This window comes from Polyodon spathula, chromosome 22 (genome assembly GCF_017654505.1).
Source record: "Polyodon spathula isolate WHYD16114869_AA chromosome 22, ASM1765450v1, whole genome shotgun sequence".
Classification (NCBI taxonomy): Eukaryota; Metazoa; Chordata; class Actinopteri; order Acipenseriformes; family Polyodontidae; genus Polyodon; species Polyodon spathula.
In genome coordinates this window covers 28311307-28378336 of record NC_054555.1, presented here as the reverse complement: position 1 = coordinate 28378336, position 67030 = coordinate 28311307, and the positions used below count along the sequence as shown (strand labels likewise).

Sequence of the window (67030 nt, the reverse complement as noted above, 5' to 3'; positions counted from 1 at the left end):
AAAAAAAAAAATCTAGAATAATCAATAAACTGACGAAGATTTTAGCACAGAGGCCCCAGTGAAAATTAATTTTATAACGCACTTTCGGATCAAACATGCAGAAGCACACGTTAGAATGGACAATGTGCGTATAGCACTTGATAAATACTAACCCTTGGTTGATGCTTCCCGAACTGATATGCAAATACGAAAGTCAGGTTATGAACAGATGTGCTGATGCAAATCAACTCACCTAAACATTATAAACAAGGCCTTGGTCATTTCAATTGCCCATTAAGTGTATTAGCGTAATGAGTTCTAAAATAGAATGATGCGTTTCCATGCGCTTTGCCAGGACGATTTGCTTAATGTATAATGCAAATATAATGCAAACGCGCACCTGTGAGAGCTTTTTATATTAGAATGATGTAGGCATAAAACATCAATCAAGTTAGCGTCCCAGAGTCGTGATTGTCCATTGCAAGGCTGCGAGCTGTGTCTTAGTGCCTTCATACATGCAGAAACGATGCTTTACTTTTTGCTAGCCCTGTTGTCTTTTTCTGCCCAGGGTCTTCCGTGGAATGACCCTGAAGATCTGGACTGCGTTCCAGTTCAGTACACTCAGCCTGGGGATTATGTGATAGGGGGATTGTTCTCCTTGTGCACAACCCCGATAACGGGACGCCGTGAAGGCGAGTGTAAATGGTAAGTACTAAACCAAATAAGGTTTTGGGGTCATTGAGTATTTAGACACTGTGCCAGTAAAATGTATTCTGGGTGAGTAAAATGCAACATTGCCTTGAAGTCAGGAGTGCTTCTTTCAGTAAATACTGTACATGCTTCAATGCTAACTTATGGGGTATGCAACAGCCTTACGTTTTAACTTTAATAGGTGGCCCGGCATTCATATGATCCATTCTCTACGGCTACCGCGCGCAGTACAAGCAAAATTCCTATGCGTAGTCTTTACGCATTATATTTAAATATCGTACGTAAATCGTGTTTTTCAATGCAGAAAGCGCACAGGTTATTTGGAGCCCTTCTTTCAATTATCCAGAGTCTTTAGGTGTACATTGGCATCTAAAACATTGTACAAAAATGTATCACTTTTTAGCAGGAAGTCTATGCTGTGTACAAACAAAACACAATTGCAGATTTTGGTAACATTTTAGTTTAGGGATCTGTTATAGTAGTATATAGTATATAGGGCCTACAGTAAAACATGCGATAATATACGTACGTTGCCGCTTCGTCCGGTTCCTGGAGCGGCTACACATAACCCGGACCTCAAATCACATTTTAAACAATTACCTTAATCCTTACCCTGATGTCACAGTCAGACGGCAAAGTGCTTTTCGGCCCCCGTCAGCGGGACGATTGAAATATTATTCTCTATAGAACAGATGTGTGGATGTTTCCAGGAGACATAGAACTCGAAGTACCGATCACCCGCTTAAAACATAAAGAACCAAACGCAATGTTTTGAACAAAAATAAATAAAATAATCAGAACACAAGCTGTATTTCTATAATTGAATACGTTACCACTAGACTTCACTTCTGCGTTAACAAAACGAGAGCAGGTTATCACAACAATATAGATAAAGAGAGCTTTTAAATACCAGTCCTTCAAATAGCCTGTCCTCAAGTGAGAACGATGGCACTTAATAGGCTAATGAACATAAATATTGGGTATTGTCAAACGAACCAAGTGTCGTGGGACCTAATAAGTGAGCAGATCTGATATATTTCATTCATTGTAATTTATCAGGTCCCAACTCAATTACGACACTCCTAGCTCCATTGGTCTTTCCATATACTTTTTTTTTTTTTTTTAATGGATTGTGTATTTGATAGCAACAATTTTTATAACCTACAACTTTTGATTGACTCATTCATAAAATGTTTGTAGATTTAAAATAACCGCTTCGAACAGATGTCCAAACTAAAGTGTCACATAGTTTTAGAGGAATAGTGCGCCCTGTCATTAAAGCTTTGACTTATTTAAAGATGCGTATTGAATAATTAAGTAAAGTTCCATTGTGTTCAGCATACTAGTTCTTGTCACAGTGCCGTAGGAATACGCATACATAACCAATACAGCTGCTCTGCAGGTTTTTATGGTTAACTTCCTCTTGCAGTGCGGCAGTCGATGAGATGTCATGCCACCTTTTCCAAGTTATGAGACTCGCTGTGATGGAAATTAACAGATCCGACCGCCTGCTTCCCAATGTGACTCTGGGGTACCATGTCTTGGATTGCACCTCCGAGGCGATCTGCTTAAAGGCAACGTTGTACTTTGTTTCAACCAAGAAAGGGCTGCAAGTAAATTCACAGTCCTTCTTGTACAACGATAAAACCAACGTGAAGGCAGTGATCGGCCCCATGTTCAGCAGCATAGCCTTGAGTTTGGGACCCATTCTGAGTCCCTTTCTTATGCCACAGGTAAGAGTCTTTCAGGCTATCCTTTGATAAATAGGCATCTCTACGTCCAGTGTTTTTAATAAGCTTCAGTTGGGTTCAATACCTATTATCCATGAATGCTCTGGCATGCTGCTCAAACCTTTTTAGGCAAAATTCCGGCCGGGTGGATGGGTGCGTTTGTCTTCTGGAAAGCAGCCATCGGGGTAAAGTGACTTGATCAACAACGACGGGTAAACCATTAAGCGCCGTGGCCCTCAATTGAGGGCAGGGCACTTGTGATTTTTTGTACCATTTTTAACGGGCCTCTACCCGTTATTGTAATGTTCTCTTTACCGTAATGAGAACTTAATCTAATTTTCGTTAACCCAGAATTGTTCAGTCTATTGTAATGTATCGGATAGCTACAGTCAAATAATCATCCATGCACAGTTAATAATCTCCAATGCACAGTAAGAGTTTTATTACAACAGTGAAAGCCATTGTGTGCTTGTATATGAACTTTGTTAATTGCAAATTTCACAAAGCTTACAATTTAAAAAAATCTTTAACTACATGGTATGTGCAAACAGGTCAGTGTATATGTTAGGATCCCAAGCTGAATTAGGACCCCATCGGCTTGGGGTTAAGTTACATTTTTAGACAGCCCAAATCTCGTCGTGTTCTGCTTGGGGTTGTCTTGCCGAATGATCCCCTCGAGATGCAGCACATTCACTTTACCCAAAGCCAGTCTGAAGAAGAACCGATCATCCCTTTGTGTCAAAGAGAGACTAGTCTGAATTACCCATCTGAGTTTTCATCTCTTCATATAAAACTGAGACTGGATTATTCTCCAGGGAAATAAATACAATACAAAAAAAAAAAAAAAAATGTGATTATTAAAAAACAACAACCTGTTAATGCTGTAATACATTTTTGAACACATCAATTCTAGTTATCAAATGTATTTTTGACAGAAATGAATGTTTTTAACGATCAGTTTTACTAAACTGAACAGTACTCTGTGGAACTGGATCCCTGATATTTCTATCTGGATCGTCGGCAAGAGCCATGCACTCGATTTCAAAGGAACCCGTTCAGACACCTCTACGTCTGAATCATTACCCACCCTTCTGAGCGCATTTAGCGATTATTATTATTATTATTATTAATCAGTCATTTAGCAGACGCTTTTATCCAAAGCGACTAACACAGACTAAGGGTTGAACTATGCATCAACAACAACTGCTGCAGAGTCACTTCCAACACGACCTCGGTTTTATGCCTCATCCAAAGGAAGTTGTAAAAGATCACATGAACAGCTAGCCTTTGTGCATCACCTCACTTTCAACAGTCATTTCTTCACTAAGCTGAAAAAGTACGTCACCAAATAAAAGGTACAAATTCAACACATGGCTGGGTAGCACAGAATAAAACAAACAAGGAGAAACTGCAAGCTGTTAGTAGAAAAACAAGCAATACCCAAGACTTCAGATTCCTTTCAACTTTCTCTAAACCGCTAAGAGGATCCCTCTCAAAACGTCATGTATCAAAGACTGGACTAAAATGATCACGCGTCTCTGTTGTTTCAATGTTATTATACTATGTTTCACAGGCTATACATTACACGCAGGTATCTGTATTACTAAAAAAGTCACTTTAGCTTTAAAAAAACTACAGTATAAAACAAACAACAAAAAAGATTAACCACTAACCTTTCTGATGGTTTAGCAAACTGATCTAAAAGATCTCTAAAGCTTGAAATATTAAAGTCACACACAGTTGAGGAAGGCAGAGGGTGCTGGGTGCTTAGCAAGCTCCACACAGAGAAAGTTCTCCCGAGTCCTTTCCAAACTTCAGCCCAGTTAAGCAAGGGCAGAAACTTCTAGCAGCTGTTGTGGCTGACTAAATGACTCACACACTCTTACTCAGTGAACAGAGCTGTGGCGTACAGCAGGAAGCGCTATTTATACAGGCCCTGCCCTTCCTACTGCATGACGAGCACACACACTTCCCCTTGAAGGGGTCAGAGGGTGCAGAGCACAGCTGGAGGGGTGAGCTGTGCGGTGGAGAGAGGATGAGTTGGAACTTGAGGATAACATGTTCCACCCTCCCCTACGGCAGATTTCTGTGCTATTGGGAAATCGTTCAACGAAGGAAAAACACACACTTTTTTAAAATATCTAGATCTTCCACATAGCACAGGTCTAAGGCCGGAGACACACAAGCAATTAAAGCAATTTTTTCTTGGCATCTCAAATGGACAACTTGAGTTCAAACACATTTTCGACTGGCAATCGAGTTGCTGAAATATACCACTGCACAATTTTTCTCCGTGCCTGTGCGTGTTCAGCCTGACAGCAAGTCTGAATCTTTTTACTTGGCTCATGATTGTTACACACATAGTTTTCATCAGTGCAGTAACACAATTCTGTTAGTGCATTGACGAGGGCCAGTGGCCTCTACACGTCTGCGTGAATGCGCGTCACTGTTTTAATTCACAATGAGATTATAATAATAAATATATAAGCTTAACAGCAGATACCTGGTGAGTGCTTGACTTTTTTTACGACATTCTGTATATTTACTTCAGCCTATAACACAACGTCAATTCAAGAACATTTTAGCATGCTCCTTTTCTTTCAAATACACATATAGCTTATCTTATTAAAAAGGGTATTTAAAGAAAAACCCTATTAAATGTAATAAAACAATTACACATGAATGATATAAGAAAGCCTTCTTGCCAAACGACAGAAACAGCCGTGACATGTACAGCTCCAGTAAGCAGAAAAGCACAAATGACTGTTTGAATCCCAACATACTGATTAAACTTTAATATTTTATTGCACAATACTGTCTCAGCAGAGACTCCATCAATCTGATGTAATTAATCATGAAAAGAGGAACTGGGTCTAACTGACGCAATCCCCAAGGCTCCCACAACAGCCGAGTCTAGAGTTACTGCTCTACAGAATCGACCACAGGGACGCGGTACGAAATCTTCACATGTTGCTATGTTCCTGTATCTTGCAGACAGCCAGTAGAATCCCTCTCGGACACGCCGATGCAGTATTTGGTAACTTAAAAACTGCTTCTGATTCACCGTCACTAACATTATGTCATCTTCAAAAAAACAAAAAAAAAACTTTTTCAATTCGGGAGCAGTGATGCATTTGTCTGAAGAAAGTGGGAATAGTGTATTTTTAAGCTGGGATTGATCTAGAAGTGCTTGAATTTGCACAAGCCCGGGAAATCGACCAAACACACCACCACCACCGCACACCTCATCCCCCTGCCTGCCTGCCAAATATGTCAAGTGTCATTTTTAGATCTGGTGTTTTTATCAATCGGTCATGCCAACGTGTTGTTCCCCTCGGGGCATCGTGCACACAGCATTGCCACTGTTAATGTGACCTTCTAGAACTCACTGCCCAATCCCGAAATATCACCGACACTTCAGAAACGAAGCTGCCCAAAAAAGTGCTTTGCTTGATAAAAAACAAATGTTGCACACACCATGGAGCACAAAGTGCATCCTTCTGATAAAAATAAACAGCTTAAACAAACACAGCAAGTCCCAGCTGTGCCTGGGGCTTGTGCAATAAAGGTATAGCGTGATCTTCCACTTCAAACCACGCACTGTGGAGCCACCGTTTTAGGTCTTTCATAAAGCACTCCCTCTGTTTAACTGCCAAGTTTTAAAAGCACAGCAATTAAACAGTACAAGCAGGAAGTAAACTGTAATACAGCCTGTCGTAATGCAGAACTGTGCAGACAGCTCCAGAGCCAGCTAGAGCTTCATTCCACTCAGATGGCTGTGTTGTTTCGCTGTGACCTCTTTGCATGTACAGCAGACCAGAGTACAGTAAGATGGGGCATCTCAGACCGGGTGATTCATGATGGCACTCTTTGTGCATCGTGGAAATGCAGCTTTAGAAACAAACAGACACGCACGCACGCACACACACACTGAAAGCATGTGAATCAAAGCCCTCAGCGCATCACTCATCCTCTCACAGGACTCTCACACTTGAGTTCATTGAACGGGATATGGAAAGGGTATAGATTCACAGTATGGGTTTATACGGGATATGGAAAGGGTATAGATTCACAGTATGGGTTTATTGAACGGGATATGGAAAGGGTATAGATTCACAGTATGGGTTTATTGAACGGGATATGGAAAGGGTATAGATTCACAGTATGGGTTTATTGAACGGGATATGGAAAGGGTAGATACAGTGAAAGCACTGCTGTCTGTGTCAGCACACAGTACCCCAGCATCCAAAACACGCTTTAACAGCTTGTCCAGTTAACATCCGCCCAGGGAAACAACAACAACACAAAATACAAACACACACTTTCAAAAGGCACAAAACAAAGCACTTTCACTGTCCAGAGAGCTGCAACCTCTCCACCAAAACAAACCTCCTTTCACAGACAACAGAGCGGCTCTGCTTCACTGACACGCAGGGAATGCTTTTAAAACCCTTTACAAGCAAGCTACATGTGCTGCAGTTAAAGACCACTTTTGTAACCGTTCACTAAAGCTCTTGAATATTTTTGGAATGGTATTTTCATAAAGGATATAGGGGTTATGTTGTGCTTGGTGTGATATATTGCCTGGGTACAGTATAATAAAAGCACTGTTTATCAGACATTTCTGTTTATACACACTATGGGTAATACAAAATCAAATGTGAGAATTGCAATATTGTAAAGTTGGGGTACAGCAAAAGCAATCTATCCTCGCACATGTGCAGCAGTTTCTGCATCAGGGGCAGTGATGTTGTTTGCCGTTTGCGTATGTTGCATGTTCAAGGACTAAGCTGCAGTGGTGCTGCACACTGCCGCAGTATTCCTCCCACACTCTGCAGAAGGCATGTGTTGACCTGCGAGTGACTTTCTACAGCAGGTATTAAACCGCCTGTTTCTGTGAATCCTGGGCGAGGATTTGTTTTTACATGGAAGAGACCGTGCCCCTGGTGCTTGGCAGAAAAACCACTAAACAGTTTCCCCAACCTGCACTTCATGAGCCACGTGTGGAGGAACCTCGATCCCCTGTCTCTCCAGCTCTCTGTCCTTGTACCATCCATACTGGGAGTAGCCCAGGTAGCCACTGCCAGTGGCTAACAGCACGTGCAGGGGCCGCAGACGGGCCACCGCTCCCACAGAGGCAGCATGCAGAGTCCTCCGACCTGGAACAAGAAGACAGACACAACTGTGAGGCGCTTCACTCTCATGATCAGAGCACAAAGCATGAAGGAGGAAAACCTGAAAATGACACGAGGGGCAACAGAGTTCTTTTTTATCATCCAGCTCCTGTACAAAAGAGTTCAGTCTATTAAATAATCTGGCGCTGGTCAATCTGTGTCAATCTTGCTTTACAGGCACTGTCTTTTTCTCCTCCTTCTGGATGTTGTTGTAGTTTATGTTGGAAGAGCTATAGTGACACCTACAGCCCATGCAGGGTCAGTACATTCCTCCAAGAGCAAAGAGCACATTTTGTCTCTGTAGTGCCCATTCATTTGATAATAACACCCAGCATGTTCATTAACATTGAAAATATTTCTATGCATTGCTATCTTAAAATAGTCAAGTGGAGGGTGATGACACCATTCTCTTAGACTTGCATTAAGAACACTTTTAAAAGCACCTTCTAAGAAAACAAGGATACTGACCACTAGAAAATCTTCGACAGGGTAGTCCCACATTCTCCCCAAACAACCTACAAGAGAGACAGGCAGCGGGTGAATTATTAACAAAACTGGACTGTGTTAAACAGTCGAGTAAATACCGTCATTTTATTGAGGACATCCTTTAAGACGCACTGCTGTGCCTAACGACAAAAAGGAAAGGCAGAACATCTGCAAACCTCGAAGAAATGCTCCGAGAGAACGGACAGCATCCATGCAGAACAATTGTAGCATGTGCAATTATAGTAATTAATAAATCAGTCATACAGGTCGGTTCAACTGATATGCACACAACTTTGAAAAATATGCATGGTCTTTGTATAATTAATATTGCACATACACACATGGGGACAGCTCAGGAGTTTACACTGTGAAGTCCTGCATCATTAATTGGCATGTCTGACGTAACCTCTGTCTCCTAGTTCAGCGCGTGGTTTGTTTGTCTATCAGCAATAATTACCAACAGTACAGCACCGGAACTGAGGACGCAGACAACAGGAAGCAATGGCAAGGTTATATAGCTATTTATAGTCGCACAAGGAAACAATACTTATTTGAGTATTTTTACAGAAGCCCGTGTGTGCCGCTTGAAAGGATAATGTGGTTGTCTGGCACCTGCCGTCTTGAGGAAACAATGAAATAACGGTGAGAGGCTCAGACCTGGGCTTCGTACCCTTCCTACAAACGTTGCAGCCCTGTCGCGTAACACTCGCAAGTGCAGCTGGACCCGAGCGGGGCTGGGTTCCCGTGTTCGAACCCGGCCTGGCAGGCGGTACCAGTTCGTGTACGTGTCGATAAAACGCTCGAATTAAACCGAGTTACCTCCCACTGCAGCCCGCTGCAACCCTCAGCCGAAACACGCACACCTTCACCACGGCCGCAGCCATCTTCCTCGTGTGAGAGAGGCGGTGCGCAAACAGCCAATCAACGACCTCTCAGTGTGAACAGCAGACTCACTCTCAGTGTGAACAGCAGACTCACTCTCAGTGTGAACAGCAGACTCACTCTCAGTGTGAACAACAGACTCACTCTCAGTGTGAACAGCTGACTCACTCTCAGTGTGAACAGCTGACTCACTCTCAGTGTGAACAGCTGACTCACTCTCAGTGTGAACAGCTGACTCACTCTCAGTGTGAACAGCAGACTCACTCTCAGTGTGAACAGCTGACTCACTCTCAGTGTGAACAGCAGACTCACTCTCAGTGTGAACAGCAGACTCACTCTCAGTGTGAACAGCTGACTCACTCTCAGTGTGAACAGCAGACTCACTCTCAGTGTGAACAGCTGACTCACTCTCAGTGTGAACAGCAGACTCACTCTCAGTGTGAACAGCAGACTCACTCTCAGTGTGAACAGCAGACTCACTCTCAGTGTGAACAGCTGACTCACTCTCAGTGTGAACAGCAGACTCACTCTACAGTGCAAAGCGACCCAGATCATTCATAGTCAATAAGCAATTGATTTTTTAATATGACGTAGAACAAGTTAGTATAGCTGTAGTTACCTGCAGTTCTTACGTGCCCCTTGGTAAAGCACACAGTTATAGCCTGTGTAGATCAAACAAGACAGTCCTTTAAAAAGGGACTCTGATGCACAGTGAAAAAGCATAGCAACGTTTATTAATGCAAACTAAAAACACAATGCAAGTTAATAAGAAAAACACACAGAAACGCAGGAAAGTGCATTTTACAATGCATATTGATATTCATTTATATTCTGTGTCGCTGCATTTTTCCACAGTATTTTTGCAGTTTTACCATGCTTTCCCCATAGCTATACTCTGTGCATTTACCATAGTTTAGCCTGGTTTGCCGTGTTTGTTAACACGCTGTATCATGCCTCACTATTCTTTACAATGCATACCTATGCTTTTTCACAATGCCTTATTCCACTTTGCTGTGCTTTCACTATGGGAAACGGTGTCAGGGTTGACCTCCCTGCACACTGGCCTTGCAGTCCCAGATGTAATGTCACCTGGCCGTTGTGTTTTACATTCCAGCTGTTTGAAGTGTGTCACAGCTGCTCCGGTTGTCTGGTTGTCTTCTCCCTCAGGCAAACAAAGCCGATGCTGTCACCCTGGATGCTGGAGACATGTACACTGCAGTCAAGCAGTTCAACCTGGTTGTGCTGGCGAAGGAGATCTACCTAGACGGTGAGTGTGTGGCTGCAAAGAACCAAGGCACAGATCTACAGCATGCACACCGCTTCTCACTTACTGTGCCATTGCAAACGCAGACGTGTTCAAGCTATGTAATGTCCAGCACTCTGTGTGCAGGCTTTCAGCCGGTAGATGTGAGTTCCTATTCCCAGCTCTTGCTGGCCAGCAGCTCCACATTTCCCCCTATGATCATTTTCAGTGGTAACTGCACTGCGCAGTAGTGCTGTACATCCAGTGGTATTGTATACAGTGGTACATCAAAGTACATTTTCTATAATAGAATAAGAGATTTCTGTTAATAATGAAAGTTGAAGTAAAAGTTATCAAACTATAACCCATCTTGTACTAATAACTGTACCTCTGCAGTTTCGCTGTGATCGTCCTTCTTCACTAGCAAACACCCAGCTGTGCTAAACTTAGGAGACACTCAAAGTAACGCAGTAAGAGTATGTGAGTGAAGACTTTGAGAAATGCTTCAGACTCAGCTTGTCATTACTCATTTCAGTTTCGCAGTAAGCCTGTCTGTTAAAGTGTGCGCGCCCCGTCTCTGTCTCCGTGGGGTCCGCAGGGGGCTGCGTGTTCGCCGTGGCGGTGGTCCGCAATCAGAGCCTGGATGTCCGCAGCCTGCACAAGACCAGGAGCTGCCACAGCGGGGACCACTCCACTGCCGGCTGGAACCTGCCTGTGGGCTTCCTGCTGTCCAGGAACTACCTGCAGTGGTACGAGGAGCAGCCCCTGAGCGAAGGTGAGCAAACACAAGCACGAGGAACAGCTAGACACTGAGTTCAATTAGCGTGCGAAGATGAAGGCGTGATTTACACACACACATCAGTTAGTCAGCAGTTAAGGCTGGACACTGGCAAGAAGAAAAGCATTCTTACCTTACTGTCTCTCCATCCCACCACGCTACTGATGAACCCCTTTCCTCCTCTAACCTCTCCCTCACTTCTGTCCCTATCGCATCACCTCTCCTCTCCTCTCCAGCGATCAGCTCCTTCTTCAGTGCGAGCTGCATCCCCGGGGCTGCCTCGCTGGCCCCCGAGCTGTGCATGCTCAACCAGGGACGGAAATCCTACATCCAGGACAAGACCTACTTGTGCGAGGCCACCGAGAACGAGCCCTTCTACGACTCGGAGGGGGCCTTCAGGTAGCCGGGTTACTTTCACTGGCACTGACATTCCTGATGTAAAGCGCTGGGCAGCGGGACAAGAAGGACTGGGCTTGCTTTCCCATCCCCACGTCACGTATCCCATCCCTCCATACTAATTTGCAGGTGTTTAGTTGGGGATCCAAGAGTTTTGGAGTTTTGGAGATGTGGCCTTCCTGGAGCAGCACAGCCTGCTGGATAACATTGAGAGTAAGTGGCAGCCAGGCTGCACGTGTATGTGTGGCTCGGTCTGTCTGCACAGGGGGACAGGGGGACAGGGGACAGGGGACAGACAACGAAAAACACCTGTCCTAGCAATCTCAATAGGGGTTAGAACCTACAAGATGTGAGATCAAATCAGGTGTTCTACTGGAACAACAGCACGTGCTAAAGAATGGTTCACTGTACTAACGTGTGCTAAAGAATGATTCACTGTACTAACCTGTGCTAAAGAATGGTTCACTGTACTAACGTGTGCTAAAGAATGATTCACTGTACTAACGTGTGCTCAAGAATGATTCACTGTACTAACGTGTGCTAAAGAATGATTCACTGTACTAACGTGTGCTCAAGAATGATTCACTGTACTAACGTGTGCTCAAGAATGATTCACTGTACTAACGTGTGCTCAAGAATGATTCACTGTACTAACGTGTGCTAAAGAATGATTCACTGTACTAACGTGTGCTAAAGAATGGTGTTGGCCAGATTCAATGCCCTGCAGACAGGCAGATCCACCCCAAGGTTACAATACATTCAACAATGCCCTTGGCAGGTTTCGTTTCTTTAGATATATGCAGAACATTGTCGTTGTGGAGACAGAGATAGCTAATGCGGTCAGGGCACAGTGTCCAGGGTGTGCTCCCTCAGCGCTGTATCTCCTCCCCTGCTGACCTCTGTGAATCTCCTCAGATCTGGAGCGGAGCTGCTGTGCCCTGGCAGTCATCGCGCCCCCCTGGCGCAGTGGCGGGAGTGTCACCTCGGCACCGTGCCCCCCAGCGTGGTGATGACACGCCCCGTCCTCACCACCAAGATCTACGACTTCCTCATGAAGTCCCAGATCAGCCGGAGTACACCTCCACTTCAGAACTGCACGGTCGCTCTTTTAATAGGACTGTCCGCCTGCGCTGTAGAGGGGGGATTTTCTGTAGAACTGCAATTTGTTTGGTGACGTTTCTTTGCGGACAGCCAACCGCCTTGCTTTTTGCAACTTCCCCATACATGCATATTGTGATAGGACTTTTATGACGTGAAAATAGTTTATATTTATCAATTAACAAAATGCAAAGTGAGTGAACAGAAGAAAAATCTACATCAAATCCATATTTGGTGTGACCACCCTTTGCCATCAAAACAGCATCAATTCTTCTAGGTACACTTGCACAAAGTCAGGGATTTTGTAGGCATATAGTCAGGTGTATGATTAAACAATTATACCAAACAGGTGCTAATGATCATCAATTCAATATGTAGGTTGAAACACAATCATTAACTGAAACAGAAACAGCTGTGTAGGAGGAATAAAACTGGGTGAGGAACAGCCAAACTCAGCTAACAAGGTGAGGTTGCTGAAGACAGTTTACTGTCAAAAGTCATACACCATGGCAAGACTGAGCACAGCAACAAGACACAAGGTAGTTATACTGCATCAGCAAGGTCTCTCCCAGGCAGAAATTTCAAGGCAGACATGGGTTTCCAGATGTGCTGTCCAAGCTCTTTTGAAGAAGCACAAAGAAACGGGCAACGTTGAGGACCGTAGACGCAGTGGTCGGCCAAGGAAACTTACTGCAGCAGATGAAAGACACATCATGCTTACTTCCCTTCGCAATCGGAAGATGTCCAGCAATGCCATCAGCTCAGAATTGGCAGAAAACAGTGGGACCCTGGTACACCCATCTACTGTCCGGAGAAGTCTGGTCAGAAGTGGCCTTCATGGAAGACTTGCGGCCAAAAAGCCATAACTCCGACGTGGAAACAAGGCCAAGCGACTCAACTATGCACGAAAACACAGGAACTGGGGTGCAGAAAAATGGCAGCAGGTGCTCTGGACTGATGAGTCAAAATTTGAAATATTTGGCTGTAGCAGAAGGCAGTTTGTTTGCCGAAGGGCTGGAGAGCGGTACACGAATGAGTGTCTGCAGGCAACAGTGAAGCATGGTGGAGGGTCCTTGCAAGTTTGGGGCTGCATTTCTGCAAATGGAGTTGGGGATTTGGTCAGAATTAATGGTAAAATGGCAAAATTTGTGTGCAAGTGTACCTAGAAGAATTGATGCTGTTTTGAAGGCAAAGGATGGTCACACCAAATATGGATTTGATATAGATTTTTCTTCTGTTCACTCACTTTGCATTTTGTTAATTGATAAATATAAACTATTAACATGTCTATTTTTGAAAGCATTCTTACTTTACAGCATTTTTTCACACCTGCCTAAAACTTTTGCACAGTACTGTGTGTATATATACATACACACACACACATATATATAAATATATATATTTTTAATATATTTTTATCATACAACTGGTTATTTTATTGCATATCTTCTCTGAAAAAACAGCATACAATACATTGTTAATAAACATCTTCTTTTTGTTTGTCGATATTCTGCAGTTCTGCAAACAGGACGTCTGCAGCATGTAATGAACTCCTTTCACCATGAAGATGCTCTGCATCACTAAAGAGTCAAATCCGATCGCTCAGCAATACAAACTCTGCCAGCAAAACGGTTTTACTAATGCATTCTCCGGAGGGAGCAGAACAGGGGGTCCCAGGCAGCTACAAACGGCAGAGGCGTTTGGGAAGACGCGTAAACTGTCACGTTGGTTGTGCAGTAACCATTTTGGATAAATGGGATTGTAAAGGGCTCTCAGTATTGGGTGCTTCTGCTTGTTTCAATAGCTCTTGGGAACGTTTGCAGTATTAAGCAGAAGAAAGGTTATGAGTTAACAGATTTCAATCTAAAAGCAAACTTTAAATCATGATGTTGATTCTATACTCTTTATTCTGTTTTGTGATTATTGTTTTTTTGTGCACCTATTTATTTCATTGTAACTTCAAGCCACATTAAACGCACGCATCATCATACTGACGCCCTCTTTTGGTGTTGAGTGAAGCCGCTTGTCTTTTACTGCTCAAGTCTGCATTTCCACACGTTTTCAGTAATAATTGCGTGGAATGTCTTGGAACTCTTACAATTAATGATCCTACTGTAGTAAATCCACTTCCAAAAAGCACCACCCCAGCCCAAACATTATTTTAAAAAAAATGTATCAGATAAGTGCATTCAAGGCAACTAAGGTTTAAAACAAATGTTACTTTATTTCATAAATAAAAACTAAACCAAAAAAAAGGTCACAATGATTAAACAGTAAACTAGTGTTTCTTTAACAGATGTGCTATTCCTGATCATACAGATAAAAGAGTTTGAGATGTGAAGCTTCATATATTACACACACGGAGAGAGAGACACGATTCACAAAACCCCAGTGTAATACAGTGTATGATCAAATACACATGGATATCTGTGTGCTGCATTCACACTTGGACGATGCTTTAAAAATTTACCAGCTAATATGTACATCGATTGCCAAGTCAACGTATTTCTTCAAAAACCAGGACAGCAAACAAATGAATCCACTACCTAAAAAAAAGAGGCAAGTACTCACACAAACGCAAAGTTCTGTTTGATAAGGGGGGGTTATAATAATAATATTGGGAGAATGGAATTGGCTTTTTTCTTTTTGGTTTTGTTTAATAAAAGTAAATCACCTGTACCAATAGGGAATCTGAAAAAAACAACCCATATAAACACACAGAGTGCTTGATCATTCCTAGCAGGTGAGCAAGAGTTTCACAATGTGTAAAAGCACATCAGCTTAAAATTAAAAATCACTACCATCTCCACTGAACTGCCCCTAAGAACTACTGGTGCTCTGTCCCTGTGGAGGAGCCCGTTCCCATGGCAACGGCACACACGCCAGAACGCTGCCCGAGTCAGACATGTCACCCCGAAGCGGTTTTATTTTGCATCGGCCTTGAATTGAGCTGTTACTGTTTCCTTTATTTTTTTTAGCCCTTGGGTTATTTCTCCCCCACCCCCTCACACTGTTCGTATTTCACTTTTTAAAAAGGTATCTAAAAACGAAAGGAAACAAAAGCCAACATCACACACATTTGGGGCAATTTCGATTTTTCTGAATAGGAACTAGCGTTTCAGAAAAAAAGATTTTTGAAATACCAGCTTGTGTTTGTGTGCAATAACCTCTTACTGTTCACAAATATTACTGTCGACAATTGAATTGAATCCAACGTTTGGCTAATAGAACTGGCTGGCTAATGATGTCTAAATATTTGAAATCTAACTACAGGAGGTAATATTAGGCTACAAATATCAGTCTTTTCCTCCTCAAGAAATATCAGAGGAAAATGAATAAATAATACCAAGGAAACAAGTTTCTACACTTGCATTTCACATTGCGATGCTAACAAATGCAATTATTATTTTTCTTTCGTTATAAAACAGCAACAATTATTTTTTGACAGCAACTCTTCCAAAAATACTGTCGTTCTGAAGGCAACCTATTGTAGTGATGCGTACAGGTGAAAGGAAATGTGAACAGCCGTGTTTCTTTAACAGGGATCTAACAACGTGTACAATACTTTGAGAAAGAGCTACATCACTGTTTCCCATTACTTTGGCAAGGCTGAATATCAAAGCGCATTATTTTGTTTAGAATGTGCAAAAAGAACAGACGTTACTGCAACAAAGTACGATAGAAAAAAGAAGAAGGGAGAATGATAATCCGATCCTTGCGGTCGCGTTTTAGTTTTGCAAAGTGCTCGGTTTTGTTTTGCTTTCCTGACGGGTGTTTTAATAAATCCAGCGCACGCAGGCGTAGGTCTTTCCCTCCCCTGTTTTAATAATAATACTGCAGTTACAACTTCACACTCTGGAAGTACCCGATTCACTGCACCAACAGAGACGCTCACAGTTACACAGAGCAGTGGCTGCCCTTACCGCTGCTCCACCACAGATACGGACCAATCCAAGGTTTAGTTTCATCCCTGGTCCAAACTAAACAGCGTGCAGTCTCAAGAGGCAGGGGTAGAGCGTGGGCACTGGAGAGCAGTGCAGGTTTGAAAATAAATACTGAGGTCCCACCAGGAACTGGAGCCACTTATAGAGGAGTGTGGAGACACTGAAGGCAGATAAGAAAAGCAGGGATCAAGATGGGATCAGTGAAGCCAGTGATTTTAAACAGCGGCTCCACACAGGGCTCAGATGTTGATGTGCTCGGTGTTGAAGAAGTGCTCCAGCGCGCTCAGCTTCTCCACGAGCAGCACATCCAGCTCTGCACAGCCCTGCTTCGCTGCCTTCCTGCCCCGCGTGCGGCTGCTCTTCAGCTTCACCCCGGTCCTGGCGCGCCTCTTACGGGGCACTGTGAAGTCCTGGAACTCCAGGACCCTCTTGCGTTTCTGCTGCCCGATGCACACCAGCGTGCCGTTCTTCTCCTTCGGCTCCTCGAAGATGGTTTCCAGGCTCCTGCACAGAGGAAGACGACACTTCAGACTAGAGCCGATTATTGGGCTTCAGCTCTGCGTAGAAATCGGGTGCGGACAGACAGGTAAGGGTCGTGGGTGTGGCTCGGGCTGATTTACTAGTCAAAGTGAAGCCAGTGGAGAAGAAGAGGCTGCCTGGGTTTCTAACGATTGCTGCTTTTATTACACTCCATGGAGAGCAGCGATCCACATGCACAAACCCAAGCAGCTGTTTCTTCACTAGGAATGGGAAATCAGCCCAATGGTAAACGGCCCTCACATGCGAAGAGCATGATTTGAACAATCAGTTCATGCAGCACTACTCGTGACTGACTGTAATAGTTAGCAGGCCCTACTGTTGAAGGCTAAGGCTAATATTCAAAGAAAAAAGAAAACTAAAAAGAAAGAGGATCTGTAGATAGCATGACTAAACGACCAGAAAGCAGTACAGTGTATTTCTGCCAATACCACCAGCACACGTGATCGGGGCAGCATGCTTCTTGGCTGTGTGATATCATTAAACAAGCAGGAAGGTCCTGACAGGCAGGATGTGGGAGAATTGGGAGAGGAGGAGTTTCCAGTGAGATAACCAGACCTGTTGGAAGGCGGAGACTTGTAGTTTTTGTTGGTGTAGATCTCCTCCAGGCTGAATTCCTTCTTCTTTAATCTGAAGAAAAACAAAAAGCTGCTGAATTCACAGAGTGGCTACGAGGACACAAATGGACTTGAATGTGCCCTATGTAAGACCTAGACCAGCCAGCTGTTTTTTAGTTAGCAACACGCGCGCACGCACGCACGCACGCACGCACACACACACACACATTCCCGGTAAGCGCACCTCTTTGGTTTCGGTAGCCCCATAGGGGTTAGACTGTTGTCCGGTTTGGGGACAGTTTTCCGAATGCGGATTTGGGAAACCCTCTTGGTCCTCTGCCCCGGCTCGCTCACCAGGCTCTTCTCGAGAACGCTCTGCTGTCAGGGGGGGTGGGGGGGGTGGGGGTGTGTGAAACACACGACACATGAGCGCGCAAAACACCGGCAGCGCCGCAAAGCAGCGAGCGCTGCAACAGTATCTCCACACCCTTGTTTTCTTCTATTATGAAGGTATTGCATGCGACTCATGTCAATGACAAACTGCTGTAACAAACAAAAAGACCTTCTGTATACTACCGATAAACAAAAAAATCACAACTGTGGCACCAGTTCAAAGAAAGAGACCTGCTGCATGACATTTACAACGTGTTCCAGTGATCTCTGGAGCCATCCACACCACAAAAGAGAGAGCTTATTCCACATGGGGGAAGATCAAAGGTAAAGCCCCCCCCCCTCCCCGTGGTTATGAGTGCCTACCTCTTTCATCTCTGGATAGCTCACACCCAGGATCTCAGGCAGCGCCGAGGATCGCTGGGCGGAGTCACTCGCACGACATTCCATACAGGAGGCTGTTGGCAGGCTCGACCAGGCCATGAGGGAGTTTGGTCTGATCTGTGCAGCTGTCTGGTCGAGCAGTGCAAAGACAGGTTCTGGAACGGGCCGGTCCGATATAGGCAACAACGGCACCAGGCATGGCTCTCTCTTTAAAGTGCAGTCGAGTTGTTTGAGGTTACTGCAATGGAAAGAGGAGACTGACTGTACTTGTACACACCAGGGTCAAGCTTTGTTTAACAGCATTCCCTCTAGTTTCTATAGGCACTGCTTGAAGATGTGGGACAATCCTCAGCTTTTCCCCAGGCAGCGAAGCGTGCAATCCCTTACCTTTCATTAGCAACACCTGCTGCTGCACGGTCTTCAGCAAATGAGCTGGCTACAAAGCACTCCAGCAACTGCCTTGCATAGCTGCAATTCAGAATATACATGGAACAAACACACTGAAATAAAATGGGTCATTTTGAGTGACCTTGACCACAGCTACCCCCCCCCCACCCCACTAGTCTGCAGTGCTGCAACAGGTCACACGAGTTAAAACGGTACTGAAACTAACAACGTTTTTTACTGCACATTTATTTTGTATTGGTCTTGTCTGCTCTGTGATTTATGTTTCTGGTACTTCAATTGAATCCAGAATCAGCAGCAACCCTTTGAATTAAAAGGGACAGAGACTGAGAGAACTGTTTTGCTCACTCATCACAGAACTGTGATACTGAAATGTGGTTTCTACAGCTGCAGACAGGACTGCGTTTCGTTATGATGGTACACTTCAGGTTACAGCTCATTTCAGACAACCAGGGTTTATATTAGCAGAGGATTATAGCAGATTAGCCTATTGTATGTTCACAAAACATGCATACTTTTTTTTGTATGAAAGCATTTTCAGTCGATGTTTGTTCGTTTTTGTACCTGCGTTCCATGTCGAGGCAGGAGAAGGTAGTGAAGTCAGGCAGGCAGGCCGCTGGCCCCCGACTGCTCCAGGCTGCGACGATCCTTCCCAGAGAGTAGTGCAACGAGGGAAAGAGGCTCTCCTTCAGGATCAAGGAAGACCCCTTCAGCCCCTCCTCAAACTGGGACAGGAACCTCTTCTGGACCGCAGGGACCCTCCTGCCCAGGCAGCGCCGGCGAGTCCAGACCCGGTAACAAGCCTGAGAGGAAAGGGCTAAAACAGTGTGCAGCCCGAACCTGGAGAACGGAGAAGAGGAAGCAGTCCACCACTCAAGCTCCTGACATTCACTGAAACTGCAGCTTCTGCAGCTGGGCTCGCTGCTCCCAGAGCAAGTAAACAAAACGGGGTGCAAATCACTACTGAAGCCTGCGAGCGTGGTGTTCTGGAGAATGCTGTGGTAACCTGCGGTTGCTGAAAAATTTGGAGAGGAGGAGGAACAAGTCCATTCTGAAGAGAGAGAGGAGTAGGAGGATGAAGGAGGTTGGATAGATTCTTCATGCAACATGAGGTTTGAAGAAGCACAGTGCTGCATCAAAGACTTCTTATCATCATCACCACTGGACGGTAAAGACGACATAGACCCCAATCTAACATGGAAAGAAACTGGAAAGATGGGGGTAGTAAAGGTCACCAAGGGTTTCCAGCGATCCGTTTGGTACAAGGAAACCTTGGATAGATCCGCACTGCAGGATAGTGCAAGAGACTGAAAGGTTACATTCTTCAAAGAGTGTCCCTTTAAACGGGGAAGCCTGCAACAAAAACTGTTGCACCAGTAAGGTTTTAATTTTGTCATTGTGCACACAGAGATGTCAGCTGCTCCGGCTTTTAGCCCTTTGTCTAATCTGTACGGCAAGACTTTGGACGATCTATAAAAAGGTCTGAACTTTTGAGGGCTCCTAACCGGCACCAGGCTACTGGCCACGTTAGATAACTTCAACAGCAGAGGTTCCTGGATATTATTCTGAGCCTTTACACTGCTGTGCAGCATATTAAGGGAAGCCTTGTGTGGCTTGCACGCCCCGTTTCTTACAGAAGGGAAAGCCCTTTCCTCCTTGGGCAGGTTTGCTTTCAGAACTGCGCCGCTATGAACTGCGTGGTTCATGGTTTCACTAGACTCATGGTCTAGGTCTGCAATGTTGGCTACTTGGGTCCTAATAAATACTTGAGCGTTTGATTCCCTCATTCTTCTTAGATCCTGCAATGGCTCTGGCACCTTGCTCCCTGCCTTGCAACTCCTCCCTGGCTGTTTCCGTAACTCTACTGCCCTCTTCTTTCTAGGCAGCTTTCCGAACTCTCCTTCAACCCCAGCGGGTGCTTTTCCAGGCTCGACGGGGACGCTGTGGCTGTGCGTGCGGCTTGTGCAAGGCAGGTCAGAGCTGCTTGTTTTTGAGCAGTCGTCAATTTCAGTTGGAGGCGTACGTTTTTGATGACAGCACTCAGAAGTGTGAGGAGCACTGGGGTCATGTAAAGTGCATTCTGTGGTTCTCTCCCCCTCAGAGAGAACAGTTCCTTCCGCAAGCTTTTCATACAACGCTCTCTCTAACAAAGCCTGGTCGCTCTGGCTGCATGCCACAATGCTTGCAGCATGCAGGGGGGAGGTGCTCTTCTTGTATACAGCTGGCTCGTGCTCCATTTTTTCCAATGGAACCCCTGCAATCTCCTCGCTCCCGCCACCCAGCTCAGAACTGAGTGTTTTTGTGTCAGCAGGTTGTTGATTAATAAACAGGCTATTTTTTAATACAGCCCAACCCTCAGCCGAAGCTTCCACCTGGAGGTCTATTGAGGTCAGGCTTTTGACTTGGCTGTGTGAAGGCCCTTCGGTGAAGTCCAATTCTTCATCGGAGGCACGCTGTCTTTCAGCATCTTCTTCTGCTCCTTTGCAAGACTGCCCTTTATCAGGTGTCGCCTCGTCATCACAACCAGTTCTGAAATGACCAGGAAGGTCCAATCGATTCTCATGCAGTTCTGAACTTTCTGCACTATATCTTTCCCCGTCTCCAGAACCATCACAACTGGTTTGTAAATGAGTGGCAGGGTCCACTGGATCCTCGTGGATTTCCGATTCTTTTGCATGACAGTTTGGAATTACCTGACAGCTACCTTGGCTTTGTGACGTCTCGTTGCAGTCCAGTTCACCTTCACAGGGCACCTTGCAATCCTCCCTGGACTGCCAGGTTGTCTCAATGCTTTCGGTTTCTTTTAAAGATTTTTCCTTATCATTCAAAGTACTGAGACCTCCCGACTCCAGCTCAACAGTTCTACACACGCTTTCTGTAGTGCTGTCACTAACGGCAGCTGTTTTGCAACCTTGCCTGGGTTGTGGCGGGATCTCAACGCTTCCCGAAACTAGTCTACTTTCAGATTCTGTTAAAGGTTTTTCCACATCAGTCACACTGCTCAGCGTTTCCTGCTCCAATGCCCCACACAAGCTGTTCACTGCCGCACCATCAGCAACAGCCGCTGCTCCTGCACCATCCGGAGTTATATCAGTGGCTGGCTTGTTTTTGAGTGCCGATGGATTTCCTACTGAAGGTTCAGCGGTACCTAAGGTATCTTTTTCATCTTCAGAGTTTAACTGGGATCTGCGATCTGTCCGACACTCTGAAACCCCAAGTTTCACTCCGTCTCCCCCAGACGCCGTCCCCCTATCTGGGTCTCTTTCCCCGAGCGCGCCAGCACTTCCAGTTCGGTCTGCTGAAACCCCTGCCCCAATATCTGTGGCAGCTTCAGAGGTTGCACTCTGCTCCAGCTTATCTTCAGTCTTTTGCTTTGCTACCAAAGTCGCTTCACTGTTTTCCAATCGCACGTCACACTGCTTTTCAGTCAGGGCCTCTTCACCGTGTGCTGCCTGCCTGGAGAGGTCCGTTCCATCTTGCAGCAGCTCCACAGCATCTTCCTCCCCAGATAACCGCACAGAGAAATCACTTTCCAGAGGCTGAGCTGCTCCCCGGCTCTCGGTTTCCAGTGTACCACAAGCTTGAGGCGTCGCACTCTGGCCCCTGGTGGTTTCTGAAGGAGCTCTAGCTGGCACATTGTCACCCAGGGGACAGCAGCCACTTTTATTCAGGTGTTTTGCTGGGACGCTGCTTGTGATTTTAGAGTCAGAAGACACCTTGATATTCCTATTGCATGGTGAACAATAATTGCAGTCAGAGGCACAGTGCTTGTATGCCGAGCTGCCGAGCCCTGCGGAACACGGGGTGCCGTCCTTTACAGAGCCCCCCTCCCGGGTCCAAGTCGGGGTCACACACTCACAAGGCACGGCATGCTCTGCCTGGTCCATTTCTGAACGGGTCAGGACAGGAACATCGCGTCCCTCATCCGCTGGTTCTGCTTCCGAAATCACTTCCGACTGACTTTCAGTGGAGAGTTCAGCTGGGAGCCTTTCTAAACCTTCTCCACGGACAGAATCCTCAGCTTCCTTCTGTTCCGAATGGCTGCGATCGACTCCGAGCACGACCTCGATCTCAGCGCAGACGCCCAAGATCTCGTCTTCGTCGTGCGGCCTGATGTAAGGTGCGAGTTCGTCGAACCTGGAGTGCACCCAGTGGTTATCTATAAGATCCTGTCCTACCCCAGTACTCTGGGTAGCAGCAACATTTTGCCCTGAACTCTCCATCTTTGCAACAGACACATCTTTAAGCTCTGCCTGTGAAAGCTTGTTCTCTAAAAGGTTACCGCAGGGCAGAAGTTCCCCAGCTTCATGTGCAGAGCCTCCACAGGGATGATTATTAGCACTAAGACTGGTTGTGTTAGACTCCTCATTTCCATCACCAATGCAAAGGGGGTTCCGAGTCTTTGTTTCCACTTGTTCCATTTCCATGGAAACCACTTCAGGGGCCCAAGCCGCTGCGGATGCAGCATTGTTTGGACCAGCCATGACCCGGCCCGTTTTCACTTCAGATTTCTTTATTGGGAAACATGAGCTCTCTGATCCGGTCAGTTCTCTCCCGCAGGTCCCCGCTGCACTCCCTTCCAATCCTTCAGCATCAACATCCATGTTGGTAAAGTCTAAACAGAAAAGGGAACAAGAATGAAACAGTGGAGAGAATGGCAACTCTTCTTGGCCTGAACAGCCATCTCAGGGATGGAAATAAGACTCCCACTGCATAGCAGATTGGTCCACTCCTGGTTTTACTACGAGTTTAATGAGACATTTGCAGTAAAACCTGGAATGGGTGAAACTGCTACACATTAGGAGTCATATTTCCATCCCGGCTCCTGTGTGCATCTGTTGGTGCAGCACATTATTAGCAGCCCTCAATTCAATGAAATGTTTTCAGTAAACACTTTTTAATACACAGCTTTACAGTACATGCGTTTTAAATCTCCCACTTCTTCACACCAGAATTTAGGCAGGACAGCAAACCAATTTCACTTCTCAGTATCTTTCACCCGACAACTTGTTCCTGATCAAACATGGTAGGAAGTAAATCAGGAATATGTTTGATTATGTTTGCAATGGATAATTAACGGTATGGATATGGATCACTCCCTGATGCTGCGATTACATTTTATCTGATAAAAAAAGACAAGCTGGAGCCTTTCCTTACTAAACAGTACCCACACCTCCTTGTTGTCCCCAACTTTGGGGATTAAGACTCTCACAAGCTGAGGAACGCCTACCTGCTTCAAGGCCGATGGGCCGTGCCATTACTGCAGCGCTGCACTGTGCGACTGCGATTTCATTTCCCTGTGCCTAAAATAAAACAAAAACAATAAACATACACAATTACATAAAAAAACAAGCCTGGATAATGATGAGTGCCTGAAAATGTGTCACTGAACTGCAGAACTTTACTCAAAACCAGACAGCTCTCAACCTTCCCACTGTGAATCTATTAAATGAAACTTCATAGAAAGATTTTACTAGAATATGTTCGCAAATGGTATGCAGACTACTTTAAAACTTTTGTTTTCTTTTTCAAATTACTGCCGTTAACTCTCTCATGTTGTGAAGCAAAATTCCAAAGATCCACATCCCTCCCTCCTCACCTGACTTGCGCCGCCCCCTTGCATGGGACTCAAAGCCAGCTCAGTCCTGCAGTCTGTCCTCACTCCTCCTTCCCCGTTACCTTCACCACTTGCAACAGAGCCAAGTTCTTCTTTGCATCTCCCCTCAGCGTGCATTTCACCAGTCTCGTCTTCGGACACCTCACACTTCCAAACAGGGGGACTGGCCGACGGCCCCTCGAAGCAGCCCTGGAGCTCTGGCAGGCTGGATTCGACTCCTCCAGCCGCCCCGGCAGGTCTGTCAGGGGTTTGAGGTGTTTCCCTGGGCTGCAGCTCAGCACATACATCCCGGGGCAGGTCGGAGAGGGAATCTGGTGCTAAAGCTAACCGCTGAGCGCTCTCCAAATCGGCAGTGACCGTCAACAGCATCACGACCTGATGGTGCAGCCCTGCAGAAAAGAGTGACCAGACAGCATCAGACCACCTCTGCCCTACTGATCCACTTAACCAGGCTGTAGCCCCAGAGTAGGGCCAATCTCCTCGCTCTGCACAGGGTGCTGTTTTTTTAATAGTTACTTCATTGAATTGGGTTACTTAAATATTTGAGGTGCTGAAAATCAGTTCAATGCAACTTCTGTTCTAAAAAGTGTAGGTGCACCAGGGATAGAAATCAGGCTCTTATTGCCTAGCAGTTTCACCCAGTCCAGGTTTTACTGCAAGCTTGATCAGCCACAGTGTGTGCAGGTAACCCCGGGTCTGTCTTACTGACCTTACAGTAAAACCAGGAATGGCTCGAGGTAAGAAACAGCAGAACACGGGGAGTTCAGCATGGCTTCAACAGCTAGATAGCAACAAACTTAACAGGGCACAAAGCATTCAAACATACCCCTAAAAGCATATGCATCCATATTTCGAAAGCGCAATTGTTATTAATGTACACATTGGCTATTAATAAGTTTGATTTGAGCATCGATGTGAACTCAGTCAATCAGGAAAATGAAGGGATTTTTGTGTTGATACCTGTTCAATAAAACACCACGTAATCATTCTTACATTGACAGCAGCTATGAATTTGACCAATGTTTCTATAAAATGAAGGAGGTGTCTGTGCCTGCTGTGGACACGGCGTCTCGTTTCAGAGGAGATGGGACACCATGCTGCTGTCACCTGTACGTCATCTCTTTCAATAACGCGCAGCACGAGATGCTTCTGCCTTGGTTTTAAATGAAAATAAAATGACTTAAACCGTTCGTGCAAACCATCATTTGCTCCGGAAGTACAATTCAAATGAACAATCCTCCCCCCCCCGTTGTTAAGAATTAGTATATAATACAATAAAGACATTGTGTTCTGCTATTGCGAAGCTATTTGCCGTTTTGTCTTCAAACACATTATTAAATACTGAAGTGAAAAAAAAGGGTACAAGCGCCTACAAAAAAACACACCCTTTGCGCAACAGACTGAGAAGTAGTATTTCTTTCCATAGCAACCACTGCAGAAGACACCGACCGCACACAGGCTTATGATCAGCCATGTATAGTTCAGTTGTAAGTCGAATTGCACGGGTCTGTGTGACTTCTCTAACCGCAAGAAAACTGCCACTTACCTCTTCCAAAACTGCGTCTCACCCAAGCTACTCGCACACGGCACGGCACGGTTCGCTCCAACCCGCGCTACACTTTCCGCTCCATCCTGACTACACTGTAGCAAACACCGTTACATCCACAGCTTCCGGCACAAACCTCCACACAGGCAGGGAGCCGATTGGCTCAGCGGCTCGGTAGCACCCAATACAGAGACAGAAGCAACGGATACGAAATATCGGTCATCTCCATGTGACACGCCATCTGACACATACTGGGGGAAAAAAACGTATTCCGTGTGCGTGTGCGTGTGCGTGTGCGTGTGCGTGTGCGTGTGCGTGTGCAGTGCAAGCTTGTTTGTTCGGGAAGGTGCAAAGCCATCTGAGTGACATCATAGACCAACATGTTAATCACTAAGCGCGCGCATGCGTGGGTTATTAAGTAATTACGTGCATGTGCAGTGGTTAGGGGGCCAGATTTTCAAAGCTCAAAGCTGTTCAATAATCGATAAGACTAATTCAGTATTTTACATATAGGCTATTGAGTGGATATTTAAACAGCCATCCTCTCACTCTTGGTATTAATTAGTTTTGTTTTGAAACCAGCTAGCTCATTTCAGTACAGTCCCGGCTGTATTATTTGTGGCTAATTAAAATAGATATCCATATTGTGTTATATATACTTATTGCTACGTTTTCATTGAGTTTATAATAATAATAATAATAATAATAATAATAATAATAATAATAATAATAATAATATTAATTATGTCGATCGTAATAATACATTTACGTTTTGGCATGACACTGTCAAATATTTTTATCCAGATTCTGCGAGCTCTGGCCTTTTACTGGAAAACCATGTCTCCGTCTTACCCAAGTTGACTGTCAAGACCCAGCTCTGACAGTACTGCAGGAATTGAATTTCTTTGTCGTGTAAAGCGAGTCCAGGGACTGCAGACTGTTGCAACACCGTTGCTAACTCGTTGATATAGATGTTGGGTAACAGTACTGGACTCAGACTACAGCCACTGTATTCTGATGAACGCAGGAAGCAGTGTTTGACTCTAGATGGCGCTAGATTGCTGAGGTGTTTTGCTCACCTGGAGTTTGGTTATGCTCTACTGAGGCTGAGAAAATGAACCCTAACCCTATGTAAATGTTGTTATTAACCAAGCATGCATCGTGACTCACAAAAACACAGACTGAGCAAACCAGGAACAAGGACGTTTATTAAAGATTACTGAAAAGCTTTTTGTATCCAGAAAACCATGGTTTCACTTTACACCAGATCTGCCTGGGAAACAATAGGCAGTGTAAACCCATGCATTTACTTTACTTCATTGTATGGGACACTTGTTTGGTTTCTGTTACACATGTGGGAGGTGGGAAGCTCAGACTCTTCCTGTACATGAATTTGATTTATTAAGAAAAGATTTGGTTTTCATTTTTCCACTGTACGCTTAGCAATCACGCTAGGAAATTCTAGCGTGCTACTGTGAGCATTAGGATATGCAGCTTTGCTATAGGAATTGTACTGAAATACTCCAGAATGTTGTGTGCAGAAGGTCCCCCAGCGTACATATTGTAATGTTTTTTAAGGTTGAATGACACAGTGCTTGCTGCTCTCTGCACATGTTTTTCATGTTTTTCATGTCAGGTGCACGATAGGGATGCTATACAGTACAATGATATCCCACTATGGGTTGCATGCACTGTTTTATAAGGTGTTTAAAGGTAGCATGACATTAAAACAGCAATAGATTTACTCAGTCAGCGGAATCATAGTGTTTAATACAGGGGGAAAAATATAGGAAATATAAAAATGACCCTGTATAAATATATACCATTCTATATATATTTGTTTTTCTTCTGTAGAATCGATTTTTATTTCAAAAGGACAGGTCCAGGGGTGCTCGTCTCCAGCAGGTTGCTCACAGCCCTGTTGCACTAACGCCACAGCGAGACCTGGCTATCAGAACGGAGGCAGGATCTCTTCACAATGCTGCCTCTCATCCAAAGAAGCCGTGTAAGAAGACTGCCACAGCGAGCAGGATGATGGCATTGGCGTTGACCACGTTCTTCCAGAGCGGGTGCTCCGAGGTGTCGGTCAGCTTCTTGTCCAGCGCTGCCTGCTCTTCAGGGCTGAGCCGCGGCGCAGACTGCTGCTCGAACCCGCAGAACCAGTTATAGGCCTTGCGACAGCAGCCCACCTCCTGAGGGGGCTCTGGAATTAAAAGCGAGGAAATGCAATGTGAGTGTGGATGCTGCCTGGACTGACTGCCTTCCACACAGGGGGACATACTTTCAAAAGCTTATATATTAACATTACGAAAGGAGAAACAAAGCGCCCGGGTTGAAGGGGACTTGAAATGTAGAACAGCATCACGAAAGAGCAGTTTCGTGAATATCAAAAGAGACTTTAAACAAACGCTCCTTAAACGAGTGATGCATTAAAGCTTTGTGAAGAGAGCCCACAGTCTGCAACAATGATGTATATATCACTGTGGAACCTACTCCATTCCAAAAACAGCAGCTCACTATACACATGCGCAAGAGACTGCAAAGGCTACTTTTCAGACAGCAATGCAACAACTATTGAAGATTATACAAGTTGCATCAACTATAACAAATAGACATATCATTTCTTTCCCCAGAAGCTCAACACAAATGAAAATAAAGACGAGGGCAGACAAAGGAAAGCGTGCTTGGTTACCGGGGTTCTCGCTGGGGGGCTCCTCCTCTGGGCTTGTCCAGTTGTCAGACTCCAGGTCAATCCTCTCCTCAGTGGAGTTGCGCAGACTCCAGCACAGCCGGTACAGCTGCGAGGGACAGAGGGTGCAGGGAGGGACGCTTTCAAAAGCATGCAACAGAAACAACCCACCTGGGGTTTACAGATCCATTTAGAAAACACTGAGAAAGCTTTCATTGACAACGAATAACAGTTATTAGAGCATTTAAATCACACGGAGCTTCAGACAATATTTTAAAAAGTACATCAAACGTGTCTTTTAAAGAGCACATGTTTTGCTTACACTGCCCTGTTATCATTATTAATAAATATGTAATACCTTTCCGTTGATTAATTATAATGGATTGTAATGGTTGCAGATAATGGGTCTTTATCCCACCTGTTTAAAAATGTCTAACAGTGTAATTACGTCACCCCTAATTTAACAAGCCCCTTTTGGGTTCATTAAATGTTAATGAGTGTTTTTTGGTAACATGTTAACAAACACGTTTGCTTCTTTCCCCGAACGGTTTGTGAATTTGATGCCAATGTCTTTGACTGCAGCAGTAGGGTTCGGACCCCTGCTGGTAGTCTGGTTGCTCACATGTTTGTCCTCAATGGGCTTCGTCATCAGGGACACCCCCAGGATGATGATGCAGGAGATGCCGAAGAGAATGAGTGCGAAGTAGAGGTACTGGATGCCACAGATGATCTTGGGGCACTGGCTGGGGGTCACGCAGCTGCCAGTGCCATAGGCAAACTCTGTGATCATCCGTGCCAGTCCTATCAGCAGCCCCAGGATCAGCCCGTAGAAAGCACCCTGCAAACAGATCAGCAGGACAGGCATGGGGGTGAACTCACACCAGCGAGGACGGAATACTGAATCTTAGCCATTTATGTAGCGTGTTCACTTTTAAAACATCTTGCGTGGTAGTCTTATCCGACAACTACTGGTAAGACTGACGTGCCTCTTTATTGGTTTATAAATCAACTCAGAAAAAAGAGACCAGCTTGAGAAAGCTTGTCACTGTCACTCAACCCTCTGAAGCAACCACGTACCTGCTCGTTGACTCGTTTGCAGAAGATAGCCAATAAGAAGACAGCGGCAATGGGCGGGCCCAGGTAGCTGGTGATCGATTGGATGTAGTCAAAGAGCTGTCCGCTCTGTGCAGACTGCACGATGGGGATCCACGCGATGCTGACACCAATCAGAACCAGGATGAAGATTCTGCAAAATACAGGAGGAAACTGGATGACTAAAACAAGTGCTGGGTCCTGCTGGTTTCAGGTAGTGGCCCGTAACGAACAAAAAAACAGGTTATGATAAGAGAAAAACATGCTGGGCCATGAAACAAGAACCAGACTGTCAGCCCTGTGAAAGGAAAATCCTTCAAGAGGAGGACCCCACGCTGCACCTTCCTGCTAGCGTGAGATCACAGCGCACCTTCCTGCCAGCATGAGTTCCTGCTCGGACGCCTGCTTGCGGATCTTGGTGTAGACGTCCATGGTGAAGAGCGTGCTGGCACTATTGAAGATGGACGTCAGGGAGCTCATGAGGGAGGCCAGCATGACCGACAGCATCAGCCCCCGCAGACCTGCCGAGACAGGGCACAGAGAGCACACACTCCCCTGAGTCTGGAGGTTCAGAAGTATCCATGAAGTTATAGGGAGGAACTTTCAGTCATTTAACAGGCTTGAATAATGAATTGAGGGTTTATCTGAAACTCGGTTTGGTTCCTATTAACAGATCTGACCTATGTTTGATGGTGAGGTTCCATTGAGATATGAATCTTTTCCCCAGGGCACTTGGCCAGCATGGCTCTCTGGACTGGTCTCTGCATGGCGGGCAGCTTGTTACTCACCGTTCGGCATCAGCTCCACCACCAGCTTTGGATACGCGATGTTGCTGCAGCCCACCGAAGCTCCGCAGTATTTCTGACATTCGCTGGGGGTCACACATGCCACCACATCTGAAAACAACCGCAAAATAAGCAAGCTGGGGTGGCAATTATTCCACGGTAAGAGCTAGCAAAGTGAATACATGGCAAAGCATGGTCAAGCATGGTAAATCACATGCACATGCAGTAAAACTATGGTAACCCATAGTGTGCACTGCAAAATTACTGTGCAGGTGTACCATGGTTAACATCTACAAGGCTATCTTGAACCCATCCTACAGTCGTGAGATTAAAGCCTCTTTCAAACTTCGTTCTTTGATAGGGTTTGGGAAGGCACGGGATCCACCCCTAGGGTTACACATTTAACATGGCGAGCCAGGGTCAGCAGAGGGGGTAACAATCAACAAACTGCAGAAGGAAGACGTAGCTCTCAGTTTACAACCAGAGCTACGGGTTTATTTGCAGCCCTGCTGGTTTGCTGTATTGCACATGTGGACGGACACATAAGTAGGCAGTCACCTGTGTATAAAATCCTGCTCATCATGCCTGGGAAGACCATGAGGAACATGGGCAGCAGCTTCAGGTAGCCACACAGGATGCAGCCAGCCTTCACGTGGGACATGTTCTTAGCAGAGAGGCACCGCTGCACAATCACCTGGTGAAACAGAAAGAGAGAGAGAGAGAGAGAGAGAGGGGGGGGGGGGCAACTTAATAACTTAACTGGGAGCTTCTTAAACAAGGGAATCCTCATACTAGCACCAATGTGTTTATTTTAGACTCTTTAAGGAACACAAACATTCGAGAAAGTTGCCAACTATGGGACTATGGGAAGAGCATGTGTTCATCACCGCTCACCTCCTGCTTCGTCACCCCTGCTCTCTCCCCAGCCTCTTCCCCTCCCCTGCTACCTTGCTCCCTTCTTTTCTTCCATGTTCTCCCCTCCACCAGCTCTTGATCATCCTCTTATCCCTCAGCTGTCCTTCCCCTCAGTCCCCCCACTCTCTCCCCTTCCCTGCTCTCCCCTCACCTGGTCAGCGCACCAGTACCAGGTCCCCAGGATGGAAAGTCCGAAGACCAGGCCTGGCCAGGGCAGGTCTCCTGTGATGGGGTCCCTGAAGATGTGGAAGGAGTCGGGGCGGGGGGTGTAGCAGGCCGCGCTGATGTTCAGCCCCACCTCCGTGATGATGGAGGGCTTGGCGTTCATGTACTTCTCCACAAAGGCATCATACCCTCCGACCGTATAAAAACCTGAAAGAGATTTAAAAATAACAATTCCTCATGATCTTATCTTCCTCGACCAAAACTGCATTCTGAAAAAAAAAACTCTATAAAGTGTTAGAAGGAAAGTGAATTTTCCAGGGTAACTGATCCCACGCCCCTCTTTTGCTGAAAGTTATTAATGGATTCAGTAAGTTGTACTATGAGACCTGACTATGATGGCCAGCCCTTACTGGTGAGCACATTATAAATATGTGGCTTCACGTTAAATAGTGAACCTACATTTTTAATGCATGTGAAACTTACTTCAGGCCAAAAGGCAAAGAGCAAAAGAGGACCAGAAGACGTGTGGACTCACCGAACCCCATGAGGATGAAGGATCCCACCACCATGATGATGGTCTGCAGAGTGTCTGTGTAAATCACAGCCGCCAAGCCGCCTGACAGGGGAGAGCAAGAACAGCACAGCAACCATCACACCTCTTACCCAGCTACGAAACAAGACACTCTGGAATAAGAAGCTCGTCACCACCGGCCGCTGTGGTGTGATACACTGCCCTTCCCCATGCTGCCCACTCCCGGTGAGATGACATGCCGCTTGCCCAATCTCACATGGTGTCACTCCAGAATCAAACTGTGGGTTTAAAGCTCTGAGTGTTTTAAATGTTAATACTTCACCTGGTAAAACAGAGGGTCAAGGATCTAGTTTCTCACCTGACTGAAGTTGAGTGTCTCTTTGTGTGTTTTGCAACAAAGTCAAGTTTATGACAGAAGGAGGTTCTGACCTGATAAAGACTGAAACAGCTTATTTTATTTTGCATAGATTACACTGATTGCTGCTGCTGAAAGGGTGGACTTTCTCCTCTGAGTATCAGCCCAGGGGAATGAATGAAGCAAGGTGATGGTTTCAGGCAAGGAACTCACTTCACCTTAGATCAAGTCACGTCAACATGAAGCATAATCCAGGAGCTCCCAATACTCATAAATCATTAACAGTTGAACAGCTAGTATCTTACTGGTCTTTCGATAAGCGATAGGTCCAATGATCATCAAAGAAGGGATTTATATCTTTCCTCAATGCATTCCATCCCTGCTGTGCATCAATTCGCCTCTTCATCCTCCCCAGACTCCATCTGCTTTTTGGCTTCATCTAACTGGGGAGGGCAGCTGTCCCGCCCCCTGCCCATTTCTTCCCTACAGCCAGCCTCTCCACTTACCAGCAAGCTAACGTATGGGCAGGTGCACCTCGAAAGGAGAGGCCAAAGGCCAAAGAATGCAGTGTGAAAATATGTATACTGTAATCTAAGCTTTAATAAATAAGTTTCCTGACTGAACTGTGGATCACCTCCACTGTACCACGGCATGAAAACCAAGAGCTTGAACGCTTTCTGTAAACATTTTATTATCAAATGCAGAGCGATCTTTCTGCTCCATTAATTCACTGTGCATGAGTGGCTGAACTCGGCTGTCTAGTAATATACCTGCCGACATCATCACACCTGCACATAATGATTGTCCAAAGTGGGTTATAAAGATATAGAAGGGTGATATTTAATATCCAAGTGAGTTACTGTGTGGACCTTAATCTAATATAATATAGCAGCCCCTTGAATCCAGGCTCCACTGCTCTGTGCATAGCTGCACGTTGTTACCTGCTCCAGACTCACCTGTGACAGTGTACAGAGCTGTGATCACCAGCAGCAGCACCACAGCGAGGTATAAATTCAAACCAAGGGCCTGCTGGATGAAGATGGCACCAGAGAACATGTCCGCCTGCAAGGGAGGAACCTTTGTAGCATGTGCAGCGTTTCCTTTCACACAAAAAAACGATACACTCGTGGAGTACATACCGTGATAATGCTGTGTCGCTAAAAGGGGGTTCAATAAAAAAAAAGCTCACAGCACGCTATTCACGCAATCAGGACTTCTCAGAGTTATTTAGCTAATGCAGCAGTGTGACTCAATAGCGCTATGAAACAATTGTGTTTTTCATTCAAAATACTCCTAGTTGGCATTTCCAGGTGTGCTGAAATTTTTCCTCGCAGAATGTGTAATTGAATGTCGACACAGAAGAAGCAAATAAGAATATATTTTCCAACCCGTTTTTAGGACTAGAACAGAAGTGCACAGTTACCACCAAGCCGTGAAGAGAGGGGCACGCGTCTCTTTCCATTCTGTCTGCTCTCTTCCCATACACTAAACCTTCTCTTTTTGAAAACAAGCGGATCTGATCCCAGTTGATACCCCACTAATCCTTATCAGAACATCGTAAGTGAGCCAGCAAAGGGTGTGGCTTTAGAAAGTAGCATCAGGGTCCATCTCGGTAATGATAAACCCCGATTCACGAGGAGGGACTGGATGAGGGAGCCTCGCATGAGAGGTTACTACACACATACACACACACGTAATGACCCTTACTCCCGAGAGCAACACTTCATTAATACAACTAGTGATGTATTCCTTAGTTTGAATTTAAAAGACTCATCATGCAATTATTTCTGTGAACGTGACTGGAGTCCTTGGTCTCTTCTACTGATTAATCAGGACATGCCAGATAGTAATTAATGTCCTACCAAATTATTTAACTTAACCGCAATACCAGGACCAGAAATACCATCATCCTATTCAAGTCCTGTGTAGTTAACCAGAGTAAGCAGGGAGTATTAATTGAATGAATACACAACAAGTTGCTTATGAGGTAATATATATATATATATATTTAGATGGCTCCAGCCTTGAATCCATTCACCAATAATAATTACACCAAATTACAGAAAAAAGAAGAAAAATAAAACATGTTAATTAACAAAGTTACAGAAATGAAGAAAATGTTCATTAACCAAAATAAAATGAAATAAACAATGAATTGTTCTGGCAGTAACAAGCAATACAAGACAATGAAAAGCTTTTAATCCCGATTGGAAACCTGCTTTAAACATGGTCCTTCCAACAGACACACTGACTGCCATTATGTTACCAAAGACTCCTCTAGTAATCCACTAAAGAAATAAGGAAAAGAATAAATAAAAAAAAAAAAAAAAAAAAAAAAAAAAAACACGAGTGTGTAATATACAAGATTAACGCTGTAGCAATTAGAGAATAAAGGAATAGTTTTCAGTAAACAATAAACCAGCATTGATAGACAAAGTACTGTTCATTTAATATGCTGCGAGTCAGCTGTGTTTGAGTTATTTTCTCTTCCTTGCAGAGACCGTAGTGGATATTGAACCAGTCTATTTCCTTTAAATATCGGCTAAACGATTGTGAGGGAATCCTTTTAATGACTTAAAACCAAGCCAGCAATATTCACCAGCTGAAGGGCCTGTTCCACTGGAGAAAATGGGTTCATTAAGCTGGTAATGAACCCGTTCACCTTTCTACCAGTTTAATTGTTGGGTATGCAACAACCACTGGTGTGGATTACTACAGGAGTCTTTGGTAACATAATGGCAGTCAGTGTGTCTGTTGGAAGGACCATGTTTAAAGCAGGTTTCCAATCGGGATTAAAAGCTTTTCATTGTCTTGTATTGCTTGTTACTGCCAGAACAATTCATTGTTTATTTCATTTTATTTTGGTTAATGAACATTTTCTTCATTTCTGTAACTTTGTTAATTAACATGTTTTGTTTCTTTATTCTGTAATTTGGTTTAATTATAATTGGTGAATGGATTCAAGGCTGGAACCATATATATATATATAAACCTCATTATAGCAACCTGCTGGGTATTCATTTAATTAATAGTCCCTGCTTACTCTGGTTAACTACACGGAACTTGACTTACGAGACAGATGACAGATTCATCGTCATGTGCTCTGATTAAACAGTCAGTTTAAAGACCAAGTGCGTGATCTGATTAATTGATTACCGACTGGTCGAGCTCACTGATTAAAGAGATTTAAAACCCTGATTTAAAAGCCGAAGTTATGTCCAGGACTCACAGAGATCTTGGTGAAGATGTACAGCAAGAGGGACAGGACTGAAAGGTAGATTCGGATCCGCTGGCCTCCAAACCTCTTCTTCAGGTACTCTGGCATGGTCACCACCTGCAGGGCAGCACAAACACACACACACACGCACGCACACACACACACACACACACACACACACACATACACACACACATACACACACACACACACACACACACACATATACACACACATACATGCATATACACACACACACACAGCATACACACACACACACACATACATGTGCACACGTGTTGTCCACACACACACACATATACACACACGCACGCACACACACATACACACACACACACACACACACACACACACACACACACACACACACACACACACACGCACACACACACACACACATACACACACACACACACACACACATACACACACACACACACACACACACACCGCACGCACACACACACACACATTTGTTGGACCTGAAAACTTTTACCAAATTTTGAAAACTTTTTTTACATGCTGAGTGAAATATTTACCCCAGCTCTGATGTAGATCGGTACAAAGAGCCAGCCCAGAATCACGACAGAAACCAGGGCCTGTGGGGCACAGAGACACAAAGACAGGCACATTCAGAGGGGACTGTGTGGGACAGAGAGACATTCAGAGGGGACTGTGCGGGACACAGAGACACATTCAGAGAGGAATGTTTCCAGAATGTTGGGTGAATATGCTGATCGCTAACTTTATTATGGGTTCCTTTATACACATGTCTAGCACAGTCATTTTGGATTTCCTCCAATGCCTATAACAATGCATATGCAGCACTGCACCATGAAGCAATGTTTTTACAGTCATCCATAAATACTAAACACATTACTTGTTCCGTTTCTTGGAGTATTTCCATGTTTTTACAGTGCTTTACAGCAGGCTTCTCTGTGCTTTACCTGGCTTTCACAATAGTTTTAGATTTCTATAGTGTGACAGTTCGGAATAAAGCGAGTCAGCGGTGTGTTGTTGAATATGATTTCCCTTTATCTAGTGAGATACTGGTCTCTAACTGGGCTAAGTGAAGGTCACAGCACTCACATTCCACTCAAACCCTCCGATAGCGATCCCAGCGGCAGCTCCGGTCCCTGCCAGCCCCACAAAGTGCCCACTGCCAATGTTGCTGGCAAACAGAGAGGCTCCGATCTGGAATGAGTGACAAAGAGAGCAGCTTTCAACACAGGACAGTCTGTCTGCTGAAATATACACGACTGCATACATACAAGTTTGACTGGATTTCTAAAACGTAAATTACACTTGGGAATAAAAAGACTTCAACCCCTTGGTCCAGTTTTGTATGCAAGTTTTATTAAAGGGCTGTAAAGATATAGAAATGACATTCTGTATCTTTTGCTTGTTGATAATAAAATTGATATCTAGGAACATGACGTTCTTCAAAGGAAGGACTGTGCTAGGAATGTGTCTCTGTGCAGTGGATAGCTTATTCTAGAAGCATTAGAACCCCAGCTATGAACTCTAATAGCTCTATCTGAACCCGGTATATACTGTAGAATCCTCTGTGTGTGTGAATGGTTCTTTCTAGAACCCACACAAGACGAGCAGAACACCCTGACCCAGCTCCACGACTGTGACGTCACACGCAGTAGCCTATTGAAATCCTTGCTGTTGTATAATTGTATCACACATGTGGCCTCTTGCTTTCATGATCATTCAGACCGGGGCTAGTCAATAGACGCTGATTCCGTCTGCTGTGTATAAAAAACGTTTGAGGGTGGTCTGTTTTGATGGATTAAATAAAGTTCAAATAGAACAGCGAGCGTGATTGCAGAGTAATTCATGAGGTAATGGCCTGTGTGATTCTCCCTGTTACCCAGTAATGCCTGTTCAGAAAGATTAGGTTATAGTGGAGGCTAGAGTTGGGGTAACAGAAGGAAATGATGTGAAATGACTTGGCAATGTCTAACAGCTGTGGTGATTACTATGAAGCAATGCTACCTAACAACTCCTAATGTATTGTCAAGGGGTTTGCAGTGATCAGGGCTGGGCTGGTGTGGAGAGGGTTTCTAATTGCCCGCTTCGGGTGTAGGCTACTCTGTACACTGAAAAATATCCTTAAATTCTGGTAAACAGTGCAGGTAAATTGCCTTCTCTTATAAAATGACAATTTACCTTCAATTTAACAGTAAATTACCTTCATACTAAAAATAATAAAATACGTTTATTTCTACAGAACCTTTCCTTTAAAAAAAAAACCCCAAAAAACAGCTTTTTACATTAAAAAAAGTAAAAACAGATATTTTCCGTTGCTTTAACAGACCACATTTCTTTTAAAAAAACATAGGTAGCGTTGACGGTTAAATACCGTCGATAGTACATCTAATTACGTTAAAACTGGAATCCCAGAATCCGTTGCAGGGCTGATTGCAAACAGTAGTGTTTCAACAGTGTTATATGTGTTATTGTGTGTTAAATATGATGTGCGGTTGAACAATTACATGTACATGTCCTTTGTGTTCCCTCACTATTTTGTGTGTTTTGTTCATCTTTTGTGTGGCAGGTTCTATTCCCTTTATTTGTATCTCCGTTCCCTGCTCAGTTCAATGCTGCCAGTTTCGTAGTTTATGAACTAAATCTGAGGTGACCCTGATGTATGTAAACACATGTCTGATGCTGTTTTTATACGGTTTTACTGTAATAACATTATTGATACATTAATTCTCTCACCAGATAAAGTTGTTGTTTTTTTACTGTATAAATGACGGTTATCAAGAAAGCCTTACCGTAATATGATGCACTATGATTTTTTATACGGTATGTTACTGGCAACCCAGCTGCTAGTTTTTTGTTTTTTTTTACCGTAAAATCAGCAGTTTTGTTTTTTTTACAGTGTAGTTCCCATTTAAAAAAACAAAAAAAGACCATATCATGACGAGCTGTGGTCTTTGAAGTAGAGCGTGTGCATTTCAAAACCTTTTTAAAGGATAATTAACACCCTGCTATAAATTATTAAGCCTAAATGTTGTACTACAGCAACACCATGTAATTATTAACTGATCCAATTTTCAATCCAGCCTGCTTTTAGCAGAGAGGCAGCGAGCTTGTGATTAACACAGGCAGAACCGTGTTACACAACGCTGCATTCAAAACTGCTGGGCATTAGGACCGGCAAGGCAAAGCCAGTTTATCTATTGACATTCAAAAAGACGTCTCCAGATCATTGCAGCTTTCACATGCAAACGCAATTACCAAGTGATAATCCCAGAACACTGAGTGAGCTTCGATATCAATATCTCTGCTCGCTGCTGCTTGGCAACCAATCTGAAAGTGGCTGATTGCAGGAGGGTGTATTATACACTGTGTGAGTGCAGCCTGATCACTTCTACAATTCTGTTAACATCATGGTTTGAGCCGAATGCCTCATCATTTATCCATACTCCATAATCCTGAAATAAATACCATTGATTAGAAATTGTGTGAATGATACTTCTCCATGTACTCACTGGCCACCACACCATGCTTCGTCCAGCCAGGAAGAACCCCCCCACCGTCCCGCGGCTGGTCTTCAGCATGGCCTGTGGATGGAACAAGGGGGGGGGGGTCAGTGAATGGGAAAGCCATTGCTGCACTGCTGAATGCATAGTCTGGGTACTGTACAAGTCAACCCTTAGAAACGTTAGCCCCGCTGTTTCTGCACACTGTTTCTGCACGCTGTTTCTGCAGTCTTCCCATGCATTTTCACATTTTACGATGCTTCCCTATGCTTTACCAGACCTCTCTGTGCTTTACAATGCTTCCCTATGCTTTACCACACCTCTCTGTGCTTTACAATGCTTCTATGTGCTTTACAATGCTTCCCTATGCTTTACCAGACCTCTCTGTGCTTTACAATGCTTCCCTATGCTTTACCAGACCTCCCTGTGCTTTACAATGCTTCCCTATGCTTTACCAGACCTCTCTGTGCTTTACAATGCTTCCCTATGCTTTACCAGACCTCTCTGTGCTTTACAATGCTTCCCTATGCTTTACCAGACCTCTCTGTGCTTTACAATGCTTCCCTATGCTTTACCAGACCTCTCTGTGCTTTACAATGCTTCCCTATGCTTTACCAGACCTCTCTGTGCTTTACAATGCTTCCCTATGCTTTACCATGCTTTCAGTTTGCTTTATTACACTTTGCTGTGACTTGACTCTGGTGATCTGTGATAACGGAACTGCAGTGCTCTTTTGAAAGGACACACTGGAGGTGTTGGAAATAGACAGCATGGATACAGTAGAGGGGTAGTCAATCAGAGATGGGGTTTTCTTGTTGTATTTTCTGATTACTTTTATAAGTGAAGCAGCATTTCAGTTGCATGGTGGCATGTGTTGTTTTCTCTTTTCTATCTTCTCAGTACTGCTGGACTAATGTCTAACAGTTATGGAGGTGACATGATTGGGTTTTTTTTCCTGGTAAAAGTTCACAGGATACAATCATCAGCAAGCCATATTAATCTTATCTCTCAATCACATTGATTTGACGCATGACCCATTCCAAGGTCAGAGCTGAATAAAAGGTTGTGCAACCGAAGGAGTACCAGATCCTAACACTGGAGCTCAGCCCTGTTTGAGAGTCTCTTTCCAATACTGCACAAAGAACAGTGATACAAGTGCATTGCAAGGAGCTCCTGAAGATCCTGGATCGGGAAAAGTCAATGCAATGAAACAGGGAGACACACACAGGGCACAATGCAATGAAACTGAGAGACACACACAGGGCACAATGCAATGAAACTGAGAGACACACACAGGGCACAATGCAATGAAACAGAGAGACACACACAGGGCACAATGCAATGAAACAGAGAGACACACACAGGGCACAATGCAATGAAACAGAGAGACACACACAGGGCACAATGCAATGAAACAGAGAGACACACACAGGGCACAATGCAATGAAACAGAGAGACACACACAGGGCACAATGCAATGAAACAGAGAGACACACACAGGGCACAATGCAATGAAACAGAGAGACACACACAGGGCACAATGCAATGAAACAGAGAGACACACACAGGGCACAACGCAATGAAACTGAGAGACACACACAGGGCACAACGCAATGAAACAGAGAGACACACACAGGGCACAATGCAATGAAACAGAGAGACACACACAGGGCACAATGCAATGAAACAGAGAGACACACACAGGGCACAACGCAATGAAACAGAGAGACACACACAGGGCACAACGCAATGAAACAGAGAGACACACACAGGGCACAACGCAATGAAACAGAGAGACACACACAGGGCACAATGCAATGAAACAGAGAGACACACACAGGGCACAATGCAATGAAACAGAGAGACACACACAGGGCACAATGCAATGAAACAGAGAGACACACACAGGGCACAATGCAATGAAACAGAGAGACACACACAGGGCACAATGCAATGAAACAGAGAGACACACACAGGGCACAATGCAATGAAACAGAGAGACACACACAGGGCACAATGCAATGAAACAGAGAGACACACACAGGGCACAATGCAATGAAACAGAGAGACACACACAGGGCACAATGCAATGAAACAGAGAGACACAGCTCCTCTGCCCTGTTTGCAAAGAAAACGTCTCTGGCATCTACAGAACAGTGCAATACTGTAGGTTATATACTTACAGGTATCAGAATTATCAGAACAATTCGATTATCAGAACAATTCATCTTTTGATTATTAGAACACTTAGAGTATCAGAACAATTCGAGTATCAGAACAATTCGATCATCAGAACAATTCGATTATCAGAACAATTCGATTTCAGAACAATTTGATTATCAGAACAATTCGATTATCAGAACAATTCGATTTCAGAATAATTTGCTTATTAGAACAATTCGAGTATCAGAACAATTCGATAATCAGAACAATTTGATTATCAGAACAATTCGATTATCAGAACAATTTGATTATCTGAAAAATTTGATTATCAGAATAATTCGATTATCAGAACAATTCGATTATCAGAACAATTTGATTATCAGAATAATTTGTTTATCAGAACAATTTGATTATCTGAACAGCCCCTGATCCTAATTCATTGGGATAATGGAAGTTCATCCATTGGTCAGCATCACTCTCATCAGCATGATCTTGTCATTCATACACAATCACAGAAAGTCAACTGCTTTGCCCAATTAAGAGACACTGAACTATAGTCCAGATGCTTCCAATAACATCCCTTTTGTTGAAAACGTTTGATTAAGCATTTTAAAAGTGTTCCGAAACAATAAAGTGATAAAGCAGCACCAATCTCACAGCTAATAACCGCGATTCCAGACGCAGCCCTACTCACCCCAATTCCTACAGCCAAAACCACAATGAAGTAAATCACGATGACAGCGATATCGGCTGGATTGTTGACCGCCAAGTAGTCGGAACCGGTTTCATTATCGGTTCGGACAACTCCATAGCCGGCTGTGACACTCATTGTGACGCTGGCGTGATTCTTGAAGTGCACTGGAGAGGAGTGTGGGTCCAAGAACCTGCCCGTTCTGTCCTGAAATAAAGAGGCATCAACACTCTCGCCTCGCTTTTATCAAGCAACCTGACCCAGGGTGTGTTCAACTCAGTCTTTGGATTTTGGGTTAATCATAAACTGATCAGAAAAGTGGCAAAGCACTTTGTTTTATTCTCTCTCTCTCTCTCTCTCTCTCTCTCTCTCTCTTCTCTCTCTCTTGCTCTCTCTCTCACACGGACTTATCATGCTGACTGCAAAACAGAAGAGGAGTCGCACTGTAGGAACAACCAGTTCTGAAAAAGAAAAAGCCAAGGAAGATTGTTTAAAAGCTGCAGGGTGTTCAACTGCAAACTGAGTCTGGGGTGAAGGCAGTGATGTGTCACACCTGCCTCGTGTCACTGCACAGTTCAAACCCCTTCCTGACACATCAGGAGTGCAGAGCAGCAGCCCTCTCCTCCTCCCTGCTGCTACGCACATACTAAGAGTCCCCTTGCACTCCTCATTCACCTGCACTGAGCTTCTTCTAAGCGGACCCCATATTTGACCTGGGGTTACGCAGCAGTAGCCAGCACTCTTAGCTAAAGGTATAGTGAGGGGTGCATTGTGTCTGCTAGGAGAATGCCCAGCCAGCATCATGCACACCTCCCTATGCCAAGCTCCGCCCTGTCTCTGCTGCGTCTGGTCTTTCTTGTAGTACAAAGCCACACTCATCACGCGCTGACACCCCTCTCCCAGCATGATCGATCAGGGGCCAGGCTGAGGCTCATTGCGTTCAGGGGGTGTCAGTCCATGACTGCTCCCTGCTCTTTCCTCACATTTAGCATTTTTAAAAGGCTCTTAAAGAATAGTTTGGTGTCAAAGTCCAGGGTGAGCTCTGCTCTCAAAACTGGACCAGGTAAATGATTAGAGCTGCTGCTGGAAATGATATAGGATATACTGGGACAGGCTTTCTGAAATGATATAGGATATACTGGGACAGGCTTTCTGAAATGATATAGGATATACTGGGACAGGCTTTCTGAAATGATATAGGATATACTGGGACAGGCTTTCTGAAATGATATAGGATATACTGGGACAGGCTTTCTGAAATGATATAGGATATACTGGGACAGGCTTTCTGAAATGATATAGGATATACTGGGACAGGCTTTCTGAAATGATATAGGATATACTAGGACTGGGACAGGCTTTCTGAAATGATATAGGATATACTGGGACAGGCTTTCTGAAATGATATAGGATATACTGGGACAGGCTTTCTGAAATGATATAGGATATACTGGGACAGGCTTTCTGAAATGATATAGGATATACTCTGAAATGATATAGGATATACTGGGACAGGCTTTCTGAAATGATATAGGATATACTGGATCAGGCTTTCTGAAATGATATAGGATATACTCAGACAGGCTTTCTGTGTGATCGGGGCTTTTATTTGGAGCCTTGTTTCCATGGTAATTTTCAGGCTGTATAGACATGGTGCTATATGTACCACTGGGCACCATGTGTAATGCAAACACATCGTTCTGCTGATTGCTGGTAATTGAGGTCTGCTGCATCAGAGTGGGAAAGAGTGGGCTGGACGGAGTGGGCTGGACAGAGTGGGCTGGACAGAGTGGGCTGGACGGAGTGGGCTGGACAGAGTGGGCTGGACGGAGTGGGCTGGCTAAATGGTTATTAGTGTAGAAGACAAAAAAAAGACTAATCTTTGCTCTCCAGTTCTGGGAACAGTGAGGGTATGATTAGCAGGGCTGACATAGACAGTAAATAAAGGGACTGTATCCAAGACATTCCCACGTCTCAGACAAACAGGACTCACGGCTCTCTCACCATGATTGACCCCATTTGCATACCGCGCGAGAGAGCTGCATAGTCATCCATTGCTGCATGATTCCTTGGAAATAATATACAGACATAACTAACAGTGTAATTAATCTGTGTTGGCCACTGTAAAAGTTTAAATAACCCTAGATAAATAATGATTCACCACCTTACACATACAAAGTGCAATCCTGTACTCTTGTTTTCTTGTATCCACTTTTGGAAAGCAATGCATTCATTTTTTGTCAACACTGGCCTCTCTCTCTCTCTCTCTCTCTCTCTCTCTCTCTCTCTCTCTCTCTCTCTCTCTCTCTCTCTCTCTGTCTCTATCTAAAGTGGTATACACACCAAAAAAAAACTACACTTAATTAAAGATCTGGACCAATTTTCCACAATTTTCCCAGAGTGGAAAATATCGTCAATAGCCACAGACAACAGCAAGACTGGTAATTTGCATCATCACAGGTAAGAACAATTTTCCCAGAGTGGAAAATATCGTCAATAGCCACAGACAACAGCAAGACTGGTAATTTGCATCATCACAGGTAAGATAGCTGTAATACTAAGCACTGCCAGTAGAGGTCAGTATGGGATTACCAAAAGGACTGCCCTGCTCATTGACTCGCTGAAGAGGGAGCACTGCACTACACTGTCCTGAGAACACAAAGGCACCACACCACATTTCAGATAGCCTGGAGATATGATGCATTTTGGTCCTGTAATACACACACACACACACACACACACACACACACACACACACACACACAAAGAGACTGCTGTTAGCAGATTTCAAATAGGGAAAAGGTCCTCAGTGAACTGAGGGGCTCTCTCAGTAATGTGAGTATCCCAGACCAGGACTCCTCTGTTACACTGTAATTAATCCCTGCAGATGCACTGAACATGTTGCACTGTCCTGCCTGCCAGCCCAGATCCCAGGGTGCAGTGGACAGTATTGAACCTGGTTCATGTCTCTGAGTGCCACTAAGTGTTTTAGGAAACACTAACAGGGGCTGCCCATGACTCTGTGCTGGTGTTCTGCATGGGGGGGGTATGTGTGGGGGGGTGTGTGTGTGTGTGTGTGTGTGTGTGTGTGTGAAGTGTAGAGCGTCCAGAACAGGAGAATGTTGTGAATGTTTTTTAAGGGAGGGGGGGGGGGGGGGGGGGGGGGGGGGGGGGGTAAAGTGTGTGTGTAATCATGCAGTTGCGTCTTAAAGACCTCTGGCAGTGTGCAGTGTCACATGACCTCAGGTTCCGAAGCCTGCTCTGGCTTTCCCAGCGACCGCCATGGGAGTCATGTTTGCAATGTGAAATGCATTATCTACACTCTGCTCTGTGTAAAGGCAATGTGTTTGAAGCGCTTCCTACATAAACTATTCACAACGACAAGTACAGTCTACTGCCTTGTACCACAACGATTCACTGCAAGAGGCATGGCAGGGCACAGTCATGACAAACCGTATAGCAAAGCACAGCGAAGCACTGCAAGAGGCATGGCAGGGCACAGTCATGACAAACTGTACGGCAAAGCACAGCGAGGAACTGCAAGGCATAATTTCTGACTGTTATTTATATATAAAAAGGTTATATGACACATATTGGGAGGGTCATGTTGGCTTGTAAGGAGCGTGTCACTGAATGAATTTTCATTGTATGCAGAATAGGTTTCCTACAGTATGTTACACAGTGCAGGCTCTATAAAACAAGCGAGTAGTAAATCTGGCCTGAAAACACAGTGAAGTTTCAGTATGCCCAGTCTATCTCACATTCCTAAATGCGTGCCAGAGGTCTGTGTCTATAGCAACTGTCTCCTGACATGTCGTTCTGTATCCATAGAAACAGCTCTCTTTGTAATGACATCATCCAGTTACCTTGGCAACAGTCCCCTGTGTAATGACATCAGAGGGTAAGGCTGGGCACAGTTCAATGGAGAAAAGCACTCCTTATGAAATTCTAAAAGTTGTTATTATAGTCGCATAATAAAAATGTAAAAAATGTTTGAATCTGTTTTTTGTAAAGGCATTTAAGTACATGATTACCCATGTGCCACATATTTGGCAGACTCATATCTCTGGTGCAATACAATAGACTGTGAGGGAGCTGCATGTTCTGTGTATTGGATCAAAAGGTACTGTGAGGGACCTGTTTGTGTTCTGTGTATTGGATCAGAAGGCACTGTGAGAGAGCTGCTTGTGTTCTGTGTATTGGATCAGAAGGCACTGTGAGAGAGCTGCTTGTGTTCTGTGTATTGGATCAGAAGGCACTGTGAGAGAGCTGCTTGTGTTCTGTGTTTTGGATCAGAAGGGACTGTGAGGGACCTGTTTGTGTTCTGTGTATTGGATCAGAAGGCACTGTGAGAGAGCTGCTTGTGTATTGGATCAGAAGGCACTGTGAGAGAGCTGCTTGTGTATTGGATCAGAAGGCACTGTGAGAGAGCTGCTTGTGTATTGGATCAGAAGGCACTGTGAGAGAGCTGCTTGTGTTCTGTGTATTGGATCAGAAGGCACTGTGAGAGAGCTGCTTGTGTTCTGTGTATTGGATCAGAAGGCACTGTGAGAGAGCTGTTTGTGTTCTGTGTATTGGATCAGAAGGCACTGTGAGAGAGCTGCTTGTGTATTGGATCAGAAGGCACTGTGAGAGAGCTGCTTGTGTTCTGTGTATTGGATCAGAAGGCACTGTGAGAGAGCTGTTTGTGTTCTGTGTATTGGATCAGAAGGCACTGTGAGAGAGCTGCTTGTGTATTGGATCAGAAGGCACTGTGAGAGAGCTGCTTGTGTTCTGTGTTTTGGATCAGAAGGCACTGTGAGGGACCTGTTTGTGTTCTGTGTATTGGATCAGAAGGCACTGTGAGAGAGCTGCTTGTGTTCTGTGTATTGGATCAGAAGGCACTGTGAGAGAGCTGCTTGTGTTCTGTGTTTTGGATCAGAAGGGACTGTGAGGGAGCTGTTTGTGTTCTGTGTATTGGATCAGAAGGCACTGTGAGAGAGCTGCTTGTGTTCTGTGTTTTGGATCAGAAGGGACTGTGAGGGACCTGTTTGTGTTCTGTGTATTGGATCAGAAGGCACTGTGAGAGAGCTGCTTGTGTTCTGTGTATTGGATCAGAAGGCACTGTGAGAGAGCTGCTTGTGTTCTGTGTTTTGGATCAGAAGGGACTGTGAGGGAGCTGCTTGTGTATTGGATCAGAAGGCACTGTGAGAGAGCTGCTTGTGTATTGGATCAGAAGGCACTGTGAGAGAGCTGCTTGTGTATTGGATCAGAAGGCACTGTGAGAGAGCTGCTTGTGTATTGGATCAGAAGGCACTGTGAGGGACCTGTTTGTGTTCTGTGTATTGGATCAGAAGGCACTGTGAGAGAGCTGCTTGTGTTCTGTGTATTGGATCAGAAGGCACTGTGAGGGACCTGTTTGTGTTCTGTGTATTGGATCAGAAGGCACTGTGAGAGAGCTGCTTGTGTATTGGATCAGAAGGCACTGTGAGAGAGCTGCTTGTGTTCTGTGTATTGGATCAGAAGGCACTGTGAGGGAGCTGTTTGTGTTCTGTGTATTGGATCAGAAGGCACTGTGAGAGAGCTGCTTGTGTATTGGATCAGAAGGCACTGTGAGAGAGCTGCTTGTGTTCTGTGTTTTGGATCAGAAGGGACTGTGAGGGACCTGTTTGTGTTCTGTGTATTGGATCAGAAGGCACTGTGAGAGAGCTGCTTGTGTTCTGTGTATTGGATCAGAAGGCACTGTGAGAGAGCTGCTTGTGTTCTGTGTATTGGATCAGAAGGCACTGTGAGGGAGCTGTTTGTGTTCTGTGTATTGGATCAGAAGGCACTGTGAGAGAGCTGCTTGTGTTCTGTGTTTTGGATCAGAAGGCACTGTGAGAGAGCTGCTTGTGTTCTGTGTATTGGATCAGAAGGCACTGTGAGAGAGCTGCTTGTGTTCTGTGTATTGGATCAGAAGGCACTGTGAGAGAGCTGCTTGTGTTCTGTGTTTTGGATCAGAAGGGACTGTGAGGGAGCTGCTTGTGTATTGGATCAGAAGGCACTGTGAGAGAGCTGCTTGTGTATTGGATCAGAAGGCACTGTGAGAGAGCTGCTTGTGTTCTGTGTTTTGGATCAGAAAGGACTGTGAGGGACCTGTTTGTGTTCTGTGTATTGGATCAGAAGGCACTGTGAGGGACCTGTTTGTGTTCTGTGTATTGGATCAGAAGGCATTGTGAGAGAGCTGCTTGTGTTCTGTGTTTTGGATCAGAAGGGACTGTGAGGGACCTGTTTGTGTTCTGTGTATTGGATCAGAAGGCACTGTGAGACAGCTGCTTGTGTTCTGTGTTTTGGATCAGAAGGGACTGTGAGGGACCTGTTTGTGTTCTGTGTATTGGATCAGAAGGCACTGTGAGAGAGCTGCTTGTGTATTGGATCAGAAGGCACTGTGAGAGAGCTGCTTGTGTTCTGTGTTTTGGATCAGAAGGGACTGTGAGGGAGCTGCTTGTGTATTGGATCAGAAGGCACTGTGAGAGAGCTGCTTGTGTATTGGATCAGAAGGCACTGTGAGAGAGCTGCTTGTGTATTGGATCAGAAGGCACTGTGAGAGAGCTGCTTGTGTTCTGTGTTTTGGATCAGAAGGCACTGTGAGAGAGCTGCTTGTGTTCTGTGTTTTGGATCAGAAGGCACTGTGAGGGAGCTGCTTGTGTTCTGTGTTTTGGATCAGAAGGGTCTGTGAGGGAGCTGCTCAGTGTTTCTTTAGAAAGAACAAGCACAAGGAATCATGCAATGTTTTGCTAGCACTTTCATGTCTCCGAACTGCACTTCAAGGTTCAAGACACCTCAGCTAGCAAACGCTTCAACTTATACTGTACTGTAACCCCAGCACACACCACAGAAAGCGTGGGAGTAAATAAAGGTAGACAAAGGTTTATGGCTTTCTGTCAATGGCAGCCTCATGCATATTGTATGGTAGCTACCCTATTTGCACAAACCACTCGCATTGCTGTTGAGGATTTCTGTGCCTGCATCACAGAGCAGTGCAGTAATACAGATGCTTTAACATCGGTAAAAATAAATGTAAAAAAGAACACAGAACTCCATACGTTTAAAATTGCTGGAGAAAAACTGCAGACAAGTGAGGGAGAGAGACCAGAGCACTCTGGGAGCACTTCCAGCCCCGTCTCCAGCATTCTGGTAGGTTCCAACACAGCAAGTGACAGACTGTGCAAAGTAGGGGAACAGCGAGTGACACAGACACTGCAAAGCAGGGGCACAGCGAGTGACAGACACTGCAAAGCAGGGGCACAGCGAATGACACAGACACTGCAAAGCAGGGGCACAGCGAGTGACAGACACTGCAAAGCAGGGGCACAGCGAATGACACAGACACTGCAAAGCAGGGGCACAGCGAGTGACAGACACTGCAAAGCAGGGGCACATCGAGTGACAGACACTGCAAAGCAGGGGCACAGCGAATGACACAGACACTGCAAAGCAGGGGCACAATGAGTGACACAGACACTGCATGGCAGAGGCACAATGCACACCCTTCTTCCTTGCCCCCGCCCCGTCAGTTACCGCAGGCTGGTCCTTTAGTAGCTGCACCAGCCAGTCTGCACAGTCAGCAGCGGGGGGCTTTCTAACTGAGCTATGCTGCAACCAGACCTGATACCACGCTGCTGTCTGCATCAGGGAGGGGGTGAGGGAGAGAGGCAGCATGAGTGAGAGAGAGAGAAAGAGGAGGGAATGGCATTGCCTAGCAGCTAATACAACCACACCAAAGTGTTGGTCTATAGGACTCATATTACATTTTGTCTGTACAATGATGTAGAGGCTTAGTGAATGCTTTATTTCATCTTGTCCCATGTAAGACATTTCATCCTTTTATCTCTTGGTTGTAAATATGAATGAATTCATTAGTTTTTGTTATGATCAAGCTGGAAGTTATGGGTGCATGCCAGGAACGGTCTCTATGCAGAGCTCTTCATTGAACATCATGGTTTGTTTGGTTTTTTTAGATCAAAGATTAACAAAAAACAATTTCCTCAAGAGAACTCCTAATCAGATTTCCTCTCCAGGAGGAGTCAGGACAAGGCAGTCATGAGGGGGATAAACAAGCCCCTGAATCCTCACACACACACACACACACACACATATATATATATATATATATAGTGTCTCATGCCCAACACAAAAACAGCTGCATGTTATCTAGGCTGTATCGTAGCCTTATTTGGTATCATTCTTTTTAAAGCTATGAGGCTATGAATCATTCTGCACCAGTTTGCTAACAACACCAGTACAAGCATATGCAGGTACTGAATTACTTATCAAATGAATAAGATGACTGCAAATTTTGATTAAACGGGATGCAAGGATCTGGTTCACACCTCTCCAACAATCACGGGAACAAACAAGGTCTTTAGCTTCGAAAGAACACATGGCCTGTGATCTTTGCAGTCAATCAGCACACGAGAGCTGCTGGTCCAACTCCTACACCAAAACCCTTCCGCGGGATTATCACTCAATTCACAACAAAGCAGGACTCCTGTGCTGCACGCACAAGGGAGCAGCTGCCAGAGTTCATTTACTTAGGGTTGGAGAATCCCCCTGAAGGAAGGGTTCAGTGACTAACATCTGCCCGTGCTAGTTAAATGACAAGCTGTTGTGCCGTTTTTGTTTCAGTCAGATTTCGTGGGCTACGTGTACATGCAAAATTTGTTTGAGACTGTATCTGTAATGTTTTTAAACAAATTGCCAGGCTGAATCTGTTCATCAGTGTGTGCCTGAGACGAGTGGAGGAGAAGCATTTCCCTTGAGCCGAAACCTCCTTTTAAATCAGGATTCCAATGTATTCTCTCACTATGGGAGGACTAAAAACCTGCAAGAAATACAGAACAGACCAAAAAGCAATGACCAAACCCCCAACCCCAGGAAACACGCGCCTGGCCACATGCAGATAATACACCTGAAGCAGCATTTATTTGAATCCATTCAACCCAAAACATTTCATTTTAAGTTTGGCATTCCATCCATGTCCATTTCAATGTAGTCTTAATACAATCTGACTGAGAGGCAAACGGTTTAAAATAGAAAACAAAATCACAAGGAAAAAAATGAAATAAAACCCGCTCAACACTGTTTTAGTTAAACAACAGACACTTGATAAAATGTGTATCTTATACACGTATCAAAACATTTTAAGCAAATGTAATGCATTAGGAACCTAAATATGTGTACATCAAATAACTTCACATAAATTACAAACATGGCAAAGAAGAGTATTTTCCTTCAATGGCGTGGATTCAAGTCTGTTAACTGAAGAAACACAGCTGTGTATTCTTACGACAGTCATATTCCTGTTCCAACAGGTTGCCTAAACATGATCCTTCTCCTTTTGCATGCACAAGGCATTACTGCAGATAAACCATCACATCTCTCGGATAGCTCAATCACCAAATCATTCTCTAACTTCACTGATTTATTGATTTTTCGCCCCCATTAAATAATTCTACTGTCACTAATACTTAACAAATTATCAATATATTAAATATTCTCACCATTCATTTATTTATTTAAATTTTTTATTTTAACCAACTGACATGATGATATGCCAACTGACTTTGCAAACTTTAACATTATTATAATTCATTTGCGCACAATTAATTTTGCGACTACAGCGAGAAAAAAAAAAAGGTCTCTTTAAATTGCCAACACAAACCCAACATTGCCAACGAAGACGTTATTATTTTTGAGATAAATGTTTCTTGTAATGCTGTGATGGGTGGACAGCTGAAGGAACCAGCTGTGTGGACAGTAGATACAGTCAGCGCCAGGGTACGCAGCACGGAGGGTAGGGGGTAGTGTGGGTGGTGGGGAGGGAGGCTGGAGGGTTGTAGAGGGTGGGAAGGGGGAAGGGGGTTGAAGCTCTTCAGTTGTTGGCCTCTCCAGCTTCGTCGTCCTGCTGGTCGCTTGTCCAGAGGGTCAGGTTGTCTCGTAGTAACTGCATGATGAGGGTGGAGTCCTTGTAGGAGTCCTCGTTTAAAGTGTCCAGCTCCGCGATGGCGTCGTCAAAGGCTTGCTTGGCAAGGTGGCACGCCTGCTCGGGCGCGTTCTGGATCTCGTAGTAGAAGACAGAGAAGTTGAGCGCCAGCCCCAGCCTGATGGGGTGGGTGGGCTGCATGTGCTCCTTGCTGATCTCGAAGGCCTCCTTGTACGAAGCCTCGGAAGACTCCACCACAGCTGCCTTCTTCTCACCGGTGGCCACCTCCGCCAGGTAGCGGTAGTAGTCTCCCTTCATCTTCAGGTAGAAGACCTTGCTCTCGAACTGCGAGTCATTGCAGTTCTTGATGAGGAACTTGTCCAGGAGGGCCAGCACGTCATTGCACACCGTCTCCAGCTCCTTCTCGATCTTCTCCCGGTAGGCGCGCACCATCTCCAGTTTCTTCTCGTTGCCGTCGGCAGAGGTCTTCTGCTCGATGCTGCTGATCACCCTCCAGGAGGAGCGCCGCGCCCCGACCACGTTCTTGTAGGCCACCGACAGCAGGTTCCGGTCCTCGTTGGACAGAGCCTCGTTCAGCTCCGTCACCTGCTCGGGTGGAGAAGAGGAAAAAAAAAAAGGAAACGAAACAAGTTTGAACACCTGTGCTGTTGCCTGCGAGGAGGATCGCAAATCATTTCAAGGAAAACAGCTGTAGTTTGACCTACTTAGAAATGTGCTGAATGCCACTGCTTTTCAGGCTCTGGTTCGATTTGATTTTCTACTATTTAAAAAAAAAAAAAGTACTTAAGAATGTTGTAACATCATCGGAGGATTGTTGGTACGAGCGGCTATAGAAAATCACTCCGCTAGCAAATTCTTTATTATGCAGACTGGGCTTTTTTTTCAAGATCCACTCACTGTAGGGGGGATTCCCTGCACGTCACATCTGTCCTGCTTTGCTGTACGTACTCCTTTGGGCATAAAGGAAACTTCAGCACAATGAGCTCACATAGCAGGGGAGCCGTGTTATTAATCCAACCTTTTTTTATTAAATGGGTTGCAGTTAGCTGAACATTATGCATCTGTATCCCCTTCTGCAGTGGCATCTACCGAAATCCATTTCTTTCAGCTGCAGCTTTGAAACACTGCCATGGACTGACTTGAAAGAATACTGGTACCCAAGAGCTCAGCCAGCTCTAGTCTAGTTTAGTGCTGAGATTCACTGGCAGCAGACAGCAACTGCAGCAGAGTGGCCATCACAATGCAGCGACATCATTGCCTGCTTTGACTGACTGACACCTGACAGGCTGAGCTGTAGAAAGCTACAAGCTCTGTTCTGAATCCAGGCCCGTTTCTTATGGGATGCTTTTCCACATACTACGGATTTCAGTTTTTAGAAAGAAAAAAAACAAACATGTCATAGTTAAATGCTATTGTTGTCAATGCAATTGTATGTAATTGATCTGTTGCAATATAATTATATGTGTATGCTCAGTGGGTGGATATGTATATCACTTTCCTAACCTGAACCTGCAAGACAATAATAGTGCCACAAAACTAACTAGAGTATAACAAAACATAGCAATAGAAAATCTACTGAAATATGAATGTGTTGCATTATGGAGCAAAAGGAACCACTTGGTTGTGCACAGAACAGGCAGGCCCCATAGCCAGTACTGACCCAGAGACAGTAGACCCTGGGTAGACCATGTCATTATATATGTATGCTGCGCTAAATTGAATTGGGGGAAAAAAATATACCGGTAATTTGACTGTGAGCATCAATACCCCTGCATGGCCTGTTTCAACACACCATCTACTCCCCTGAGCCGAACCAGATGGGAAGCACCGGTCCCTATAGGATAGGCGGCGGTTTATTATATTATTATACAGCGAGTTTGAACAAATGGCTCCTTTGCAAACAGGATAACAACGTCTGCTCCGCTTTCTGCTTCTCCGGTGCACAGTGCTGGGGTATTAAAAGTATTTTATTTGGTTATGTGTTTTTAATCGGCCTTCGTTGCAGAATACAGTAGGATGCAAGCTCCCTTCGCTCGCCACTTGCTGCTGCAGTTAACGCCCAGTCTGAAATCAATACAATATGCAGCTACTGAATGCAGCGCTGCTCCCCCCGAGAAACTGAATTCAGGGCTGATTCCACTCGGGTCTTTGTCTTTTCATGCGTGACGGTGTTTATCACTCATTACCGACACAGTGAAGGCGTCTCTGAGATACCCGGACTACACTGTCACGCCTGTGTTATTTTTTACAGCAGACATCATTCATAATGTTAACAGCTGTGCGTTGATTTTTAGTTTACATTCTCTATATCATTTGCAATTTTACAAAACAAAAAAAGCATCCTAAGAATGATGAGAATTGTTTTAAATATGATATTAGGACTGAAACCCTAAATCTTAATGCGAATGCGTGGATACAATACCTGTACGCGTTATTATTAGCAAAACACACATGCATTGCACGGTGGCGGAGTAGAATAGCGTAGTCCTGACCAAACCAAATGAATCGATTGCTTTTCTTTTGTCCAGCAACGATAACCCAGATAGCTAACCTTGTACCACACCCACAGCACGGCATGTCCCCTAACCCGGGCGAATGCACCCCTGAGCGGTCTCTTCAGACTGCATGAACGATTCCTAGCAGGTACCGGGTTAACGCAGGAGCCGCACACCCCGCCGTTATCAATAGCAGATGACCAAACCCCGAGCCGCTGGCTATTTTAACAGCCCCATTTATAACGCTTCCTCTGCTGCCACAGACCCGTTTTCATCCCGCTCTAAATTCATCCCGCTACTAAATAATAATCCGTGTTTAAAACGAAATATCTGCACCATTCATAAAGAGAGAAAACACACACACCATTACGTTGTGTCTTGAAATAAAAATGTTATTTATTATTATTATTATTCATAATATATAGAAATGACCTCGATATAAACGGCACCGGGTGTAATACACGCCCATACTCTCGGTGATACGCGCAGACTGGAACAGCATTGGAATCCGGCGGAATTCAAACCTAGTTCTGGAACGCCGTGGTGTTTATTTCGGTACGCAGGGTTAACGGCTCGGTACTTACCGATTTCATTGCTGAAGCCATGTCATCGTATCTCTCAGCCTGCTCGGCGAGCCGGGCTCTCTGCACCAGCTGGTCTCGGTCAACCATTTTATATTATTGTAAGGGTACACACGCACAAAAAACAAAGGGGAAATAAAAATTCTCCTTTTTTTTTTTTTTTTTTTTTTAACCTGTCAAATAAATTTTTTTTAACGAAAGCCAACTGTTCTGAACCCTTCTTGTGCTGCTTCCCTCAAGCTGGCCAGTACAGGGAGAAAAAAAAAAAACAACAGGAGCGGTTCAGATCTCTTCAAAAACGTTTCCAAATCTTTATAACGTAAGATTTGTTATGAATGTATCTACTGCCCTCTTTTTTTCGCTAGAGCTACACAGCTAGTGCTATTGGACTCCCACATTCGCTCTCTCTCTCACTCGCTTGAGCGCTTGCGTGCTTCTCTCTCTCTCTCTCTCTCTCTCTCTCTCTCTCTCTCTCTCTCCTGTTCTTCTCGCGCTGCCGCTTCCCACAGTGACTCGCTCACTTTGCCGCAGTCGCGCAGGCGCGCTGAGGATCCCCAGTATGGGGGGGGGGGGGGGGGGGGTATTTATGGTTGACGTCATCAGCTATAAATAGAATCGCAGATCAGGCAGCCCGACACATGCGCAATGGGAATGCTGCATTCTGGTGCTGCAGAAGAGGTGGTGCATCGGGGTCACACACACACACAGGTTCACTGGCGTGGTGCTTACAATGCATCCAGTGCAATTTATTGATAGATTAATAGGGATCAATACCCCCACCCCCTCCCAAACCTCTCTCTGTCATGCTTTCACCCCCTGATATTGACTGGCAGTGCAAAACTGAAACGAAGGCATTGACTGGGCAGCAAGTCCGATATGTACTAATATTACTAAGAGGCAAGGCAGCAGCTTTTACAAGGACCATCCCAACACAGGAGTGAATCGGCATGAGGGAACAGATTCAAACGGGTTCTGCAGCTGTAGCTCCCATATGATAGTTTATCGAATGCTCTCTGCTATTCCGATTCCTATGAAAGATTAGCCAACCTCTCTGCTCCTCAATGAACCTGCTGCCCTGCACATTGCAAGTGTGCAAAAGAGCCGGGCTCGCCTGCGTTCGTGCATCTAGAGCTACACCTGTGTTAAAAGGTGCTCTCATGATAATAATTTGCTCAGCAGTTCCAGGCCTGGCTGGTGCTCCTTTACCAGCAGTTCCTGTGTTCAAAAACATCTTTTAACGTGTTGCCATGCTGAGTCCCCACATGGCTTTTGACACAGTTCTGTTAGTCATCTTCATTATGAGAATTCTGCATTTACAAACACCCCCCCGCTTCTTATTGACACACTTCCATCTGTCCAGTCTGTGGATCAATGGGAATTCATACTGGGAACAGGGGGACGACTGGAGTAGCTGAAGGCTCCTCTGTGACCAACAGCAGGCTCCACCACCTCTGATGAGCTCTCACCAGCAGCGAGGGCAGAAGAGGGGCACCAGAGAGAGAATACACCCCCCCAGACCAGGTGAGGAAGAGAGTCTAGAGAGACAGAAGGGGAGAGTGAGGGGAGGCTGGTGTTGATGAGATATACCTAGGGAGATCTAAGAGAGAGATCTATATTCCTGTGCTGAGCTCACATATCCTTGGAACGCAGGAGGAGAATGTCAGGGAGAGGGAGCGGGGAGGGGAGGGGAGGGGGGAAGAGGGATTAGTTTACTAGTGACTGCAATCACAGCACAGCAACGACACATCCCCCAGCATGCAATTCACTCAACCTGCTCATCACGCTAAGAAAAGCAAAAGGAGGCAATACGGCTCTGAGGCCGAAGCTGCAAGACGTCCTCAGAGTTTGTTTTCCTCCGCAGGGCCTCCGGTAAGACTCCTCTGGGATGCTGTATGTAACAGCACAGCTCCTGGTCCAATCCTGCACATCCCCAAGTAAATCATTAGCAAGCTCTAAAATTAGAGGCGTTATTTTACAGAGGATAGTGCACATGGTTTCTTGATTTCCAGTTATAAAAGTGTGAGCATTGTTAACTGGGTGCAAGGGGTGAGGCTGCAGCATGAAGCATGAAGCAAAGCCCACACCCATGCGCACACACCCACACGGGCTGCAAGCCCTACACCGTCCTATCGAAACCTATCGATCCTCCTGTCACTCCCTCAGCAGCTGAATTCCCAGCCTATTGCAGCAAGGATGGCTGGGCTATAGGCGGTTCTCATGCCTTCAAAAAAACTGTTTTTTTGGCACACTGTTTTTAACAGAATCCAGCCTGTAGGACAACCCATTTCTTTTTGTCTCGCAGAAATTATATTGACCCTGAGGGGGTTGGTGGGGTGGTGGGCCAGTTCTTCTCCCAGTTTCATCCCCAGTGACCTCAGTGCTGATTCTCAGGTACCTCTCTCCTCCTCCATCTTTTCCTCTCTTCCTTTCCTACCCTCTCTTTCAGTCTCTTCTCCCCATCCCTCCTCCATCTCTCCTTCAATCAAGCATACACGGTTTAAAGCAAAGTCTTATAACCTCGTCATAATTCAGGCAATGCCACACTTTCTCCATGCTTTCCTTGTGTTGCTGTCACAGAGCCGGTGTTACACCGTTTTTCTTCCGGTCTGAAACAATGAAACTCTCTAGCAACAGTACGGGGAAATTAAAATGTTTACTGCGGTCTCTGCAGAATGCAAGGCTCACCAATTTTTCGTGAATTTTTTTGGTGTCAATTTAGACAGTCTTACTGTCACCTCAGAATAAATTAAAATGACCATGTGTTTGAACAGAATATTCCCGCATCTCACTCGGAAGTTGAGAGCGAGTCTTCACTAGAGTTTGCACAGTGTCCCGTTAAAATTTCATTTTTGGGTGACTGTTTAGTGCAGTGAGGGTTAGGGAAACATACATAGAGTGGGATCTTTGTTCTTTTCATGCTGCTTTCTATATTTTGATGACATTAGTAACAGAAAACATTCAGTACTAAAAGGGGTTAAAACGCGTTTTGTGTGTTTTCTGCTAAATAATGGATCAAACTTAAAGTCATCCATTAAAATAGGCGTTACATTTCATGTACTGGCATGATCACTATTGCAACACCTGAAGTGTATTTTTAAAAATGTTCTGGAAGAGATATGGCGCGTTCAGATTCCGTGCAGATTCTCACCAATTTAGCCAATGCTCTTCAAAGAATGATCTCCGTGAACGCATCCATTGGCTAAATTTGTCATATTCTGCACAGAATCTGCGCAGGACGATCTCCGTCAACGCACCCGGAGTGTTATTTGGGCGTGACTGTGGGAATTGAAGGCGAATGGCAAATACTTTGCAGCGATTGGTGAACTATAAGGATTGTGACATTATAAAGGCATCAGCCAAGGCCACACTGCACGCTGCTGAAGAAGTTATCTGTGCGGGGATTACATTGTAATTATAGCACTGCAGTTTTAAAGAGCGCATGCTGGTGAATTGAAGGCATGCCGGGTGAATGGCGGAGCAGGGGGGGAGTCTGTACACCCTGCCCAGCTCACACGTTGACCCCCGATCCTGTCCAGTCGTGTAAACATTCCTTCCCAGATTAAATCAGCGTCGTTTCTTTGATTTCCCGTTCCCTTTCCTGGAGGAGCTAGTCTCCCGGGAGCCCATTGTGAGCCCACAGCACCCCCGCTTCAAGGAGCTGGTTTTGCGTGCAGATTAGTCGTGGTGGAACCGTCAGGACCAGAGCAGACCGAACAGCAGCATCCCTAGAGACTGGTTACTGCCTCGACAGGAGTCAGGCAATAAGGATTATCTCTGCTGCTCAGATGAAATTCCTGATAGGAGAAAAGAAAAGGTCTCTGAATCACATCGCTCGTTCCAGCTCTGACTGAAGAAAGAAAGCGAGGTCTGTGTCTAAGAGTAACACTGCGCCTCAAACATAACACAGTCCTGCATTACACAACGCACGGCATTTACAGGAGTGCTGGCTATGTATGAACGCATAGTGGGTTATTGAATAATGAATTCTATGAAATTATAGACTTAAAAAATATATCTATAAATATTCACTTTAATTTGACACCTTTTGCTGTAATTTTGACGAGGATGAAGCCTGTGTGCTGAAATGTTTGACCACGCCACACCGCCACAAGACACGTGGCACGCACTTGATTTTTTTTTTTTTTTTAAACAGGTGTTTTTCTTCATTTCAGACTCCACATCTTCCCCTAAAAAACGCACAAGTGCATCATGGTGGGCTAATCTGTTCACTTCAGATGCATGGCCCCTGAGCTGAACGGCGCGCCCCGTGGTTATTCTAGATTGCAGCTAGATAGAGACGGAAGACCCCATCCAGTCCCGCGTCCTGCTCGCAGTCCCTTTCTTGCGCGTTAAATGGAGATGCTCAGTGCGCACTGAGTTCATTAATTAAGTGGAAGCACCATACTCAGATTAATCAAGCCTGGCTCCGCCACTGTCTTCCATCAGGGAGGTGGAACTGAAAGCCATTGCAATCGAACTAGTCTATATAACACAGCAGCAAACACCTACAGTGCCCGTTCATTGCTTCCTGTAGCGTCTGCGCAGTAAAATACACACCTGTTGTTTACATGTATAAAACTGACATATATACATTCTGTAACACCATACTGGTAAGCAATTACAGACTGTTTGCTGCAATATGATGTCATAGAATTAAAGTTTTCACCCATGGAGTACCAAAAACATTTTTTCTTTGATAAAATCAGAACACACGCTGTATTTCTGTAATTCTGCATTCAGGTAGCATGATTCCTAGGCTGGGCACTGTCCCTGAAAAGCAGTGCCAGCCCAGCCCAGTGTGCTCTGCAATCCTCTGGCTGCAGTGAACAGCGTTGCCGTGGAGTCTAGTTCTGCCCTGGCAACTGCTGCTGTTTCCATAGCAACATGCTAGAGTTGTGCTCCAGAGTTAATTTGTGGTAAAAACGTTCCTTAATGACACAGATATCTGTAATGCATTGTGGACCTGGATACAGCTCTCTCTCTCTCTCTGATATTGCCTGATTAGATGTTGTAATGTACCGCTGTGATCCCCACAGAGCACTGCTGACAACAAGGTGGATCATCTCAAATAGCTTGTTTCTGGATTTGTCTATAAAGGGTTTCCTAACCCCATTCATGCATGGGGCTGTTTGACTCGTTCACTCTTCTTAACTGCAGGGAATACTTGCATTGAGGAACAATAACTCCTCTAAAAATGTGCAGACTTCAGAGGAAAAAAAAATCCTCATATCTACATTTGTATGTCCAATCTATCCTCAATATTAAACACTGCAGCTATTTCATTGCTACACTTAGGGCTATCTTCGAGTAACTATCATGCATCTATTAGTATAACAATGTTAATAATGCATCAGTTAGCAGGGATGGAAATAAGACTCCCATTACATAGCAGTTTGATCCATTCCTGGTTTTGTTTAATAAGACATACCTGAGCTTGTTACACACAAGACACACCTGTTCAGACAGCACCTGTAAACCTCTCCACTATACTGGACTATATGGCACCCAATTGCATCAATACTTGCATCATCTCGTACTTGCACTGAACTGCTCCAAACTGATATTTTCTGTATCTTGTGCTTGATTTTACTCCTAAAGGTAACCATATTCACGGCTGTTGTAATTGCTCTTATTTGAAATCGTTCCTATCCATTTATTGTACTGACTACGTGCTCTTAATGGACTTTACTCTACAAGCAAATCTTTTAAAGTTTTACTTCTTTTAGGCGAAATCGCTCTCAAATGTAATTATTTACTGTATTTATTTTAGAGATTAAACTACTGATCACTGTGTATTGTAATAATAATAATAATAATAATAATAATAATAATAATAATAGTCCAGCTCATATTAAAACTGGAGTGGGTTAAAATGCTGTGCAATAAGAGTCTTATTTCCATCCCTGTATTGGTATAACAATTTTAATTTGTTATCTCTGAACTCTGATGGGCATTTGAAAGCAATGCAGAGCAGCTATAATCAAATTACAATTTTGTCCAAACATGTTGTGGTTTTTTGACTATATTAATGGGCCAGTCTGTATTTTAACTAAAGGACAGCTGCATGCTTGTCAGGAGGCGGGCAGGTGCCTCTGATGGGGATCTGTGACACCCAGAAACAAAGGGGCAGGCGAGGTACTCACGTGTTCAATTGTTTTAGCACAGTGGAATTTGTAGCACCTGTCGTTCCGTTGTCTTCCAGCAGGGGGAGTGCCATGATAGGAGGCGTTTCAGCAATTCCAGTTTCTAATAAAGGCTTTCATTCAATTGGAGAGCTGAGAAGGTATTCTATTGAATGTGAAATGCAGTGGTCTTATCATGTTTGATATGAATGCTCTCTCATTACTAAAGGGCTCAGGTCTAATTACTGCATTGACTAGTAGATTGTGGCTAAGCTGGGGTCCTGTTTTGAATTGTGCTGCGTTTCTCCTTCTTAACCACATTTACCTAGCACATCAATCTGGGTTTAATTAACAGCGTCACACGCGGGCCCCTCGACAGCTGCTTTGGTTACTGCATTAATGCATTTAACCAGGAGAGTCCCTGCTCACACCTCTGTTAATATTCACCAGATTCATTCTCTATCGATGACATTTGAAGGTCAGGCTCGGATCCTCTCTCAGTCAGTGTCCAGAGCTTTTCAGGCACTAAAGCAGCGGCGGCCAAAGCTGTCTCTTCCACTCCTGGTCTTTGTTCCAATCCTGTTCTAAAATATTTAATTTTCACCAATTAAACCTCCATCCAGACCCTGCAGTAGTAAATTATATACTTGTACCTCTTAACCTGGCGTGGGACTCCAGACTGCTGTGCAGAACAATTTAAACACTTTGTACAGCCAGCCCAGTGCTATGGACGCTCGTTGTGTCCAGTTCTTGTGTGCAGCTCCTCTGTGCTGTTCCCATTGCCAGGCGCGCACCGGCTGCAGACCCCCACCCAGTAAAGGGCTGCCTTCAGAGAGGAGTGGCTCTGACTCCTCCAGTGGGTTGATACTAAGGGCAGCCTATCGGTTTATTTTCTAACTGAACTGAGTGAGCATCAAAAAAACATACACATTGAACAAATAGAAAACTGTCACGCTTGGCCACCCTTATTGCTTAGAGCCCTTTACAAACCTGTATTGACTCACATGATATTAGTATTGCAAAGAAAGTGCACAGTAGAAATTGATCCACATTGTTGTCCCAATTCAGCTGGCAATCTGCAGGAAGGGTCTACAAGCTCTGATGTAGCAGCTGTGAAGAAAACCAGGGAAGCGAAATCCTGCAAGGAAGTTTCAGAGAATCATTTAGGAGCTCATTTTTAATCTTTAATCTGAAGAAGAGACTTCTGTGGTCTTGAAAGCTAGTGTGTCTCTATTTCCACGTCTCTGAGCTGACTCTGTTAAAAAGGTGTCATGCATGTGAAGCAGCACCGCTGTTCACTCGTTAGGGAAGAAGAAACACACAGAGCTGTGAATTAGTTTTATTTCTTAGTGAATCGGGGGAGTACAATGATTGGCGTTTGGATTTAGTGTTTTATGCTGTCAGTGGCAGATGCTGTTCTGCAGGTCCGTCAGGGTTTCCAGGTGATGACTCGCATGGCGGTCTCTGCTGCCCTCCTCGTGATCTCACTATCGTGGCCCCGCAGGTCCTCCAGCAGGTCCAGGTGTTTGAGCAGCTCCTTGCGGCCCTCGGGGGCCTCTGCCAGCACGGTGATGGCTTTGACGGCGTTGAGGCACACGCTCATCTGGGGGCTCCTCACCAGCCCCAGCAGAGGGGGCAGGGCGTCTGCGCTCAGGGCTGCATACTTACCTGAGACAAGAACAAAGTGAGGGGTGGGGGGACTCCCATTGCAGAGCCATCCCAGGATTCACTGGGAGCTTAATAGAGCTACTCATTCTTAGCAGTTAATTAAGCTCCTGGTAAAACACGGAATGGACCTATGGCTTAATCAAATGTATTGATCTTTCACAAAACCCTATTATAATTAGTAACACAGGGATAGAAACAAGACTCCCATTGCATTGCAGTTTGACCCATTCCTTACTATGAGTTCAATAAGAAGCACCTGGGTTTGTGGCTAATCAAGCTAGTAATCTCGACGAAACTGCTCTGCTATAGCAGTCCTGTTTCCATCATCTTTAAAAAGATGTGTGTGCTAGCAATACAAGGCTGCATATATGTGAGGGTCTGGGCAGGGAGCAGGGCTGATTGAATAGCGGGTGAAGGGATTGCTCGCTGCTTCTCCAGTCCTACCTGCTGTGGTGACAGTGGCGCTCATCAGGGCTCCCGCTGCGCTGGCTGCCACCTCGGGGCTGGGGTCTCCCAGGAGATTCACCAGGATGGGAATGACCTCCTCCTCACAGAGCTTGAGCTTTCCTTCCAGGGGCACGCTAGGAAGAGTGTGTTTCAGGTTACCATGCCGTGAAGAGCTGGGGTGAATATAGAGGGCAGCGGCTCTTGGGGCGTCAGGACTTTAGGTGAGATTGCAGCAGCTGCGTCACAAGCAGGCCGGCTATTTGTAAAGACTACTCAGCAAAGCAGCAGTGGTTGTGTAGAAAGCAAGACTTGCCATCCTTAAGAACAATGCACTATTTCTTATAATTTATTGTACTGACTACTTGCTCTTAATGGACTTTACTCTTATAAGAAAATATTTGCAATAGTTGAAATCGTTCTCAAACGTAATGCATTATTGTATTATTGATTTCTTATTTGAATCATATTTACTACTGTATTTCTAGTGTATTTCTATACTAGTGTATTTCATAACTGCGCTTATCTGTAATGTCATATTTTGTAACAAATGTAAGTTGCTCTGGATAAGAAACAAATAATAATAATAATAATAATAATAATAATAATAATAATAATAATAATAATAATAATAATAATAATAATTTCTTTTTGTTTTATTTTTCGTATTCATCTTTATACAGGAGTAAAATCCAAATCTAGATATTTCTATGATTCTCTCGTACATGCCTTGTTTCTATAAGGGGAGAGCGTCATGGCACACACTTTCATTGGGGGGGGGGCACTGACTGTAGGGCGTGTGCTGGCTCATGTCAAACAGCACACATGTGACTCTGGTGTCTCTCAGCTGACTCAGTGGTATACAGAAGGCTTCACGGCTTGTTAATAAAATGTTTACACATTTTTAAATGTTTGTGTGAACTCTGTGGAGTTTGAGATGTTGCCCTGCCTAAACTTTGAAAAAATAAATAACCCTTTGTGCAATATAAAATAGATCCACAGATAGGGAGTTTAAGGTGATACAATTACACACGCAGTGACTGAAGGGGAGCAACAGATTTATCAATCTGCTGGAGGGGCTCACCTGATGTCCATGAGGGCTCGGGCTGCCTTGCTGCAGATGCGGCCGGAGCAGTGGGACAGCTTCTCCTTCAGTACGCTGACTGTCTCGGTGGCCAGCGCCTCGCTGGTGTCCACGCACAGGCAGAAGTGCAGCGTGTCCAGGATGAGCTCCTGGATCTCCTCCAGCTCAGAGGTTAGCTTGAACACCAGCCTGGGGATCAGCCCAGCCTCCACCAACCCCACCGCGCCTGGGAGAGGAGGAGAGAGGAGGGGAGAGAGGGGAGAGGAGAGAGAGGGGAGAGAGGGAGAGGAGAGAGGGGAGAGAGCAAAGGAGAGGAGAGAGGAAGGGAGAGGAGAGGGAAAGGGAGATGAGGATAGAAGAGGGGAGAGGGGAGAGGAGAGAGAGGGGAGAGGGGAGAGAGGAGAAGAGGAGAGAAGAAGGGAGAGGAGAGAGGGGAGAGAGCAAGGGAGAGGAGAAAGAAAGGGAGATGAGGAGAGGAGATAGAGGGAGAGGAGAGAGGAGAGGAGAGGGGAGGGGAGGAGAGGACATTGCATTGGACACTAGGGCTCTCAATACAATCATTTCCATTATTCCATTGTGTGCGTGCTGCAGGTTCACTGCTGTGTCCTTGCCGCTATTTCAATTTTACAACTCAAAACATCCCAGCCTTTGATCTCCCCTGCAGCTGAATACATTCTCTGATTCAACTGAAAACTGAATTTATAATAAAAAAAAAAACACAGCAGCTGGCTGCAACTGTTTGCAGGTCTTCTTAGTGAAAGTCAGAAAATGATGTATTTGTTTATTGATTTGTATCAATAAAGAGCCAAACTGTAATGTGAATGAGTTCATTCAGAGAGAAATGCTTTTGAGACTGAAAGGGCACTAGGGTGTCATTCATGTTTTGCAGATTGAAAGATTGCTGCTAGTGAATGTGATACTGCAATAGATTGAGAGGGTGTGCTATTCCATAGCATAGCGATCACACTGTAGTACCAGTCTAGCAGTGACTCATCCCATTATAGCAGCCCTAGTGCTACCACTGCTCCTTAATACAGAACTTGTGATCTGTTATTTACGCATTTCAGCTCCTGCTGTTTTTATCTGTATATGGATTCAGACCCGTCCACAAAGCTTGCGTTTTCATCTGCATGCTAATGTTCGCAGAGGAAGAGCTTTCTCTGCTCTTCCACTGTTGTGTAATTACACTGCAAGCCTGTGAATTGACACAGAGAGACTCGTACAGAGTGCTCCTGCTGAGAGAGACCGAGGGAGAAATGAGTGTGTGATCAGGGGCACTACCTTCCTGTTAGACTCCAGTGAAACGGGAGACAGCATCAGCACACCTAGCACCCTGCCCAGCGCTCCCAACATGACATGCAAGCTGTAAGTCAGCATTAATCTAACACAGAGATGTAGAACTTGTCCTTGGAGGGTCCTGCTAATTCAACACTGCAGCTGAACGCAGAGGACAGGACCTATGAAGTGGCTGGTTTCCACAGCCTGCTGGAGATCATTAACATACACCCTTCTGTATCTTTCAGAGAACCTTTAGAATACCACGGCACCTTGAAGCAACGGGGATGCAAAAAATAGCTTTATTACATTTATGTTAAATGGATAGTATATTGTCTAACTAGGGCTTACTCTTCCCCAGATTTGACACATACTGTAGCATCGTAGCAGCATATAGAAGGAGTACCCTGTAGAGGCGAGCTGTTTTTAACGAGGAGAAATGAACACACACACACAGACACACACACACACACACACACACACACACATACACACACACACACACGCACAAGTGCTTTCCCGATTCTCTCCCGAGCTGCATGTTCAGCATGCCTGCTAGAAGCACATTATTTTTGGTCAGCGTGCTGCAGACTGGATTGGAAAGCAGGTCACGGTGATGGAGGAGCAGCGTAGCACGCCTCACTAAAGCTCGCTCCAATTCTCATTCAGAAACTCCACTTAAACATTAAACACCACTTTCCGCTTGAGTTTCTCTGAAGAATTTGCGGGAGGCATTTCAAATGTATACTGATGTTTCCTTCTCTTCCTCTGTGATGTTTAGAGACTGAGTATGATATACTGCCTCTTCCACTGTCCACTTTCTTTATAATATTGCAGAGTTGTATTGACTGCTGGATCCAGCCCAGACCAGCTTATATAGCGCTCATCTGCCTATGACCATAAAACTGGATTGACACTGTTCTTGGAATGGGGCATGTGCAGGTTTTAATGTTGTATTTGAATTGCTAAATGAAGTATGCAATGTCACACTCTCTTCAGCTACATGTTTTGTTTGGGTTGTTACAAGGAGGCACTTGAAGAGTGTTGCCTCATGGAATCTCCTGATGAAGCTGTGCCCTGCTCTTGCTCTGCTCTGTGTATTCATTGCCTCATGGAATGTCCTGATGAAGCTGTGCCCTGCTCTCGCTCTGCTCTGTGTATTCATTGCCTCATGGAATCTCCTGATGAAGCTGTGCCCTGCTCTCGCTCTGCTCTGTGTATTCATTGCCTCATGGAATCTCCTGATGAAGCTGTGCCCTGCTCTCGCTCTGCTCTGTGTATTCATTGCCTCATGGAATGTCCTGATGAAGCTGTGCCCTGCTCTCGCTCTGCTCTGTGTATTCATTGCCTCATGGAATCTCCTGATGAAGCTGTGCCCTGCTCTCGCTCTGCTCTGTGTATTCATTGCCTCATGG

The 67030-nt window shown here is 44.9% G+C and overlaps 5 protein-coding genes across 8 annotated transcripts in view; all 5 read right to left on the bottom strand.

The window, feature by feature from the left end:
* Positions 1–6910: 6910 nt before the first annotated feature.
* Positions 6911–8994, bottom strand: LOC121297619 (phosphatidylserine decarboxylase proenzyme, mitochondrial-like). The gene is made up of 3 exons (XM_041224067.1): positions 8900–8994; positions 8063–8109; positions 6911–7579 (listed from the first exon to the last, which is right to left on the bottom strand). The coding sequence occupies exons 1-3, from the start codon at positions 8962–8964 to the stop codon at positions 7386–7388; spliced, it is 306 nt and encodes a 101-aa protein (XP_041080001.1). The 5' UTR covers positions 8965–8994; the 3' UTR covers positions 6911–7385.
* A 5701-nt stretch (positions 8995–14695) lies between these two features.
* Positions 14696–25980, bottom strand: LOC121297227. Of its 3 annotated transcripts, none has more exons than XM_041223391.1 (9): positions 25858–25980; positions 24294–24700; positions 23925–23997; positions 19259–23309; positions 18677–18757; positions 18272–18527; positions 17760–17893; positions 17517–17588; positions 14696–16925 (listed from the first exon to the last, which is right to left on the bottom strand). In XM_041223391.1, exons 2-9 carry the CDS (start codon positions 24678–24680, stop codon positions 16661–16663), a joined length of 5319 nt encoding a protein of 1772 aa, XP_041079325.1. In that variant the 5' UTR covers positions 24681–24700; positions 25858–25980; the 3' UTR covers positions 14696–16660. The 3 variants fall into 3 exon arrangements, with proteins under 3 accessions (XP_041079325.1, XP_041079326.1, XP_041079327.1); XM_041223392.1 differs by having other exon boundaries at positions 17760–17890; XM_041223393.1 differs by lacking the exon at positions 18677–18757 and having other exon boundaries at positions 14697–16925.
* Positions 25981–27048: 1068 nt separating this feature from the next.
* Positions 27049–42217, bottom strand: slc5a1 (solute carrier family 5 member 1). The gene is made up of 15 exons (XM_041222743.1): positions 41986–42217; positions 39138–39209; positions 36718–36822; positions 36168–36227; positions 35620–35724; positions 33347–33452; positions 32039–32119; positions 31490–31710; positions 30982–31117; positions 30427–30534; positions 30009–30159; positions 29624–29792; positions 29169–29384; positions 28550–28655; positions 27049–28060 (listed from the first exon to the last, which is right to left on the bottom strand). Exons 1-15 carry the CDS (start codon positions 42118–42120, stop codon positions 27846–27848), a joined length of 1986 nt encoding a protein of 661 aa, XP_041078677.1. The 5' UTR covers positions 42121–42217; the 3' UTR covers positions 27049–27845.
* An 8689-nt stretch (positions 42218–50906) lies between these two features.
* Positions 50907–55492, bottom strand: LOC121297394 (14-3-3 protein eta). Of its 2 annotated transcripts, none has more exons than XM_041223708.1 (2): positions 55026–55492; positions 50907–52534 (listed from the first exon to the last, which is right to left on the bottom strand). In XM_041223708.1, exons 1-2 carry the CDS (start codon positions 55110–55112, stop codon positions 51875–51877), a joined length of 747 nt encoding a protein of 248 aa, XP_041079642.1. In that variant the 5' UTR covers positions 55113–55492; the 3' UTR covers positions 50907–51874. The 2 variants fall into 2 exon arrangements, with proteins under 2 accessions (XP_041079642.1, XP_041079643.1); XM_041223709.1 differs by having other exon boundaries at positions 50907–52531; positions 55026–55491.
* Positions 55493–62449: 6957 nt separating this feature from the next.
* Positions 62450–67030, bottom strand: part of LOC121297304 (radial spoke head 14 homolog) — a 56137-nt gene continuing 51556 nt past the window's right edge. Inside the window, exons 4-6 of the mRNA XM_041223545.1 lie at positions 64341–64566; positions 63257–63393; positions 62450–62812 (exon numbers count right to left, since the gene is read on the bottom strand). Coding sequence (XP_041079479.1) covers positions 62574–62812; positions 63257–63393; positions 64341–64566 — 602 coding nt within the window. The 3' untranslated portion in view covers positions 62450–62573. The remainder of the gene's footprint in view (positions 62813–63256; positions 63394–64340; positions 64567–67030) is intronic.

What these genes read in the sequence shown, in the direction of transcription:
- LOC121297227 (XM_041223391.1), bottom strand. Translation starts at nt 24,680, where the DNA reads ATGCTGTTGACGGTCACTGCCGATTTGGAGAGCGCTCAGCGGTTAGCT. An exon ending in GCCCATCGGCCTTGAAGCAG is followed by an intron (nt 23,310 to 23,924) that starts GTAGGCGTTCCT and finishes TTTTCTGTTTAG; the next exon opens with ACTTTACCAACATGGATGTT. An exon ending in TGCCTCGACATGGAACGCAG is followed by an intron (nt 18,758 to 19,258) that starts GTACAAAAACGA and finishes TCTGAATTGCAG; the next exon opens with CTATGCAAGGCAGTTGCTGG.
- slc5a1 (XM_041222743.1), bottom strand. Translation starts at nt 42,120, where the DNA reads ATGAGTGTCACAGCCGGCTATGGAGTTGTCCGAACCGATAATGAAACC. An exon ending in ACATCTTCACCAAGATCTCT is followed by an intron (nt 33,453 to 35,619) that starts GTGAGTCCTGGA and finishes CCTCCCTTGCAG; the next exon opens with GCGGACATGTTCTCTGGTGC. An exon ending in AGCCCATTGAGGACAAACAT is followed by an intron (nt 28,656 to 29,168) that starts GTGAGCAACCAG and finishes TGTCCCTCGCAG; the next exon opens with CTGTACCGGCTGTGCTGGAG.
- LOC121297619 (XM_041224067.1), bottom strand. Translation starts at nt 8,964, where the DNA reads ATGGCTGCGGCCGTGGTGAAGGTGTGCGTGTTTCGGCTGAGGGTTGCA. An exon ending in GCAGCGGGCTGCAGTGGGAG is followed by an intron (nt 8,110 to 8,899) that starts GTAACTCGGTTT and finishes TCTCTCTTGTAG; the next exon opens with GTTGTTTGGGGAGAATGTGG. An exon ending in CTGTCGAAGATTTTCTAGTG is followed by an intron (nt 7,580 to 8,062) that starts GTCAGTATCCTT and finishes TTCTTGTTCCAG; the next exon opens with GTCGGAGGACTCTGCATGCT.
- LOC121297394 (XM_041223708.1), bottom strand. Translation starts at nt 55,112, where the DNA reads ATGGTTGACCGAGACCAGCTGGTGCAGAGAGCCCGGCTCGCCGAGCAG. An exon ending in TGGCTTCAGCAATGAAATCG is followed by an intron (nt 52,535 to 55,025) that starts GTAAGTACCGAG and finishes TCTCCACCCGAG; the next exon opens with CAGGTGACGGAGCTGAACGA.